Source organism: Salmo salar, chromosome ssa05, assembly GCF_905237065.1.
Source record: "Salmo salar chromosome ssa05, Ssal_v3.1, whole genome shotgun sequence".
Lineage (NCBI taxonomy): Eukaryota > Metazoa > Chordata > Actinopteri > Salmoniformes > Salmonidae > Salmo > Salmo salar.
Genome location: NC_059446.1, coordinates 70248796 through 70319772, shown reverse-complemented (window position 1 = coordinate 70319772; position 70977 = coordinate 70248796). Strand labels below are relative to the sequence as shown.

General features: G+C 44.8%; 3 protein-coding genes across 5 annotated transcripts; all 3 read left to right on the top strand.

The window, feature by feature from the left end:
- The first annotated feature begins 19226 nt into the window (after window positions 1-19226).
- LOC106605724 (zinc-binding protein A33-like) lies at window positions 19227-24685 on the top strand. Its single transcript, XM_014201627.2, has 6 exons — window positions 19227-19957; window positions 22215-22310; window positions 22765-22995; window positions 23183-23205; window positions 23296-23414; window positions 23608-24685. Exons 1-6 carry the CDS (start codon window positions 19532-19534, stop codon window positions 24144-24146), a joined length of 1434 nt encoding a protein of 477 aa, XP_014057102.2. The 5' UTR covers window positions 19227-19531; the 3' UTR covers window positions 24147-24685.
- Window positions 24686-30822: 6137 nt separating this feature from the next.
- On the top strand, window positions 30823-62500 carry LOC106605723 (multiple epidermal growth factor-like domains protein 8). Of its 3 annotated transcripts, none has more exons than XM_045718705.1 (43): window positions 30823-31171; window positions 32302-32553; window positions 32735-32898; window positions 34627-34836; window positions 35175-35355; window positions 35799-35887; window positions 36850-37063; window positions 40758-40941; window positions 42826-42971; window positions 43321-43431; window positions 43510-43661; window positions 44124-44225; window positions 44372-44519; window positions 45153-45316; window positions 46290-46493; window positions 46623-46826; window positions 46963-47208; window positions 47324-47442; window positions 47561-47692; window positions 47886-48083; window positions 48322-48561; window positions 48807-48991; window positions 49150-49363; window positions 49611-49854; window positions 49972-50104; window positions 50195-50445; window positions 50705-50815; window positions 50932-51050; window positions 51247-51484; window positions 51651-51822; window positions 52104-52267; window positions 52429-52564; window positions 52673-52904; window positions 53084-53210; window positions 53287-53503; window positions 53605-53819; window positions 53962-54157; window positions 56184-56352; window positions 57346-57538; window positions 57745-57915; window positions 58128-58258; window positions 59031-59163; window positions 59356-62500. In XM_045718705.1, exons 2-43 carry the CDS (start codon window positions 32379-32381, stop codon window positions 60847-60849), a joined length of 8628 nt encoding a protein of 2875 aa, XP_045574661.1. In that variant the 5' UTR covers window positions 30823-31171; window positions 32302-32378; the 3' UTR covers window positions 60850-62500. The 3 variants fall into 3 exon arrangements, with proteins under 3 accessions (XP_045574661.1, XP_045574659.1, XP_045574660.1); XM_045718703.1 differs by having other exon boundaries at window positions 43510-43673; XM_045718704.1 differs by lacking the exon at window positions 30823-31171 and adding an exon at window positions 31198-31274 and having other exon boundaries at window positions 43510-43673.
- An 830-nt stretch (window positions 62501-63330) lies between these two features.
- On the top strand, window positions 63331-68229 carry LOC106592382 (gastrula zinc finger protein XlCGF57.1-like). The gene is made up of 4 exons (XM_014183723.2): window positions 63331-63408; window positions 65769-66050; window positions 66151-66238; window positions 66420-68229. The coding sequence occupies exons 2-4, from the start codon at window positions 65811-65813 to the stop codon at window positions 67865-67867; spliced, it is 1776 nt and encodes a 591-aa protein (XP_014039198.1). The 5' UTR covers window positions 63331-63408; window positions 65769-65810; the 3' UTR covers window positions 67868-68229.
- Window positions 68230-70977: the final 2748 nt, after the last annotated feature.

The window sequence follows — 70977 nt, the reverse complement described above, 5'->3', positions numbered from 1 at the left end:
GGTCCATTATTGTGGGCTCGGTATTACGACATGTTATTGGAATATTTGAGTAAAGTTACGTGTGTTACTCATCTCTGCTGTCCTGCGCCTGACTCCTCTGCACCAGCAACACCCAGACCACTACATTAGCCTATATGTTTGCTAGCCCTATTGAAATGTAGCCATGTAGCCTCTGTTTTTGTCATGCTAGCTAATAAGTGTGTGTGTTTGTATGAAAATGTACAGTATGTTCCCATTGGTTTACTTATCCATTCTACCTACCTCTTTTAACCTGTTGCCAAGGAAGCCCTCGACATACAGATGTAGGATCTTAATTTGATCACCCTTTTGTTGCTGACAATTGTCCTGGACAACAGGAAATGCAAACTTGTAGTGCATGAGGCTTAAAAAGACTTATAAAGCTTGGATTTCCACTGTGAAGTTTCAGACTTGATTTGCCCTTACGAAAATGTATCAACCCCTACACAAATGTCCATTAACTATAATACAAATAATTCACATTTCCTGTTGCTGCAGATGTATTTTCCTGCTGTAGCAAACTAGCTCAAATTAAGATCCTACATCTGTAAGAAGACTGGAGGCCATTGCTGATAAAATTAACATTGTTTATCAAATGTTTTTCTGTTGTATTATGTGACCTCTGTTAGCAGATTATTGATAATGACTTATAATTGATAGTTTTTTTGTGCTTTTCTTTATTTTCTAAGAAGGTTACGTGGTGGAGAAATGTGTCTGCAAGAAAAAAAAGAGGATCTGAAGATAGCTCTATCAAAGCTGCATGAAAACAAGGCCTCAAAGGGACTTAATTTTATTAATACAAAGTGCTATAAAGTTTGTATAAGCGTATTATTTCTTGTTTGATGATATAACTACAGTTAGAAACAACATGTGCACCAGTCTAGTAGTTAAACAAGATGTCAATAGTGATTTTGAATAAGCAAACAGTAGTAAATGTTTTTAATAGTAATTCAAAAGGGTTTATGTAGGAAAGGAAAAAGGATCAGGAGCAATTCAGTAGTGACAACACTAAACACACAGATGGCACTGGCAGTAGTATAAATAGGGATTGAGTAGGCATACAGCAGTAATGTGTAGGCATTGTGTAGTAATTCAGTAGTGAACATGTAGGAATTGTTTATGTATGTGTAGGTTTTAAGTATTAGATACCCAAAAGCTCATTAGTTACACAGTAGTCACTAAGGGAGAAATATGTAGTGACTTAAATAGGAAATATGTAGGGTTCACCAGTTGTAAAATGTCCCAATTTATCATTACATAAATCACTACACATCTCAGTATCAATCAAGTAGTATAAGCAGTAGGTTTTGTGTAGATCTTGTGTATTACTTTTTGAGGAAGATGCTGCAGCTTTTTCAAGAGAGGGAACATGTGGCCGCTGGACACTGTTTCCCATGGGACTGGAGAAGCTTACTGAAGAAGTAAAGGGGTAGTCTGTAATAAGTGTCATGTGAGGACACATACTGGTATAAACCACCTGAATGACTGGTGGTGCTAGTTGTGTAACCTACTTACAAATGCTGCCTGCCAACGATTGTATGAATGTGTTGAGGGTAAAAGTCATGAAAACATAATTGAGCCACAAAAACTGCAGCAATGTTATTTCTTACCAGAGATGAGTTTGGAAGTGTCTTGCCTCTGCAATCAGCAACTGATGGAAAGGTGGTTGACTTACTCTTTTTATGGCAGAGGTCCCGTAGGCCAGAGAGGTGTGAATGGGCCTAGTCACCATCAAACAAAAGGTTTCACTCAAATCCATTTAGGCAAGAGTAATGTATTACAGGATTTCTGATTAGTTGAAACAATAAAACTTGGCTTCATCATTGCTGATGAATGCATTTGGATACCCATGATGTTACACCTGTGTGTACCGTAACAAGTTTGACTGAGTACACTACTTCCATGTCGTATGGGAACTGAAATGTGCTAATAGTAAAAAGGAACCTCTTTTACAGATGTGTTTTGACTTACCAGTTCCTTGAACAACATGGGCTGTGATTTTATTTCACTATGGTGACGATAAGCTTGACCAGCAAACAAACCGTATCTACAACTACACAAATAATAGGACTGATTTTGACAGAGTTGAAAAGGTTATTTAATATATAGTAATACACTTATAGTAATATATAAGCGTTTTGTAATTGGTGTTCACACTACATACTGGGCGAAAACTGGTTCAATCAGCGTTGTTTCCACGTAATTTCAAGCAAAAAATGTAATGTCATGATGTTGAATCAACATGGAAAACTGATTGGATTTACAAAAAGTCATCACCGTAAGGGAATTCTGTTTCTTTTTCACCCAACTTCACCCAACAGGGTGACATTTTTGGTTGATTTCACATTAGTTGAAAACTCAACCAAATGTAAATCAAAACTACACGTTGAACTGACATCTGTGCCCAGTGGGTAACTTTTTTTGAGAGAGAATAATACTGAATCACAAAGCATTATATGTCCTCTAATCATCTGAACCCAGTTAAATCTGGCACAGGTGTTGATATCCTTGCTATCAATTACATTCTGATTATTCAGCACCCTTGTTTGGGCTGTTCTGACCAATGCAGCGCCCCACCATACGCTGGCCTGCATAGGACAATACAGTACATTTTACACACACACACACACACACACATGTCTTATTCCAAATGGCTTACCTGGTGGACATTTGTTGCTGCACCATTGGATTACCAAGCATACTGTGTCTCCTTGTCGCACATGAGGGATTGGACAAGAGAGAGGAGAGAAGGGAGGGATAGAAAGATGTGGGTGATCCACCAGAAGAGATGCATCTGAGAGGAATGAAGAGAAAAAGAGGAAGACAGTCAATATTTACGGGATATTTAACAAGAACTTCAGAACATCGATATATACTGCATTCATAAAAATACTGTATCAAATAATACATTGAGGGAAAAAAGTATTTGATCCCCTGCTGATTTTGTACGTTTGCCCACTGACAAAGAAATGATCAGTCTATAATTTTAATGGTAGGTTTATCTGAACAGTGAGAGACAGAATAACAACAAAAAAATCCAGAAAAACTAATGTCAAAAATGTTATAAAATTATTTGCATTTTAATGAGGGAAATAAGTATTTGACCCCTCTGCAAAACATGACTTAGTACTTGGTGGCAAAACCCTTGTTGGCAATCACAGGGGTCAGACGTTTCTTGTAGTTGGCCACCAGGTTTGCACACATCTCAGGAGGGATTTTGTCCCACTCCTCTTTGCAGATCTTCTCCAAGTAATTAAGGTTTCAAGGGTGACGTTTGGCAACTCAAACCTTCAGCTCCCTCCACAGATTTTCTATGGGATCTGGAGACTGGTCTGGAGGTCTGGAGGTCTGGAGACTGGCTCCAGGACCTTAATGTACTTCTTCTTGAGCCACTCCTTTGTTGCCTTGGCCGTGTGTTTTGGGTCATTGTTATGCTGGAATACCCATCCACGACCCATTTTCAATGCCCTGGCTGAGTGAAGGAGGTTCTCACCCAAGATTTGACGGTACACGGCCCCGTCCATCGTCCCTTTGATGCGGTGAAGTTGTCCTGTCCCCTTAGCAGAAAAACACCCCCAAAGCATAATGTTTCCACCTCCATGTTTGACGGTGGAAACATTATGGGGTCATAGGCAGCATTCCTCCTCCTCCAAACACGGCGAGTTGAGTTGATGCCAAAGAGCTCCATTTTGGTCTCATCTGACCATAACACTTTCACCCAGTTGTCCTCTGAATCATTCAGATGTTTATTGGCAAACTTCAGACGGGCATGTATATGTGCTTTCTTGAGCAAGGGGACCATGCGGGTGCTGCAGGATTTCAGTCCTTCACGGCGTAGTGTTACCAATTGTTTTCTTGGTGACTATGGTCCCAGCTGCCTTGAGATCATTGACAAGATCCTCCCGTGTAGTTCTGGACTGATTCCTCACCATTCTCATGATCATTGCAACTCCACGAGGTGAGATCTTGCATGGAGCCCCAGGCCGAGGGAGATTGACAGTTCTTTTGTGTTTCTTCCATTTGCGAATAATCACATCAACTGTTGTCACCTTCTCACCAAGCTGCTTGGTCTTGCAGCCCATTCCAGCCGTGTGTAGGTCTACAATCTTGCCCCTGACATCCTTGGAGAGCTCTTTGGTCTTGGCCATGGTGGAGAGTTTGGAATCTGATTGATTGATTGCTTCTGTGGACAGGTGCCTTTTATACAGGTAACAAACTGAGATTAGGAGCACTCCCTTTAAGAGTGTGCTCCTAATCTCAGCTCGTTACCTGTATAAAAGACACCTGGGAGCCAGAAATCTTTCTGATTGAGAGGGGGTCAAATACTTATTTCCCTAATTAAAATGCAAATCAATTTCTAACATTTTTGACATGCATTTTTCTGGATTTTTGTTGTTGTTATTCTGTCTCTCACTGTTCAAATAAACCTACCATTAAAATTATAGACTGATCATTTCTTTGTCAGTGGGCAAACGTACAAAATCAGCAGGGGATCAAATACTTTTTTCCCTCACTGTATATTATCAACAGATAAGCATTGCAATTGTAACGAGTGTGCTGAGAGTCGGGAAGCAAGTTCAGGGAGTGAGTGTTTTAATAAATAAAATAAACACGAAACAAACGTACCGACATGAACACATAGTCAATAACACCTGAGGAAAGAACCAAGGGGAGTGACAGATAGAGAAGATAATCAAGGAGGTAATGGAGTCCAGGTGAGTGTCATGAGGCGCAGGTGCGCGAGATGTGCGGGATAATCAGCAGCCTGATGACCTAGAGGCCGGAGAGGGAGTATACATGACAGTACCCCCTCCCTGACACGCGGCTCCAGCCACAGGACGCCATCAAAGAGGATGAACCAGGGGTTCAGGAGCGGACCGGCCACCCCTGCTGATGCGCAAGAACCTGTCATGCCAGCTGAGGCGCGGGAACCTGTCGATTCAGCTGTGGCACGGGAACCTGACAGATCGGTTGAGGCAGGGGAGCCTGGCGATCCGGCTGAGGCATGAGAACCTGACAAGCAGATGGAAGCAGGAGAGCCAGGTGATCCGGCGGAGGCATGAAAGCCAGACGAGCCGGCTGAGTGGGGGGGGCCCGACGAATCGACTGAAGGGGGCAAACCCGATGATCTGGTTGAGGCATGATAGCCTGTAGCAGTTCCCAGACCCAAGGGGAGTTCCCACAAGCAAGGGGAGTTCCCTGTAGCAGTTCCCGGACCCAAGGCAAACCAAGGGGAGTGACAGATATAGGGAAGATAACCAAGGAGGTTATGGAGTCCAGATTAGTGTCATGAGGTGCAGGTGCGCGAGATGATGGTGACAGGTGTGCGGGATCAGCAGCCTGATGACCCAGAGGCCGGAGAGGGAGTATACGTGACAGCAATGGCAGAACATTATTGTAGGCTCCTAACACTAGCTATAAGAGACAGTTTCAAGGACATGAGAAACAGGAGACCACCTAAAGTAGAAAACATGATACAGACTTTTTCACTGTCAGCCTACATGCTGACAGTGAAAAACTAAGCGGTACCAAAACCTAAAATTTATTGTGCGACTCCCTCAACACTATTGTTCAGAGTCTTTAGATGTGACGCTAGACCAAGGATAGACAACCAGGGGTAGGGAACCCTGGTCCCGGGATTGCTGCAGGCACTTCATGTTTTTGATTTAACCAACCTGGAAAACCAGGTATGTTGAATTTAGGCAATCACTGAACTGATCAATGAGCTCAGTTGGTCAGGTGTGGTGCCTAGTTGAGACAAAATCCTGCAGAACCTGTGGCACTCCAGGAACAGGGTTGCCTACCCCTGCCCTTGATCCTTTGACTGAAAAAGATTTGAGTGTGTCAGAGTATTCAACTCAACATGCTAGTCGACGACTGCACTATCCACTCCAACTCCAGTCAGGAATCTTGGGGTGACATTTGACCGAACTCTTTCATTTGAACCCCACATCCGGAATATCACCAAGTCAGCCTTCTTCCATCTCAAAAACATCTCAGGACTCAGACCCTATCTCACTGACTCCACCGCAGAAATCCTCATTCATGCCTTTCTTTTGGTACCTGTCCTACGCACGAGTCATCACACACATTAGACCTTGGGACCACATCACCCCCACTCTCATTAAAATCCACTGGCTCCCAGTTCAATACAGGATCATCTTCAAATTGCTCATGCTCACCTACAAAGCACTCAATGGACTGGCGCCCACTTACCTTACGGACCTCCTGTACCCCTACACTCATAGCAACGAGAAGTTGGGGTGCTGTGGGTGCTGCAGCACCCCATAAGAAAATCCGATTTTTTTAAGTAATTAATTTTGTCTATATGTGTGTATATACACTGCTCAAAAAAATAAAGGGAACACTTAAACAACACAATGTAACTCCAAGACAATCCCACTTCTGTGAAATCAAACTGTCCACTTAGGAAGCAACACGGATTGACAATAAATTTCACATGCTGTTGTGCAAATGGAATAGACAACAGGTGGAAATTATAGGCAATTAGCAAGACACCCCCAATAAAGGAGTGGTTCTGCAGGTGGGGACCACAGACCACTTCTCAGTTCCTATGCTTCCTGGCTGATGTTTTGGTCACTTTTGAATGCTGGCGGTGCTTTCACTCTAGTGGTAGCATGAGACGGAGTCTATAACCCACACAAGTGGCTCAGGTAGTGCAGCTCATCCAGGATGGCACATCAATGCGAGCTGTGGCAAGAAGGTTTGCTGTGACTGTCAGCGTAGTGTCCAGAGCATGGAGGCGCTACCAGGAGACAGGCCAGTACATCAGGAGACATAGAGGAGGCCGTAGGAGGGCAACAACCCAGCAGCAGGACCGCTACCCCCGCCTTTGTGCAAGGAGGAGCAGGAGAAGCACTGCCAGAGCCCTGCAAAATGACCTCCAGCAGGCCACAAATGTGCATGTGTCTGCTCAAACGGTCAGAAACAGACTCCATGAGGGTGGTATGAGGGCCCGACGTCCACAGGTGGGGGTTGTGCTTACAGCCCAACACCGTGCAGGACGTTTGGCATTTGCCAGAGAACACCAAGATTGGCAAATTCGCCACTGGCGCCCTGTGCTCTTCACAGATGAAAGCAGGTTCACACTGAGCACGTGACAGACATGACAGAGTCTGGAGACGCCGTGGAGAACGTTCTGCTGCCTGCAACATCCTCCAGCATGACCGGTTTGGCGGTGGGTCAGTCATGGTGTGGGGTGGCATTTCTTTGCGGGGCCACACAGCCCTCCATGTGCTCGCCAGAGGTAGCCTGACTGCCATTAGGTACCAAGATGAGATCCTCAGACCCCTTGTGAGACCATCTGCTGGTGCGGTTGGCCCTGGGTTCCTCCTAATGCAAGACAATGCTAGACCTCATGTGGCTGGAGTGTGTCAGCAGTTCCTGCAAGAGGAAGGCATTGATGCTATGGACTGGCCCGCCCATTCCCCAGACCTGAATCCAATTGAGCACATCTGGGACATCATGTCTCGCTCCATCCACCAACGCCACGTTGCACCACAGACTGTCCAGGAGTTGGCGGATGCTTTAGTCCAGGTCTGGGAGGAGATCCCTCAGGAGACCATCCGCCACCTCATCAGGAGCATGCCCAGGCGTTGTAGGGAGGTCATACAGGCACGTGGAGGGCACGTGGAGGCCACACACACTACTGAGCCTCATTTTGACTTGTTTTAAGGACATTACATCAAAGTTGGATCAGCCTGTAGTGTGGTTTTCCACTTTAATTTTGAGTGACTCCAAATCCAGACCTCCATGGGTTGATAAATTGGATTTCCATTGATTATTTTTGTGTGATTTTGTTGTCAGCACATTCAACTATGTAAAGAAAAAAGTATTTAATAAGATTATTTCTTTCATTCAGATCTAGGATGTGTTGTTTAAGTTTTCCCTTTATTTTTTTGAGCAGTAAATATAGCACCAGTTAAAAGTTTGGACATCCCAGGGTTTTTCTTAATTTTTACTATTTTCTACATTGTAGAATAATAGTGAAGACATCAAAACTATAAAATAACACATGAAATCTGGTAGAAAGAAAAAAAGTGTTAAACAAATCAAAATCTATGTTATATCTGAGATTATTCAAAATAGCTACCCTTTACCTTCATGAGAGCTTTGCACACTCTTGGCATTCTCTCAACCATGAGGTAGTCACCTGGAATGCATTACAATTAACAGGTGTGCCTTGTTAAAAGTTAATTTGTGGAATTTCTTTCCTTCTTAATGCGTTTCAGCCAATCAGTTGTGTTATGACAAGGTAGAGATGGTATACAGAAGATAGCCCTATTTGGTAAAATACCAAGTCCATATTATGGAAAGAACAGCTCAAATAAGCAAAGAGAAACGACAGCCCGTCATTACTTTAAGACATGAAGGTCAGTCAATCCGGAAAAAGTGCAGTCGCAAAAACCATCAAGCACTATGATGAAACTGGCTCTCATGAGGACTGCCACAGGAATGGAAGACCCAGAGTTACCTCTGCTGCAGAGGATAAGTTCATTAGAGTTACCATCCTCAGAAAATGCAGCCCAAATAAACGCTTCACAGAGTTCAAGTAACAGACACATCTAAACATCAACTGTTCAGAGGAGACTGTGTGAATCAGGCCTTCATGGTCAAATTGCTGCAAAGAAACCACTACTAAAGGACACCAATAATAAGAAGAGACTTGATTGGGCCAAGAAACACGAGCAATGGACATTAGACCGGTGGAAATCTGTCCTTTGGTCTGATGAGTTCAAATTTGAGATGTTTGGTTCCAACAGCTGTGAGACGCAGTGTGGGTGAACGGATGATCTCTGCATGTGTATTTCCCACCGTAAAGAATGGAGGAGGAGGTGTTATGGTGTGGGGGTGCTTTGCTGGTGACACTTCTGTGATTTATTTATAATTCAAGGCACACTTAACCAGCATGGCTACCACAGCATTCTGCAGCATCTGGTTTAGTTGGACTATCATTTGTTTTTCAACAGGACAATGACCCAACACATGTTCAGGCTATTTAAGGGCTATTTTACCAAGAAAGAGAGTAATGGAGTGGTGCATCAGATGATCTGGCCTCCACAATCACCCAACCTCAAACAAATTGAGATGTTTGGGATGAGTCAGACTACAGAGTGAAGGAAAAGCAGCCAACAAGTGCTCAGCATATGTGGGAACTCCTTCAAGACTGTTGGCAAAGCATTCCAGGTGAAGCTGTTGAGAGAAATCCAAGAGTGTGCAAAGCTGTCATCAAGGCAAATGGTGGTGAGTGTTAGCAGTTAATGTTATTCTTCAATAACACAGACCCCAAAGCAAATCAGGGGGAGAAAAATAGATTTATTTGAGAAGGGCAAATCATGGATGTTATGCTGGGAGGTACACTAGATGTTCATTCCCCCTGTCCTCAGCTTTTCTCCACAAAACAAAGAAACAGGATGCCACTTATAACCCCCCACCCTAGCCTGGGGTTGACCAATCAGAATTCCTTGCAGTACAACTGGGCCAATGGACAAATAACAAGAAACAGACATCTCACAAGTCCTCAACTGGCAGCTTCATTAAATAGTACCCGCAAAACACCAATTTCAACGTCAACAGGGAAGAGGCGACTCCGGGATGCTGGCCTTCTAGACAGAGTTCCTCTGTCCAGTGTTTGTGTTCTTTTGCCCATCTTAATCTTTTATTTTTATTGGCCAGTCTGAGATATGGCTTTTTCTTTGCAACTCTGCTTTGAAGGCCAGCATCCCGGACTCGCCTCTTCACTTTTGACTTTGAGACTGGTGTTTTGCGTGTACTATTTAATGAAGCTGCCAGTTGAGGAATTGTGAGGCGTCTGTTTCTAAAACTACACACTCTAATGTACTTGTCCTCTTGCTCAGTTGTGCACCGGGGCCTCCCACTCCTCTTTCTGTTCTGGTTAGAGACAGTTTGCGCTGTTCTGTGACGGGATTAGTACACAGAGTTGTACGAAATCTTCAGTTTCTTGGCAATTTCTTGCATGGAATAGCCTTCATTTCTCAGAACAAGAATAGACTGATGAGTTTCAGAAGAAAGTTCTTTGTTTCTGGCCATTTTGAGCCTGTAATCGAACCCACAAATGCTGATGCTCCAGATACTCAACTAGTCTAAAGAAGGCCAGTTTTTTTGCTTCTTTAATCAGAACAACAGTTTTCAGCTGTGCTAACATAATTGCAAAAGTGTTTTCTAAAGGTCAATTAGCCTTTTAAAATGACAATATTGGATAAGCTAACACAATGTGCCATTGGAACACAGGAGTGATGGTTGCTAATAATGGGCCTCTGTACGCCTATGTAGATATTCCATTAAAAAACAGCCGTTTCCAGCTACGGTAGTCATTTACAACATTAACAATGTCTACATTGTATTTCTGATCAATTTGATGTTATTTTAACAGACAAAAAAATATATAAATGTCTGACTGTGTCAGTGTGTCAGGTTAGCGGCTGGCTGTGTAGTGTGCTGTGGTGACCCCATTTCTTCCACCAAACAGAAAAATCAAGAGATGAGGGAGGAAAGAGTGGTTTTACGAGAGACCTATTCAAAGTCATATCTTCAGTGCAAATGGTAAAACTTTGGTTTTAAAATAGATTCAGTATTATTTTTCTCAGAAAAAAAAAATATATATTCTTTTTTTTTTTACAGCCTTTGCTAGTCCTTTATTAGCTGACCGGATATAGCCATCTGTAGGTCATGCAAAACATGTTTTCCTGTGCCTATGCTATGCCTACACTCCCACCTGTTCACTGAGCTCCTCTGACACTGGCCGCCTCATCATCCCTCACACCAGGCTCCGCTCCATTGGAGACCAGGCTTTTAGCCAACTCTGGAACTCCCTCTCCATGTGAGAGCCTCACATTCCATACACATATTCAAGTCCTACACTCTTAGAAAAAAAATTGTTATTCGGCTGTCCCCATAGGAGAATCCTTTTTGGTTCCAGGTAGAACTTTTGGGTTCCATGTAGAACCCTCTAGGGAAAGGGTTCTATATGGAACCCAATAGGGTTCTAACTGAAGCCAAAAGTGTTCTACCTGGAATCAAAAAGGGTTATCCTACGGGGACAGCCGAGTAAGCCTTTTAGGTTCTAGATGGCACACCTCTTCCCACAGGCTTACCCGGATTCTCTGTTGTCTTAGATTTTATCCTCTGTAGTTCACTTCCCTGGTTAGTCTGTCATCATGTTTAGTGTTCTCCATGGTTAGTCTGTCATCATGTTTAGTGTTCTCCATGGTTAGTCTGTCATCGTGTTTAGTGTTCTCCATGGTTAGTCTGTCATCATGTTTAGTGTTCTCCCTGGTTAGTCTGTCATAATGTTTAATGTTCTCCATGGTTAGTCTGTCATCATGTTTAGTGTTCTCCATGGTTAGTTTGTCATCATGTTTAGTGTTCTCCATGGTTAGTCTGTCATCATGTTTAGTGTTCTCCATGGTTAGTCTGTCATCATGTTTAGTGTTCTCCATGGTTAGTCTGTCATCATGTTTAGTGTTCTCCATGGTTAGTCTGTCATCATGTTTAGTGTTCTCCATGGTTAGTCTGTCATCATGTTTAGTGTTCTCCATGGTTAGTTTGCCATCCTGTTTAGTGTTCTCCATGGTTAGTCTGTCATCATGTTTAGTGTTCTCCATGGTTAGTCTGTCATCATGTTTAGTGTTCTCCATGGTTAGTCTGTCATCATGTTTAGTGTTCTCCCTGGTTAGTCTGTCATAATGTTTAATGTTCTCCCTGGTTAGTCTGTCATCATGTTTAGTGTTCTCCATGGTTAGTCTGTCATCATGTTTAGTGTTCTCCATGGTTAGTTTGCCATCATGTTTAGTGTTCTCCATGGTTGGTCTGTCATCATGTTTAGTGTTCTCCATGGTTAGTCTGTCATCATGTTTAGTGTTCTCCATGGTTAGTCTGTCATCATGTTTAGTGTTCTCCATGGTTAGTCTGTCATCATGTTTAGTGTTCTCCATGGTTAGTTTGCCATCATGTTTAGTGTTCTCCATGGTTAGTCTGTCATCATGTTTAGTGTTCTCCATGGTTAGTCTGTCATCATGTTTAGTGTTCTCCATGGTTAGTCTGTCATCATGTTTAGTGTTCTCCATGGTTAGTCTGTCATCATGTTTAGTGTTCTCCATGGTTAGTCTGTCATCATGTTTAGTGTTCTCCATGGTTGGTCTGTCATCATGGTTTGTGTTCTCAATGGTTAGTCTACTTTTATATACTGACTTACTTTGTGTGATTGTATTGCTTTTTATTCTGCTGATTTTCTTGTGTATGTAAAGTGACTGAGTGTTGTGAAAAACAATGAAAATAAAATGCATTATTATTGTTATTCTTCATGTCAAAGATGAGTCATAAGGGAACCTCTCTCTCTCCCCCTTAGTTCACTCTGAACCACTGTGCCGCTTAAAACTCTAAATGTGCACCTCTTCCTCCCCCTTTCTTTTCACTGCCGCCTGCCTGCCTGTCGTCTATCTTTCTCGTTTCACCGAAAACTGTGATATTAGGTTCTCAAAACATATCAAAAAGGCAATTGTTTCAAAAAGGCAGTTGTTACACATGTAACAAGTTTGACTGAGTGCACTACTTCCACATGGTACAGGAACTGAAAAATAATAAAAAGGAAACTCTTTTATAGATGTTGTTGTTCCAGGAACTGGTACCACAAAACACATGAGCTGTGATTATAGTTCACTATGGTGCGAGCAGCAAACAAACCATATCAATGACAACACAAATATTAGGACTGAATTTGACCGAGTTGAAAAGGTTATTTAATATATTCTTAGTGTTTTCAAATTGGTGTACACACCAACTTATTTTTTCTGAGAAAAATAATACTGAATCTATTTTAAAACCAGAGTTTTACCATTTGCACTAAAGGTGTGACTTTGAATAGGTCTCTCGTGAAACCACTCTTTCCTCCCTCATCTCTCGATTTTTCTGTTTGGTGGAAGAAATGGGCTCACCACAGCACACTACACAGCCAGCCGCTAACCTGACACACTGACACAGTCAGACACAGCTGGAATCAAAGGGGATGACAAGCTCTATCTAGATATTAAACTATATCAATACCTACAAATGTATTATTTGCATACTTGTCTGCTACAGTTTCTTATCATTTCAGTCATCTGTAATCATCTGAACCCTGTTTAATCTGGCACAGGAGCTCATATCCTTGCTATCAATTCTATTCTGAGTAATTTCTTCATTATCAGAGTAATTATGCCTATGTCTCCAATCATCAATATGACACAGTTGTACACCCACAGACATGGTGTGTATGTGTGTGTTTGTCCACTGGGGAGTAGGTTGTGCTCTGCTGTAGCCTTTGTGTGACAGAGATAAGTTTGTAGCGTCTACAATGGATCCATATAGATACATTTCTATATATGGTCTGATCTAGGTGTGTGTGTTGAGGATGTTGTAGCATGTGATCCCTATAGTGTGTGTGTATGTGGCACAGGCATATAACCTTTTCACATTGTCTGCTGCACTTTTGTCAGTTTCCTGTGTCTCTTTGCCTGAGGCCTTTTAAGCTTAAAGCGATGGTTTCATATTTGGGCTCCTGAGTGGTGAAGTGGTCTAAGGCACTGCATCTCAGTGCAAGAGATCTGGCGTGATTGGGAGTCTCATAGGGTGGTGCACAATTGGCCCAGGGTAGGCTGTCATTGTAAATTAGAATTTGTTATTAACTGACTTGCCTAGTTAAAATACTAGTATTACTCAGTGCTTGACTTGGGCAGGAGCTTACCGGTGCCTCAAATATTCTACAGCTTAAGTTCCGGTTCCTCTTATTAAATCAAAAGTATTGTGGTGCACCTGCACCCAAATATAAACAGTACCGGCACCTACAGTGCCTTGCAAATATATTTATCCCCCCTTGCCGTTTTTCCTATTTTGTTGCATTACAACCTGTAATTTAAATGGATTTTTATTTGGATTTCATGTAATAGACATACACAAAATAGTCCAAATTGATGAAGTGAAATGAAAAAAATAACTCTTTTTTTTTTAAATCAAAAAGAAAACAGAAAAGTGGTGCATGCATATGTATTCACGCACTTTGCTATGAAGCCCATAAATAAGATCTGGTGCAACCAATTACCTTCAGAAGTCACATAATTAGTTAAATAAAGTCCACCTGTGTGCAATCTAAGTGTCACATGATCAGTCACATGAGCTCAGTTATATATATATACAGCTGTTCTGAAAGGCCCCAGAGTCTGCAACACCACTAAGCAAGGGGCACCACCAAGCAAGAAGCACTATAAAGACCAAGGAGCTCTCCAAATAGGTCAGGGACAAAGTTGTGGAGAAGTACAGATCAGGGTTGGGTAATAAAAAAATATCAGAAACTTTGAACATCCCACGGAGCACCATTAAATCCATTATTAAAAAATGGAAAGAATATGGCACCACAACAAACCTGCCAAGAGAGGGCCGCCCACAAAAACTCAGGCAAGAAGGGCATTAATCAGAGAGGCAACAAAGAGACCAAAGAAAACCCTGAAGGACCTGCAAAACTCCACAGTGGAGATTGGAGTATCTGTCCATAGGACGCCTTTAAGCCGTATACTCCACAGAGCTGCGCTTTACAGAAGAGTGGCCAGAAAAAAATAAGCAAACATGTTTTTTGTTTGCCAAAAGGCATGTGGGAGATTCCCCAAAAATATGGAAGAAGGTACTCTGGTCAGATGAGACTAAAATTGAGCTTTTTGGCCATCAAGAAAAACGCTATGTCTGGCGCAAACCCAACACCTCTCATCACCCCAGAACACCATCCCCACAGTGAAGCATGGTGGTGGCAGCATCATGCTGTGGGGATGTTTTTCATTGGCAGGGACTGGGAAACTGGTCAGAATTAATGGAATGATGGATGGCGCTAAATACAGGGAAATTCTTGAGGGAAACTTTTTCAGTCTTGAGATTTGAGACTGGGAAAGAGGTTCACCTTCCAGCAGGACAATGACATTTACATTACATTTACATTTAAGTCATTTAGCAGACGCTCTTATCCAGAGCGACTTACAAATTGGTGCATTCACCTTATGATATCCAGTGGAACAACCACTTTACAATAGTGCATCTAAATCTTTTAAGGGGGGGGTTAGAAGGATTACTTTATCCTATCCTAGGTATTCCTTAAAGAGGTGGGGTTTCAGGTGTCTCCGGAAGGTGGTGATTGACTCCGCTGTCCTGGCGTCGTGAGGGAGCTTGTTCCACCATTGGGGTGCCAGAGCAGCGAACAGTTTTGACTGGGCTGAGCGGGAACTGTGCTTCCTCAGAGGTAGGGGGGCCAGCAGGCCAGAGGTGGATGAACGCAGTGCCCTTGTTTGGGTGTAGGGCCTGATCAGAGCCTGAAGGTATGGAGGTGCCGTTCCCTTCACAGCTCCGTAGGCAATCACCATGGTCTTGTAGCGGATGCGAGCTTCAACTGGAAGTCAGTGGAGAGAGCGGAGGAGCTGGGTGACGTGAGAGAACTTGGGAAGGTTGAACACCAGACGGGCTGCGGCGTTCTGGATGAGTTGTAGGGGTTTAATGGCACAGGCAGGGAGCCCAGCCAACAGCGAGTTGCAGTAATCCAGACGGGAGATGACAAGTGCCTGGATTAGGACCTGCGCCGCTTCCTGTGTGAGGCAGGGTCGTACTCTGCGAATGTTGTAGAGCATGAACCTACAGGATCGGGTCACCGCCTTGATGTTAGTGGAGAACGACAGGGTGTTGTCCCGGATCACGCCAAGGTTCTTAGCACTCTGGGAGGAGGACACAAAGGAGTTGTCAACCGTGATGGCGAGATCATGGAACGGGCAGTCCTTCCCCGGGAGGAAGAACAGCTCCGTCTTGCCGAGGTTCAGCTTGAGCTGGTGATCCGTCATCCACACTGATATGTCTGACAGACATGCAGAGATGCGATTCGCCGCCTGGTTATCAGAAGGGGGAAAGGAGAAGATTAATTGTGTGTCGTCTGCATAGCAATGATAGGAGAGACCATGTGAGGATATGACAGCCAAGTGACTTGGTGTATAGCGAGAATAGGAGAGGGCCTAGAACAGAGCCCTGGGGGACACCAGTGGTGAGAGCGCATGGTGCGGAGACAGATTCTCGCCACGCCACCTGGTAGGAGCGACCTGTCAGGTAGGACGCAATCCAAGCGTGGGCCGCGCCGGAGATGCCCAACTCGGAGAGGGTGGAGAGGAGGATCTGATGGTTCACAGTATCAAAGGCAGCAGATAGGTCTAGAAGGATGAGAGCAGAGGAGAGAGAGTTAGCTTTAGCAGTGCGGAGAGCCTCCGTGACACAGAGAAGAGCAGTCTCAGTTGAATGCCCAGTCTTGAAACCTGACTGATTAGGATGACCCTACGCATACTGCTAAAGCAACACTCGAGTGGTTTAAGGGGAAACATTTAAATGTCTTGGAATGGCCTAGTCAAAGCCGAGACCTCAATCCAATTGAGAATCTGTGGTATGACTTAAAGATTACTGTACACCAGCGGAACCCATCCAACTTGAAGGAGCTGGAGCAGTTTTGCCTTGAAGAATGGGCAAAAATCCCAGTGACTAGATGTGGCAAGCTTATTAGAGACATATCCTGAGACTTGCAGCTGTAATTGCTGCAAAAGGTGGCTCTACAGACTTTTTTTTGGGGGGGGGTGAATAGTTATGCATGCTCAAGTTTTCTGTTTTTTTGTCTTATTTCTTGGTTGTTTCACAATAAAAAATATTTTACATTTTAAAAGTGCATGTTGTGTAAATCAAATGATACAAACCCCCCAAAAATCTATTTTAATTCCAGGTTGTAAGACAACAAAATAGGTCAAATGCCAAGGGGGGTGAATACTTTCGCAAGCCACTGTATTTCAGTCAACCACTGCTATTACTATCAATTATGTCATATTGTGTCTATGGCTACTACTCACAGACCACAAGGGGTGGGAGTTAGCCTAGTCGTTAAGAGTGTTGGGCCAGTAACTGAAAGGTTGCTGGTTAAAATCCCCAAGCTGACTGGGAGAAAAATCTGTCTGTGCACTTGAACAAGGCGATTAACCCTAATGGCGCCTGTAAGTCACTCTGGATAACAGTGTCTGCTAAAATGCAAGTGAGATTCAGTGCTGAAATGGTGGCCAATCAGATCCTATTAGCAACATATAAAACCAGTATTACCTGTAGAATGTGTCTAAGCTTGACTGATTTGTTTTTGGTAATAATGAGAACATGTATAAAACCAGTTTTTATTATTGGAAATAGTTTCCATGGTGTTGGACACGTAGAGTGGGGCCATGGAGCGACTCATCCAGCAGATGAAGATCATTTGATCGACAGTGAGACATTTGCATTCACATAATGTGGAACTCAGGTCTTACTGTCACTGATTTGTAATGCAAATATACTTACAATAATAAAAATGATATCATGTGCATTTCATTTTTTTGCATTTAGAAATATTTGATAATGGAAAAATTATTTCACAATTTAATTTAAATAAATGTGATTCATAAATCACAAACAATGGTAAAACTCTCATGAGCAATTATTAACATAATTTATCTAATGTTTGGGCTCCCTCTGTTGGAGAGAAAATATTGATCATGAACATACATGTAGTCTATTTCTAGGTCTAAATCCATTTAGGAGGATTTCATGGATTGGGGGAAAAGGGGGGAGACAGCAATGACAGGAGCAATTTACCCACTGGCACAATGTATAAAATGAAATGCATCTTGACACAGCATTCAATCATATATACTTTACTTTGCATAACTTGTACCAATTCAATAGAAACGTGTATAATACATTGAGTTGGTTAAAAATGGCAGGGAAAAAATGGAGATGGTTTGTTAAAGAAGAATGGTAGAAAGTGTAAGCAGAGTGAGCTGAAGACAGGAGGAGAAATGGAAGTGAATGAGGACGAAGTATCAGAGGTGGTAGGTGTGGTGAAGTTCTCTGAGCCCGAGGCTTGCACCGAGGATCAGAATAGAGATGAGTCTGTGGAAAAAGTGGACCCTTACCTTTTGGCTGATCCATTTGTGGTTTCAGGGTGGGTGAAAACAGATTTTGATGCTGTGAAATCGGTGAGGGTAACAAAAAGTGATCTTGTGATAATTGTTTGTGTTTCTGCTGGTCAGATGGAAAAGGCGCTCCGAGTTAAACGAATGGTCTCAAGAAAAGGACCCCATTGAAAGGAGTGATTACTGGGGTAGCAGTAACTGTAGAGGTTGACCGACTGAAGGGGAAGATTCCCGGGGGTTTTGATGCGCTTCGTTTGGTGCGACACAGACAGGGTGGCGGGAATGGTGAAACAGAAGAGTCATTGTCTGTTCTTTTGAGTTTTGATGTTGAGTCTTTGTCTGACAAAGTGATGTTAGAATATGTAAGTTATCCTGCACGAGCTTTTGTGCTGAATACATTACGTTGTTACAGGTGTCAAGCTTATGGGCATGTGGCAGCAGTGTGTAGGAGGGAGGTTACTAGGTGTGAAAAGTGTGCAGAAGGGCATGAGACAAAGGAATGTGTAGCATTGGGGAAAGTAGTGGTATGTGTTTATTGTAGGGGTGCCCATAAGGCTGGGGATTAGAAATGTCCCATGCGAGAGAGGCAGGTTGAGGTTTCCAGGGTCAGAGTAGTGCAGAAGTTGTCATATGCTGAGGCAGTGAAGTAGAGGAAGATGGGTCAAGGGGAGGGATCCTGAGAGGAGTGGTGTGAGTAGTAGATCTGTACCAGTACAGAGGGATAGGCCAACAAGTGATGTTTCAGTAAGATTGGATTTGTAACATTTATAGCAATGGTTATCAACTGTACTGCTGGGATGGAATGTAAGTCACAGAAAATTGAGGTAATGGTGGCAGCTGCAGAGAGGTATTTGGGTGTGCAAGACATGACATCAGAAGAGTTACAGGCTGTGTTAAGTGGTGGTGTCCCATCCTTTCAGGTTGTTGGCCTGAGGTAGGACTAAATAGATTTAAATAGTGGAGTATGGTGGTGTTATTTTTGTATTATTATAATTTTCTTGGAGAGTGTAGTGTTAGATGGTAGGGTATTTGTTTATTTATAATTTTTTCAAGGAAAGTATAAGGGAGTTGTACTCCAGTCTAGTAGGTGACGGTAATGCAACGTTTATTGGATGGCAACCGCCTTTAAACCTCATCGAAGAAGAACGTTGCTGACGGTAATGCAACGTTTATTGGATGGCAACCGCCTTTAATAAACCTCATCGAAAAAGAACGTTGCGCACCATACACACCCACTCCATTGAGGAAGGAAGTCAGAAGGGAGGTTACAGTTGGAACTGTAGGCGATGGCTCTCAAAAAATGCAAATTTTACCTGTTTACAAAATGAAGTTTTGTGTTGGCGTCAACAAATCTACAAACAATAAAGGTAAACCGTCAAACAGAACGGAAGAGTGTCTCTGGACAACTGTCAGCGTATAAAAAGGAGCATTTTGAAGAAAGCGAAAGTAAACTTTAAGCGTTTTCAGAAGGGGCCTGCATTGCCGACAGCGACGCCATGGCTGAATGGGCTTGGAATGAGGAGATGTCAGAGGGTCCATCCTTCCTTCAGGAAGATCTGACCTGTCCAGTGTGTAAAGATCTTTACCGGGAGCCCGTGCTTCTTTCCTGCAGCCACAGCTTCTGCAAGGAGTGCTTGGAGCAAAGCCGAAAGATGGGGCAGACGTGTCCGGTGTGCAGGAAGAGCTGTGACGGGGAGCAACCAATCTCCAACCGGGCGCTGATGGCCGCTACCGAGTCCTTTCAGAAGGAGAAGCGCTGGCGGGGACCGAACGCAATCAATAACGTGCCTCTTTGTAACCTGCACTGTTTGGAGCTTCAACTTTACTGCGTAAAGGACGAGGAGCCCGTGTGCGTTGACTGTGTCACTCTACATCGGACTCACGAGCTGCTGCCACTCAACAAGGGGGCGCCGTTGTGTAAGGTAAGTGAGGAGAGTCGATTATCTGGGCCGGGTTTCCCAGGTGAGATGAGTTTGCATTGGGTGAAAAGTGATTGCATTCGTTTTGGAACCGGTTTGCCCCCGGGGCTTGAGCCAGATGCCCGGCTCTGGCCGACGGCGAAGTAGGCAAAAAAAGTCAGGTTAAGAACGTGGAGTAATTAATAGAATGCTGTGTTTTAACATGCAAATTGATTGCGTTTAATAGCGCTTTAATTGCCTTCACAATGAAAACTAGTTTGAAAATTAGAACAATTTATTTTATGGAAAATATGTTGTATGTTTCTGAACAATGCACCATGCTGCCTTGTTGACATGATCAAGCGCTGCAGATTACTGTTCATTTGAGAAGGGCGCTCCTCACTCACCGCTTTTGACCTTGATAGGTGGTTTGAAGTCAGATACAAATCTGATTCCTGGCCATGCGACTTGTATGAACTGCAGTGGCTAGCCCAAAAGTTCGATCATCTTATCCTTTGAGGATTTAAGCGTGTTCTTACACTATGATTTTGAACATTCAAAGCAACTGGGAAACGTCCATGGCAGGGCTTTTTTCTTCAGGCCTTTTTCTTCTTCAAGATTTTATTGGCAGACTACATCCGAAAGGTGTATTGTCGCCACCTACTGGGTGGGATAGAACTGAGAACGAAAATAAATAATAATGAAAAATAAAACACTCATATAATTCTTAAAAAACATAACAAAGGTCTATGTACTCCTTCACTGAGTCAAAATGTACTCAGATCCCTACACAGGTTCTGGTGCCAGAGGGATGCATCTTCAGACATTATTTCCTTGCGACGTTTCAATGTGAAATCCTGGAGTTATAAGAACCTTTTAGCCGCTTTCACAATTATTTCCAGTTTCTTAGATTTGTTTTGTTTGTCCTATACAATTAATCACCTGCGCAATGAACGCAACAAAATCAACATTCTTCACGATTAGTGTTTCAGGATTTCTCAACTGACTGACATTTACAGACTGATGGGCACCCACTGCCATAGTTTCATCATCTCTACTCGCTGCGTCAACAATTTTCACTGACTCTGCATAGGAGACCTTATCAACAGCCCTGATCCTTCCTACTTCGACCTCCTCCATCCTAACAGGGCACTCAGGAAACTCTGGAATGTGATTCCCATCACAATGGCAACATTGTGCGTCCTCAGACTCTTCAACAATGATATTCCGTTTGCAAACACTTGACACATGGCCAAACTTTTTACATTTATGACATTGAAGTTGCTTTTGTACATGAACTCGCACCACATATCTCATATCCCAGCTTTACATGGGTTGGGAGAAATTCTTCATCGAACATCAGTAACACAGAAAGGCTTTTCTCCTTCCCATTCACAGTGCGGGTTGAGCAACATGAATCAACAATTCCTGGCACGTTAATCTTAAACCATGAAGCCTCAATATCTATAGAGACACCAGATATGACACCTTTTATTGGTGACCTACTCCGGTAATCATAGCATTCCACTTTGTGCGTCAATTTGTGCGTTCTTCTTTTGTTCCTTTGACACACATGAAATCAACATCATACCACTCTTGGTCACTCTGACTGACTCCACTTCTCCCAATGCATCCTTCACCATCTTTGTGACCAAACGGGTTTCCCCAAAAAACATCCTTGCTCATGAATCGCACTCCAACAAGGAATGAGGCATTATCATACCGAGGCTTATCTTGATTTACAACTTTAGTCCTTTTGGCTCCATTCTTAGATATTTCAGTATTCCAATCATTTCCTGTCTTCACTCGCACCAACAGAATCAAGCATTGCTTCTGGTTCTGCCATTGCTCTCCCTCCCCAAGTTAGTGATTACAACAATAAAACTTTCCCAGCAGGCATTGTTGTCACCTTAGCTTGCTAAATAACTTCTGAGTGATAGGAACCACGAGCACCACCACCAATCAGCCTACACCATTGTGGACACAGCTGTCGTTACTATGACAACTAGCGTAGCCATGTCAGCTAATGACTGCTGTCTGAACACACACATCTAATTTGGTCACTTGTAACTTTGTGTTTGGACAATCAGTATTCCAAAACAGATTTGAGCATTAAGGCCTGCAGTGTGAACAAGGCTTTATTGTCCCTTAGTCAACACCCAATAGCTTAGGACCTGAAACAAATACTGCAAAAAAGTTGCTGTATGTTTTATATTATCTGGTAGTCAATAGATCACAAACTAATATGCATATTAATTGTGTTTTATGTGTTCTATTGCAGGAAGAACTGACCATTAAAGTCAACATATTGGAGGAGAAAGTGGAGACCTTCAAGAGAATGAAAAAGAAATACTCAAACACAGTTGATTTCATGAAGGTACTATAATAGTGTCTCTGCTTGACCTGCTGACATCTACACTGTAGGGCCTATCCATGACCATGATAGGGGAAGGTTTTGTGTAAGATAATGGGATTTGTTAGAGCTCTTTGATGCCCTCACTAGTTCTATCCAGACGTGTGTAGCCTATCCAGAGCCCAACAGTTTGATGTTCATCATTGTTCTGTAATGAGCTGTGTGAACCAACCTGTTTGACTGGTAGGGACAGACTGAGATTCCTTGAGCCTCCATAAAGAATTGGTAATAACAAAATAGTTGACTGTAGATCAACTTAGGGCCTGGAGTCCTGACAAGGAAAAACTCCAGGAAAGCCTCTAGAGGAAACTATAATTATAGCCTATAGATGAGTAATGTTGTGTGAGATATGAATTGCAAGAGGTATGTCAGTATCATTACAAAATGGCACTCTTCCTCCAACCTCTCTCGTACCCAGAGCCAGGCCGAGCAGGCAGAGAAGCAGATCAAGGCAGAGTTTGAGAGGCTCCGTCAGGTGCTGTGTGCAGAGGAGGCTGCCAGGCTGAAGGCCCTGGCAGACGAGGAGGAGGACAAGAGATCCGGTATGGAGGACAGGATCAGTTCCTTGACCCGTGACATCGCTGCCCTCACTAAGCTGGTCCAAACACTAAAGAGGGAGATGGGGGCGGAGGATGTAACCTTCTTGCAGGTAAGCAGGAGGGGTCTCCCTCATGGGGGTGGGTCATGGGTCTCCCTCTCTCTCATGGGGTGGGGGTCGCCCTCCCTCATCCTTACTGTACATTGTCACTATGCATGACAGTGAGACATTTTTGAATGCAAGCATTTGTCAATCTTATTCACAATGAACTAATGGGTTCAATTGTGTTGTTTTTCAGAACTTCCAAGCCTTAAAGAAAAAGTAAGTACAGTAACATCCTATCAGTTGCCCTACAGTTTGTGTACCCTCCCTCTAATATCATGGTCATCTTCTATGACGTCATGTTTTCAGAGCCCAGTGGCCTCGTGAAGACCCCCAGAATCCCTCAGATGCTCTCCTGAACATGGCCAAACACGTGGGCTCTCTGGGCTACAGCATTTGGAAGAGCATGCAGGCTCACGTCACATGCAGTGAGTACATGTACTGAAGGTTTAGGTTAGGGTTTTGACTTGCTACATAAGTTATGACACACAATAAAATGGGTGTGGATGGCTATATAATGTGTAAGGGATCAATGTTTTGAATGAAGGAGGAAACACTTTGAGCAACAGTTACGCTTCAGTCATAATGTTTTGTAACACGTCTCCCTCTCTCTCTCTCCAGTCCCAGTGGTGATGGACCCTAACACAGCCTCTCCCTGGCTTTCCATGTCCCCAGACCTAGCCAGCGTACGGGACAGCCCAGAGCGCCAGTCCCTCCCGGACAACCCTGAGCGCTTCGACCCCTGTGTCTTTGTCCTTGGAGCTGAGGGCTTCCGCTCCGGCAAGCACCGCTGGGAGGTCCATGTGGGAGACAACCCGAAGTGGATCCTGGGAATCTGTAAGGAGTCTGTGGCTCGCAAGAGGAAGTTCACCGTGTCCACAGACAGGGGCGTGTGGACCATCGGGCTGAGCAAAGGGGTGTACAACGCGCTAACGGGCAAACGCACAGTGCTGGTTGTGGAGAGTCGGCCAGAGAGGGTCCGGGTCAAGCTAAACATGGATAAGGGGGAGGTGTCATTTTGGGATGCAGGCAATGGTGGGAAGCACCTGTGCACCTTCACACATGAATTTACAGAGAGAGTGTTCCCCATATTTGGTCCAGGGCTCCACACCACCCCGATGGAGGTTAACCCGGCCAAGGTGACCATTCATACTGCGTGACAGGGCAGTGTGACAGTCACTACAGCTTGCTAAGTATATGGTTCAATAGCCGATGGGCAGTAGTAGTACTCGCTTGGATAGACGTCACATGTTATGGTCAGAAGGTAGCCTAATATGTGCACCTGAATAGATGGGGCATTCCACTGTTTCAGCTGTCAGGCTGGTTTGGTTGTATTCTAGTAGTTTTACTGTGGCTATAGGTTTGTGTTGAGGTTTGGATCAAGGCCTTTTGTATGGTCACAATCATATTTGAAATTGTGCTATAGCAGTATTCCTATGCTTTCCATAGGATGTACATAATGCAGGCATTTATTACATGAGGGATTTTTTTGGACCCTGATTCTTTAACTGGTATGTTTAGATTGCTGAGCTATTATACATAGGGATTTTCTAGGACTAGAGGGGATCCAGTGGTAAGAATGTATTTTCTGTCAAATTTTGCTGCGTTCTGAGATGTATTGATATGTTTATTTTATTATGTTTCTGTATGGAATTATGCGGAAAAATAACTAATAAAATGTTGCCACATGCGCCAATTACAACTGTGCCGAACACAGTGAAATGCTTGCTTACCATCCCTACCCAACAATAGAGTTTAAAAATCTAAATAAAATAGTAACATGAGAAATAAAATAATATACACAAGAATGGAGCTATATACAGGGAGAACCAGTACCAGATCAATGTGGAGCTATATACAGGGAGAACCAGTACCAGATCAATGTGGAGCTATATACAGGGAGAACCAGTACCAGATCAATGTGGAGCTATATACAGGGAGAACCAGTACCAGATCAATGTGGAGCTATATACAGGGAGTACCAGTACCAGATCAATGTGGAGCTATATACAGGGAGTACCAGTACCAGATCAATGTGGAGCTATATACAGGGAGTACCAGTACCAGATCAATGTGGAGCTATATACAGGGAGTACCAGTACCAGATCAATGTGGAGCTATATACAGGGAGTACCAGTACCAGATCAATGTGGAGCTATATACAGGGAGTACCAGTACCAGATCAATGTGGAGCTATATACAGGGAGTACCAGTACCAGATCAATGTGGAGCTATATACAGGGAGTACCAGTACCAGATCAATGTGGAGCTATATACAGGGAGTACCAGTACCAGATCAATGTGGAGCTATATACAGGGAGAACCAGTACCAGATCAATGTGGAGCTATATACAGGGAGTACCAGTACCAGATCAATGTGGAGCTATATACAGGGAGTACCAGTACCAGATCAATGTGGAGCTATATACAGGGAGTACCAGTACCAGATCAATGTGGAGCTATATACAGGGAGAACCAGTACCAGATCAATGTGGAGCTATATACAGGGAGTACCAGTACCAGATCAATGTGGAGCTATATACAGGGAGTACCAGTACCAGATCAATGTGGAGCTATATACAGGGAGTACCAGTACCAGATCAATGTGGAGCTATATACAGGGAGTACCAGTACCAGATCAATGTGGAGCTATATACAGGGAGTACCAGTACCAGATCAATGTGGAGCTATATACAGGGAGTACCAGTACCAGATCAATGTGGAGCTATATACAGGGAGTACCAGTACCAGATCAATGTGGAGCTATATACAGGGAGAACCAGTACCAGATCAATGTGCAGAGGTATGAGGTATTTGAGGTAGATATGTACAAGGTAAAGTGACTAGGCATCAGGATAGATAAAGAGTAAAATAAAGAACAGAGCAGCAGCAGTAAATGAGTGTAAAGGTGTGTGTGTATGTGTGTTGTCGGTCTGTGTGTGTGTGATGTAGTGAATGTGTGGGAGTGCAAATATATGGTTTGTGTGTGTATACTCATAACACAGAGTGCAGTTGGATTCAGTACTCGGACCCCTTGATTTATCCCCCACATTTTGTTACATTATACCCTTTATTATAAAATTGATTGAATCGTTTTTTCCCCATCAATCTACACACAATACCCCATAATGACAAAGCATAAACAGGTTTGTATACATTCTTTAAAAATAAAAAACTGATCACATTTACATTAGTATTCAGGCCCTTTACTCAGTACTTTGTTGAAGTAACTTTGGCAGCGATTACAGCCTTGAGTCTCCTTGGGTATGACGCTACAATTTTGGCACACCTCTATTTGGGGAGTTTCTCCCATTCTTCTTTGCAGATCCTCTCAAGCTCTGTCAGGTTGGATGGGGAGCGTCGCTGCACAGCTATTTTCAGGTCTCTCCAGAGATGTTTGATCGGGGTTCAAGTCCGGGCTCTGGCTGGGTCACTCAAGGGCATTCATAGACTTGTCCCGAAGCCACTCCTGCGTTGTCTTGGCTGTGTGATTAGGTTCGTTGTCCTGTTGGAAAGTGAACCTTCGCCCCAGTCAGGTCCTGAGCGCTCTGGAGCAGGTTTTCATCAAGGATCTCTCTGTACATCAAGGATCTCTCTGTTGAACTTTCCCTCGTACCTGATTAGTCTCCCAGTCCCTTCCTCTGAAAAACATCCCCACAGCATGATGCTGCCACCACCATGCTTCACTGTTGGGATGGTGCCAGGTTTCCTCCAGACGTGACACTTGGCATTCAGGCCAAAGAGTTCAATCTTAGTTTCATCAGACCAGAGAATCTTATTTATCATGGTCTAAGAGTCCTTTAGGTGCCTTTTGGCAAACTCCAAGCGGGCTGTCATGTGCCTTTTACTGAGGAGTGGCTTCCATCTGGCCACTCTACCATAAAGGCCTGATTGGTGGAGTGCTGTGGAGATGGTTGTCCTTCTGGAAGGTTCTTCCATCTCCACAGAGGAACTCTAGAGCTCTGTCAGTGACCATCGGGTTCTTGGTCACCTCCCTGACCAAGAACCGTCTCCCCCAATTGCTCAGTTTGGCCAGCTGGCCAGCTCTAGGAAGAGTCTTGGTGGTTCCAAACTTCTTCCATTTAAGATGGAGGCTGCGGTGTTCTTGGGGACCTTCAATGCTGCAGAAATGTTTTGGTAACCTTCCCCAGATCTGTGCCTCGACACAGTCCTGTGTCGGAGCTCTATGGACAATTCCTTTGACCTCATGGCTTGAATTTTGCTCTGACATGCACTGTCAACTGTGGGACATTATATAGACAGGTGTGTGCCTTTCCAAATCATGTCCAATCAATTGAATTTACCACAGGTGGACTCCAATGAAGTTGTAGAAACCTCAAAGATAATCAATGGAAACAGCATGCACCTGAACTCAATTTTGAGTCTCGTGGCAAAGGTTCTGAAGACTGACGTGAATAAGGTATTTCTGTTGATTTTTGTAAATTTGCTCAAATAAAAAACAGTTTTGCTTTGTTGTGATGGGGTATCCTGTGTATTTTTTTTACATTTTCATCCATTATAGAACAAGGCTATAGTGTAACAAAATGTGGGGTCTGAATACTTTCCAGAATACCTTCCGAATGTAGGTAGCAAAGTAAGGTTGGCAACAAAACGCACAGCAGCACGTAAACAAGTCTGCAAGTCGATCACCAAACATTTCTGTAGAAAAGCCAATGATACCCTTCTCATTAACCGGTGGTGAGTTATTCACCATTTTCAATTAACAAAATTAGGTTTTATATGTAAGATGGTTAAATAAAGAGCAAAATTATTGATTATTATTATATTAGTATTTGTGCCCTGGTCCTATTAGTGCACTTTGTCAATTCCCACGAGCTGGGTTGTGACAAAAACTCAAACTCATTCTTATGTTTAATAAATGTATCATATAGTGTGTGTGTGGCAGGCTTACAATGATTGCAAAAAACAAAATTTGAGAGTGCACTGACCCTGATGCTAAAGGCGGGTACGCAGCTGGATGTTGATTGTTTTAAGGGGTACGGGACTATAAAATGTTTGGGATCCACTGGTCTAGGGAGTGTGTGTAGGGTCAATGCAGGTAGTTCGGGTACAGTACCTTTAATTTACTAATTAGTCTATGCCAAACTGTCTTAGTCTTTGTATAAGCCTATTCTATGTGACGCTTTATTTGTTCATCTAATGTTTAAAACAATTATCTAGTAAGGCACATGATTGCATATTTTCATGACAGTGTTGTATGATATTATAATGACTTGATGTAATGTTTCATAGAAACATTTAAGTGACAATTAGATTATATGAAATAATGCATTATGATGATTTCTTACTTTTCATTGTCTTAGGTTTGAGTGAATGCCAAAGTGTTTTGCTCTCAAATTGATTGTATTTATGTTATTAATTTATTATAAAATAATAAACATACTATGGGAAACTAGACTTTGTCTTTTAATGTTTAATTATTTTGTATAAACGATAAAACAGTTGAATCAGTCAAACTTCTGCTCTGGTGGATGTTCAGAAACGATTCAATGTTTGTTTAACCAGTAATCTATGTTGGAATAAGTTTTATGTACTGATACAGATTTCGTAAAATAATGATGAATAAATGGATTGAGTATTTTGAAGTCTACATAGACCAGATTCACCACCAATGCACTCTTCGAATAATGCACTCGTCGGGTGATGCACAGCAGCTATAGCTATGGTAAGAAATGTTTAACTGATAGACACTACATCTGATTAGAAATCAAAACTAACACACTTCGTGTTACACCTTTTCTAGTTGTCAATATTCATACTTTCTCAGGTGAGTTTCTCTGAGGACGCAATTACCAAACATCGCCACTGGAGGGCAATGCTGAGGTTTACTATTTTTGTGATGTAGAGATGACGAGGAGCCTTTTTGAGGTTACGGTGGCCAGGGTCAGAGTAGTGCAGAAGGTGTCGTTGTTGAGGCAATGAAGAAAGTAGAGGATGGGTCAATGGTAAGGAATCCTGAGAGGATCCCTGCGAGTAGTAGATCTGTGCCAGCACAGAGGGATTGGCCAATGAGTGATATATACTTCAGCAAGGTTAGGTTCTTAGTGTTCATGGCTGCAGAGAAGTACTTGGGTATACGAGATTTTACTTCAGTAGAGTTACAGGGTGTGTTTAATGGTGGTGTCCTGTCCTGTCCTCCCAGGCCGTTGGCATGATTTAGGAGCAGATAGGGTCAAAGTAGTGGAATGGGGTAATGGGTTTTTAATGAGTGAAGGGTTAGTCAGAAGCATGTTTTGTTTTTGTTTTTTTCCTTTTGTTTTACAAAGTGTAATGGATTTATACTCCAGTTCAATTTGTGGCTGTAATGCACCTTGTGATTGCCAACCACCATTTAAAAACAGAAGAAGAAGAAGAAAATTGTGGATGCATTGGATGAGGTGGCGTAGATGAGAGTAACGGGAAGTGGGTATATTTCGTTTTTTTGTATATCTATCAGTGGAGGCTGCTGAAGGGAGGACGGCTCATAAAAATTCCTGGAATGGAGTCAATGGAATGGTATCAACACATTTAACACATGGTTTTCATGTGTTGGATGCCATTCTATTGACTCCATTCCAGCCATTATCATGAGCCGTCCTCCCTTCAGCAGCCTCCACTGATATATTTGGAACGGAAGGAACATGCTCTGTGACTCAAGAAGATAGGAATGTTTGGAATGTGGATCTTTGAAGCATTTCGCCTATCAAGGGTGGGGTGACGCTCAAAGTAAAAGCCAAGAGTATATGGGAAGAATTGGATGAAGTGGTTGGTGCACACTTTTTGACTTGCATGGTGGATGCGTTCTACTCCATCCGTTCTACTGTTTTCTGATGAAGTCTCTCCCTTCTCACGTGTATTTGGGTTTTATGAGATTCCCTGTGAGAGCCTTCATGCCCAAACCCATGCAGTGTAATAAATGCAAATGATTTAGTCATGTGTCAAGTGTATGTAGATATGATGGGTATCATATGCCAGCTGAGCCTGAGCCTAAATGCTGCAATTGTGTTGGTGAACATACAACTGAATTTCCGAAGTGTCCTGTTAGGGTGAAGGAGACGGAGGTGGCAAGAATAAGGGCTGTCCAGCATGTCTCCTATCCGGAGTCGGTGAGAAGAGCGGAAGAAAGGAGTGAAGTTGAAGAAGTAATGGTAGTAGGAGTAGAGACACCAGATAATATTCCTTGTCAACAGAGGGATCCTGACATGTTGCATGTTAAGATGGTGGACTTTGTAGTGTTTATTGCATTGGCTTTCAACAGCACAGTGCATACAGAGAGGAAATCTGTGACTGAAGGAGTGATTTTATTATTTTTTTTCTTTGTATTTTGTATGTTGTCGGTTCCCCCCCCCTTTCCCGCAATGGAATATGTTTTGTTTCAGACGACGAGATAGTCCGAAACTTTTACCTCCTCAATGTGAGGAAATGGATTGCTGTATCCCTGGAGGAGATAGAGAGCATTGACCAGGAAATGGAAAGGATGCCAGGATGTAAAACGGCTGTTTTGTAGATTTGCGAAGATATCAAAATACTTAAACTTACATGCAAAATACCTGCTGTTAACTTTAAAATGATTGGAATGAATTATCCAAAGAGAGTGTAAAGAAGATTCATAAGGCTTGGAATTCATCACTTTAAACAATATTAAATAGAAGACAAACAAACGTTTTGATGGCGGTAATACACCAATATGTGTAGTCTGCCATAAAACCTTAAAAAATAAGAAGAAGCAGTGCATACAATGGAATATTGTTTGTTTTTGTTTCAATACCCCGTACAGTAGGTGGCAGAATAGGTGTAGTAGGCCATAAAACTTTAAAGAAGAAGAAGAGGAGGAGCCTTTTGTGTGTGAGGCTGTCATATACAAAAACAACAAACATTACATGAAGTCAGGCAATAAGCAAGTAACAGTTCACGCTGGCTCGTGTGCTTATGCGTAAGAGCATAATTTATGGCAAAAATAATGAAGATGTCTCTGAAGCTGCGACAGATGTATTTAATTATTATTATTATGATTTAGCTAACCATCATTGACTAAATGGCCAACGACTGCGCTTTTGCATCTGGAGTAAAGTTAGCTTGGTCGCTAACTGGCTAGCAGCCATCCAGTAAGCGCGAGCCCCTGCGGAGGGTCGTCTGTGTCCTGTGATTCTGGACATCGAGTACTGGAGTCCGACGACCCTCTTTGGTACTGCTAGCTAACGTTAGCTATCTCACATTCAGTTTTGCATTGTGTCGCTCATAACTCACTGACAATGTAAAATATCATGGGAACGGAGACACGGGATCTGGTTAGTTAGACAAATCAATGGGAAGGCTAAGCTAACGGTCCTTTGCTAGTGTGGTGACTGGTATCGCTTTCAGGATAAAAGCAAATCCGCTACGCTAGCTAACGTTCAATACTCGCTTGCTAGCTGGTTATAACTAACTAGCAACGTGCAAAGTTTGTATTTAGCTATTATGTTAATGTTAGCCAACTAATGACATTACGTTAGCTAGCCATAGCAATAACAGTTAACGTTAACTAGCTAGTTATCGTTTGTCTGCGGATAGTAAGCATTGTTTGATAGTGGCTAGCTGCTCGCTCACCGTTTCATGGCATTTAACGTTAACTATATATGCGTTTAATTTTCTTTAAAATGATTTGCTAAACGTGATTCAATTGAGATTTTTGCTAATTACTAAGCTAGAAACAGAGCAGCACCCATAGACATAATAACTGCGATGATGATTAGCTATGAAATCTCTATCTAGAAAACTTCTTAATGTGTTGACAAGTGTAAGTAACTATTTGTATATGTCTGTAATTCAAATGAATGAGATTTTGTCATATTGACAGAAGCCGAATATTCTACAATGTGCGGGGTACACGTTGCCACTTTACAAAATGTCAATCATTAATATACCTTTCCTAGAGACATAAATAATTGGAACAGTAATAACACTAAAGTTAGTCTCATATGAAAAGCACATTCCTTAAGTTGTCCCCGTGCCATGGACATAAATTAAAGAATCTCTTGTCTACCTGCCAGCACAATTTTTTGTTGTTGTTGCCTGTTTGGTTACTTCTGTATGTGACTGCAATATGTATTTGGCTGATGTTTGATTGCAAGTTATTGCCAAAAGGCTATCTTGCAGAGTTTCAGATTTTTGACTCTGTAAATTTGGGGCTGTAACCAGAAAGCAACACTGATGTGACATATAGGCAAAACTAGAGCATCTTTCATCCTATGTTGAAATGTAACCTCTTTGTAAAATATTTTTTGCATATGTAATCCATCTCACTGAAGTTGCATTGCTTGTTTGAACCGTTTCTAGGTTCCCGGCTTGTGAGCGAGGTAATCGGACAACCCCATCTTCTTCACCTCCTCCACCTATTCCAGGTGGGGGAGAGGATGGCCTCCTTCCTCCATGTCCCCCTGCTGGGGTTGCTGCTGGTGGCTGTGGCCCCTGGGTGTTGGGCAGGAGACTGTAAGGGCCACCGACAGGTGCTCAGGGGCCCCCCAGGGTACGTCACTGACGGGCCAGGGAACTACTCTGTAAACGGGAACTGCGAGTGGCTCATCAAAGGTGAGTGAGACAGTGGTGGGAAAACAGTACCGTGATGAGTGTGTGTTGATTGATTAGTTGATTGTCAGTTTGATGTGAATACATAGATCTCAAGATATGCCAAAGAAAATCCTGTCTAGGGCAAATTAAGTAAACTCTAAATTATATCCGACTGATGTTTCTTTCCTGTATTCTCTCCAAGCCCCCAGCAGCAATTACCGTATCGTCCTGAACTTCACCTTCATGGAGACAGAATGCACCTACGATTACCTGTTCGTCTACGATGGAGACTCCTACCAGAGCCCCCTACTGGCCAGTCTGAGTGGCACCACCCTGCCGCAGCCCATAGAAGCCAAGTCTGGCAAGGTAACCGCATCAGACTCAATAGCCTTGGTTTCTCAAATGATTGCCTCGCCAGGTTCACCAACTACTTCTCTGATAGAGTTCAGTGTGTCAAATCGGAGGGCCTGTTGTCCGGGCCTCTGGCAGTCTCTATGGGGGTGCCACAGGGTTCAATTCTTGGGCCAACTCTTTTCTCTGTATACATCAATGATGTCGCTCTTGCTACAGGTGAGTCTCTGATCCACCTCTACGCAGACGACACCATTCTGTATACTTCTGGCCCTTCTTTGGACACTGTGTTAACTACCCTCCAGACGAGCTTCAATGCCATACAACTCTCCTTCCGTGGCCTCCAACTGCTCTTAAATACAAGTAAAACTAAATGCATGCTCTTCAACCGATCACTGCCTGCACCTGCCCGCCTGCAGAGCATCACTACTCTGGACGGTTCTGACTTAGAATATGTGGACAACTACAAATACCTAGGTGTCTGGTTAGACTGTAAACTCTCCTTCCAGACTCACATCAAACATCTCCAATCAAAAGTTAAATCTAGAATTGGCTTCCTATTTCACAACAAAGCAACTTTCACTCATGCTGCAAAACATACCCTCGTAAAACTGACCATCCTACCGATCCTCGACTTCGGAGTTGTCATTTACAAAATAGCCTCCAATACCCTACTCAATAAATTGGATGTGCCATCTGTTTTGTCACCAAAGCCCCATATACTACCCACCACTGCGACCTGTACGCTCTCGTTGGCTGGCCCTCGCGTCATACTCGTCGCCAAACCCACTGGCTCCAGGTCATCTACAAGACTCTGCTTGGTAAAGTTCCCCCTTATCTCAGCTCGCTGGTCACCATAGCAGCACCCACCTGTAGCACGCGCTCCAGCAGGTATATCTCTCTGGTCACCCCCAAAGCCAATTCCTCCTTCGGCCGCCTCTCCTTCCAGTTCTCTGCTGCCAATGACTGGAACGAACTACAAAAATCTCTAAAATTGGAAACACTTATCTCCCGCACTAGCTTTAAGCACCAGCTGTTAGAGCAGCTCACAGATTACTGCACCTGTACATAGCCCATCTATAATTTAGCCCAAACAACTACCTCTTCCCCTACTGTATTTATTTATTTATTTTGCTCCTTTGCACCCCGTTATTTCTATTTCTACTTTGCACTTTCTTCCACTGCAAATCTACTATTTCCGGGTTTTACTTGCTATATTGTATTTACTTCGCCACTATGGCCTTTTTTGCCTTTACCTCCCTTATCTCAACTAATTTGCTCACTTTGTGTATAGACTTATTTTTCTACTATATTATTGACTGTATGTTTGTTTTACTCCATGTGTAACCCTGTTGTATGTGTCAAACTGCTTTGCTTTATCTTGGCCAGGTCGCAATTGTAAATTAGAACTTGTTCTCAACTTGCCTACCTGGTTAAATAAAGGTGAAATAAATAAATAAACTAAAAATGATCTATGGAAGGCGGAACTAGACATGTTCTGAGATGTCGGATATCAACCTCAGACTGCTGGGGATTTGGGTGGATAAACCTTTCATACCAGCATTAAATGGATGGATTTATTGACGGGTTTCCATGGCCTCAATTTGACTTCAGCACACAATTCAGAGTGACAGCTGGATGTTTCTGACTTGACGGGCTGGATGGATTACAATATCATGGAAAAAATCTAGTGAAGTTGTTCATTGCCCCCTTCACGTCCTTTCTGTCTTCTCTCCTCTCCAGATGCTGCTCCACCTCTTCAGCGATGCCAACTACAACCTCCTGGGCTTTAATGCCACCTACTCATTCTCTGTGTGCCCTGGGGCCTGCGGATGTCACGGGCGCTGTGACATGGCCTCGTCCCTGTGCCAGTGCCACCTGGGCTGGGGAGGAGCCGACTGCAGCACCCCTCTATGTCCCCAGGCCTGCATCCTGCACGGCACCTGTGACAAGGTAAGAAGAGGGAGACTTTATTATCCACATTGGAAACTGTGCAGTCTTTAGAAATGTTGGTTTATTACAGTGCAATAAAACAAATGTTGGGATGAGTTAGGTGAGGATGGAAAGTGGACAGCCAACTGAGATGCTGAAGACAGCTAGCTGAGGGAACCTATGTACAAGGCTACCAAAGGAGTTCATTATTAAGCAGCGTATACATTTGTGTTCAAACACAGAAGGGGAAACCAGCACAGCAGCAACATAAATAGGGGTTGAATGACCCTCCTTTCCTTTAGATATTGTTGATTGCTGATTTCTCTCAAACTTTCTCTCTCTCTCCTTCTTTCTCTTAGAGAGGAGAGCGTTGTCTATGCAGCTCAGACTTCCTGGGCCAGAGCTGTCAGCTGGGTCTCCGTGATGACAGTGGGGTGGGGCAGTGGTGGCAAGTGAGTGGGGGTGACCCCTACACGCCCCCCCGGACAGGCTCTGCTGGGGTCTACCTGTCCTCCACTGGAGCCATGTACCTGTTTGGAGGTGAGAGATGGAACACTGAACAACTGTTTGTTTATTTATTTTTTATATAGTGTTGGATCCCATTGTACATTAAAAAAAAAATGTTTTACATGCCAAGGTATACCAATACTGTATACTATTCTAATTCAGGTGTTGTTGGGTAGGATGTTAGGGTTGTTAGTTAGGAGGGTGTTGCAAGTATGGGTGTTAGGATTGATTTGTTTTCACTTTATGTGCTGATTCATTGTCTAACTGGACCCGGTATTGACCCAGTCAGGAGGATTGGTGGGCTTGGTTAACATTAACCCAGTTTAGATGAGGCGAGCACACGGCTTCACAGAAGACCTTGACCTTATTGCTGTTGGACAACTGGCTCTGCATAGTAATCATTGTGGGTTTCAATGTATGTCATGATGTAATTGGTTAACTACTTCTGTATGGTTGGTGCTGTTTTGATATTTCAGGGTTTGACTTGAACCGAGCTTTGGGGGACCTGGTTAAATACAACTTCAGCTTGAACCAATGGGAGAACAGATCTTATGGACACTCCCCAGTAAGTGCCCGTTTGCATGCCAGAAATGTAATCTTAATAAAAGATATCAAAGACTGTACTCTTTTAGTTATTCTTTCCTGTGTTTATGTTATGCTTTGATTATTTTATTCAAGATCCTAGCAAAAATCTGATTTTCATTAAACTACATGTCCAGCCCTTCTATTTAGCCTCACAAAGTGTTTTACCATTTTCTTTTCAAGACAACCAGGGCTACAAGTAGAACACAAAACAATTTCACATAAAAAGTTGCATTCGTGAGTTGTATTGACAAATGTTGATTTAAAAAATAAAAGGCTGCCAAAGCTGACCTGATAAAAGAGAATGTATATGAATGCTGTAAGTACAGAAATTGTTTGCTTATTGGGAAATTAATATCCAACTAGTCAGTGACAACTGTTGGAGTTTGACAGCAACTATGTTAGCTTATTACAGTATTATAGACACTATGTCCTGGGATTCACTATGATCTTCTATGTAGAAGAAACCCTTATGTTTTAACGACTCTTGTGTAGCTTGTGAGCGTCATAGAGCAAAGCATGTTGCATGTTCATGTGACTCAGCTTTTAATTGTTTGCAGCTTAAACCATTCGGACTCTACAGACGGTTTTGTATAAAAGACCCGGCCCCAGGCCCCTTCGGGTTACGCCTTGTCTCATAAACACCACTCTAGCTTAGGCCCTGTTAATCACACAGACTAAAAGGGGTTACTTCAAAACGCACCTGTTATGGGACTAAACCAATGCTCCTAAACATCTCTCTTTCCCTTCCTCTCCTGTTAACCCATTTCTACATCTCTCCTTATCTTACTGCCTCACTCTGACCCCTCCCTTTTCTCTTTCTTCTTGTTCCCACTTCCTCTCATGCTTCCCTTCCTCCTGCCCACCCTTTCCCAACTGCCATCTCGCTTCTCATCACCACCCTCTTTCTCTCGCCCTTCTTTCTTTCCCCCCTCCCTCTGTCAGGCGGCTCGTCACTCCCACACGGCAGTAGAGTGGATAGGGAACATGGTGATCTTCGGAGGAGAGCTCGCGAGCGGCACTTTAGCCAGCGACGTCTGGATGTACCGCCCAATCCAGGATGACTGGCAGCAGCTCGGCCAATCCCATTCGCCCGGGGCACCGAGAGTGGCCAACCATGCAGCAGCTGTAGTGGACAACTATCTCTACATATTTGGCGGTAAATAACTTATTGAAATACAATGTTGTCACCTAACTTCTTGCAGAATATGTTTCTAAACACCTATCCTATAATGTGGATGCTACCATGATTGAGGATAATCCTGAATGAGTCGTGAATAATGATGAGTGAGAAAGTTAAAGGCATAAATGCTAACCTCCCCTGTTATTGTAATGGTAAGATGTTAGCATGTCTTGGGGGTATGATATTTGTGCGTCTAACTTTCTCACTCTTACGCTGTACTGTTGGATTTCAGATTCCAAAAACCAAGTCCTGCAGGCTCTAATTTAGTCTTCTCTTGATTATTGTCCAGTCATGTGGTCAAGTGCTGCAAAGAAAGACCTAGTTAAGCTGCAGCTGGCCCAGAACAGAGTGCCACGTCTTGCTCTTCATTGTAATCAGAGGGATAATATACAGTGCATTTGGAAAGTATTTTTCCACATTTTGTTACATTACAGCCCTGGTCTAAAATGTATTAAATAAAAACAATCCTTGTCAATCTACACACAATACCCCATAATGATTTGTAAAGGCACACACCTGTCTATATAAGGACCCACAGAGCAAAAACCAAGCCATGAGGTTGAAGGAATTGTCGGTAGAGCTCCGGGACAGGATTGTGTCAAGGCACAGATCTGGGGAAGGGTACCAAAAAATGTCTGCAGCATTGAAGGTCCCCAAGAACACAGTGGCCTCCATTCTGAAATTGAAGTTTGGAACCACCAAGACCAAACTGAACAATTGGGGGAGAAGGGCCTTGGTCAGGGAGGTGACCAAGAACCCGATGGTCACTCTGACAGAGCTCCAGAGTTCCTCTGTGGAGATGGGAGAACCTTCCAGAAGGACAACCATCTCTGCAGCACTCCACCAATCAGGCCTTTATGATAGAGTGGCCAGATGGAAGCCACTCCTCAGTAAAAGGCACATGACAGCCCGCTTGGAGTTTGCCGAAAGGCACCTAAAGGACTCTTAGACCATGATAAATAAGATTCTCTGGTCTGATGAAACTAAGATTGAACTCTTTGGCCTGAATGCCAAGTGTCCCATCTGGAGGAAACCTGGCACCATCCCAACAGTGAAGCATGGTGGTGGCAGCATCATGCTGTGGGGATGTTTTTCAGAGGAAGGGACTGGGAGACTAGTCAGAATCGAGGGAAAGATTAACAGAGCAAAGTACAAAGAGATCCTTGATGAAAACCTGCTCCAGAGCACTCAGGATGTCAGACTGTGGAAGAGGTTCACCTTCTAGCAGGACATCAACCCTAAGCACACAGCCAAGACAACGCAGAAGTGGCTTCAGAGTGTCCTTGAGTGGCCCAGCCAGAGCCCAGACTTGAACCTGATCGAACATCTCTGGATAGACCTGAAAATGGCTCCCCATCCTACCTGACAGAGCTTGAGAGGATCTGCAGAGAAGAATGGGAGAAACTCTCCTAATACAGGTGTGGCAAGCTTGTAGCGTCATACTCAAGAAGACTCAAGGCTGTAATCGCTGCCAAAGGTGCGTCAAAGTACTGAGGAAAGGGTCTGAATACTTAGACTACCGTTCAAAAGTTTGGGGTCACTTAGAAATGTCCTTGTTTTTAGGGTGTCTAGTTTGAGAAACAGACACCTCACAAGTCGTCAACTGGTAGCTTCATTAAATAGTACCCACAAAGCACCAGTCTCAAAGTCAACAGTGAAGTGGCAACTCCGGGATGCTGGTCTTCTAGACAGAGTTCCCCTGTCCAGTGTCTGTGTTCTTTTGCCCATCTTAATGTTTTATTTTTACTGGCCAGTCTGAAATATGGCTTTTACTTTGCAACTTTGCCTAGAAAGCCAGCACCCCAGAGTCACCTCTTCACTGTTGACTTTGATACTGGTGTTTTGCAGGTTCTATTTAATGAAGCTGCCAGTTCAGAGCAAAAACCAAGCCATGAGGTCGAAGGAATTGTCGGTAGAGCTCCGGGACAGGATTGTATCAAGGCACAGATCTGGGGAAGGGTACCAAAAAATGTCTGCAGCATTGAAGGTCCCCAAGAACACAGTGGCCTCCATCATTCTGAAATGGAAGAAGTTTGGAACCACCAAGACCAAACTGAACAATTGGGGGAGAAGGGCCTTGGTCAGGTAGGTGACCAAGTACCCGATGGTCACTCTGACAGAGCTCCAGAGTTCCCTTCTTTCCCTTCCTCTCCTGTTAACTCATTTCTACATCTCTCCTTATCTTACTGCCTCACTCTGAGCCCTCCCTTTTCTCTTTCTTCTTGTTCCCACTTCCTCTCATTTGAGGCGTCTGTTTCTCAAACTAGACATTCTAATGTACTTGTCCTCTTGTTCAGTTGTGCACCGGGGCCTCCCACTCCTCTTTCTATTCTGGTTAGAGACAGTTTGCGCTGTTCTGTGAAGGGAGTAGTACACAGCGTTGTACGAGATCTTCAGTTTCTTGGCATTTTCTCACATGGAATAGCCTTCAATTCTCAGAGCAAGAATAGACTGACAAGTTTCAGAAGAAAGTTCCTTGTTTATGCCAATTTTGAGCCTGTAATCGAACCCACAAATGCTGATGCTCCAGATATGCAACTAGTCTAAAGAAGGCCAGTTTTTCTGCTTCTTTAATCAGAACAGCAGTTTTCAACTGTGCTAACATACTTGCAAACGGGTTTTCTAATGATCAATTAGCCTTTTAAAATGATAAACTTGGATTAGCTAACACAACGTGCCATTAGAAAACAGGAGTGATGGTTTCCTCTGTACGCTTATGTAGATATTCCATAAAAATCTGCCGTTTCCAGCTACAATAGTCATTTACAACATTAACAATGTCTACACTGTATTTCTGATCAATTTGATGTTATTTTAATGGACACTAAATGTGCTTTTCTTTCAAAAACAAGGACATTTCTAAGTGACCCCAAACTTTTGAACTGTGGTGTATGTAAATGTGATGTTTTCGTTTTTAATACATTTGCGAACATTTCTAAAAACCTGTTTTTGCTTTGTCATTATGGGGTGTTGTGTGTAGATTAATGAGGAGGAAAAAACTATTTCATCTGTTGTAGAATAAGGCTGTAACGTAACAAAATGTAGAAAAGGTCAAGGGTTCTGAATACTTTCCGAATGCACTGTATGTCTTGTTTTGTATGGACGCCCGGAAGAGTAGATGCTGCTTTTGCAACAGCTAATGGGGATCCTAATATAATACCACATTATTTGCGATTCATTCAGGACTTTGAGTAGTCATGGTAGCATTCACTTTCATGTAGAAGATTTTTTAGAAACATATTATTTACAATAAAAGTGACTCCAAAATGACACTACATTATTTACCATTCATTTCTATTGGGCACACAACCAAAACAAACTGCAAATGCATCCAACAAGCTTGTTGAGTCACAAGCTTGATGTAATTATTGTGTACTAGGAATATGGGACCAGATGCTAAACTTTTGACACATATACGGGAATTATGTACAAAAAGTTCTGTTCTTTCTAAACAGTTCACCCAGTATGAATGAAAATACCCTCAAATTAAAGCTGACAGTCTGTACTTTAACCTCACAGTCCATTATATCATTTGGAATCCAAAGTGCTGGAGTACAGCGTCAAAACAATACTTTCACTGTCTCAATACTTCACTCTATCTATTCTAAGATTGCGCCTGTCTGTTGTGAATAAGTACTCTTGTAATCTTTCTCTCCTCTCCCCTCTGCAGGTCGTACGGAAGAGGATATGTTCTCATCATCTCTGTATCGGTTTGCTCTGCGGGGGTCTGGGGTGTGGGAAGCGGTGCAGCCCACCGGGGGGAAGCCCCCCGCCACAGCAGGCCACTCCATGGTGTTCCACCTCCCGTCCCGGGCCCTGCTGGTTTACGGGGGCCACAGGCCTACCACCGCCAGGTATGGTTGGATGGGATTGTGGGACTGTCTTGCATGGTGATGTGTTTTATTATCAAAGTTAACCTCTCTGGTATCAGTGGGACGGTAGCGTACCACCTCGACAACAGCCAGTGAAATTGCAGTGCGCTAAATTCAAAACAACAGAAATCCCATAATTAAAATTCCTCAAACATACAAGTATTATACACCATTTTAAAGATAAACTTCTTGTTAATCCAACCACTGTGTCCGATTTCAAAAAGGCTTTACAGCGAAAGCACACCATGCGATTATGTTAGGTCAGCGCCGAGTCACAGAAAACCATACAGCCATTTTCCAGCCAAGGAGAGGGCTCACAAAAGTCAGAACTAGCGATTAAATGAATCACTAACCTTTGATGATCTTCATCAGATGGCACTCACAGGACTTCATGTTACACAATAAATGTTTGTTTTCTTTGATAATGTCCCTCTTTATGTCCAAAAACCACAGTTGAAATTGGCGCGTTATGTTCAGTAATCATTGTCTCAAACAAACATCCAGTGAAATTTCAGAGAGCCACATCAAATTACAAAAATACTCATCATAAACATTGATGAAAGATACAAGTGTTATACATAGTATTAAAGATAAACGTCTTGTTAATCCAGCCGCTGTGTCAGATTTCAAAAAGGCTTTACGGCGAAAGCACACCATGCGATTATGTTAGGTTAGCGCCTAGCCACAGAAAAACATACAGCCATTTTCCAACCAAGGAGAGGTGTCACAAAAGTCAGAAATAGCGTTAAAATTAATCACTTACTCCCAGGACTCCATGTTACACAATAAATGTTTGTTTTGTTCGATAATGTCCCTCTTTATGTCCAAACACCTTTTTGTTTGTGCGTTTAGTTCAGTAATCCAAAGGCACAAAGCGCGCTCTCAACATCCAGACGAAAAGTCAAAAAAGTACAATAAAAGTTCGTAGAAACATGTCAAACGATGTTTCAAATCAATCCTCAGGTTATTTTTGTCATAAATAATCAATAATATTTCAACCGGACAAAAGCTTCGTCAATAGAAAAGGAGAAACAAGAAAGGCGCGCTCCCGATCACGCGCTGGCTTCATGTCTGTAAATTTCCACTGTCCTCTCATTGAAAGTGCTGTATCTCCCTCATTTTTCAGAGTAAAAGCCTGAAACAATGCCTAAAGACTGGCCACATGTAGAAGAAGCCATAGAGATCGTGAACTGGGTCCTAAGTCTTTGTATGGTGGATAAGCTTTCAATGGAAAAACAGCCTTTCAAAATAATAGTACTTCCTGGATGGATTTCCCTCAGGTTTTCGCCTGCCATATCAGTTCTGTTATACTCACAGACATTATTTTAACAGTTTTGGAAACTTTCGAGTGTTTTCTATCCAAATCTACCACTTAAATGCATATCCTAGCTTCTGGGCCTGAGTAGCAGGCAGTTTAAATTGGGAAGGCTTTTCATCCAAAATTCCGAATGCTGCCCCCTACCCTAGTGAAGTTAAAGTACACACTGAGAGTACACATTGTGTCGTGTGTTTGGTGCTATTTGGTAATGCAAGGGGCGGCAGGTAGCCTAGTGGTTAGAGTGTTGGACTAGTAACCGAAAGGTTGCAAGATCGAATCCCCAAGCTGACAAGGTAAAAATCTGTCATTCTGCCCCTGAACAAGGCAGTTAACCCACTGTTCCTAGGCCGTCATTGAAAATAAGAATTTGTTCTTATCTGACTTGCCTAGTTAAATAAAGGTAAAAAAAGAACAGGTTCTCGCTAGGTTCTTGGCTTCCATGTGATTCCCAGTACTGTTTATTATCTGTGTCTCAGCAGGTGTTAATTTTGGAGTGTTTCTGTTGTCTCAAATCATCTGCATCCTTCCTGCCTCCCTCTCCCCCTCAGGTTCAGTGTACGTGTGAACTCCACAGATGTATTCCACGTGGACCGGAGGTTCTGGACCTCGTTCCGTTCCCGTTTCCCAGCCACAGGCCCCAGGGAGAGAGCCTTCCACTCAGCCACCATCATCGGCAACTACATGGTGGTCTATGGTGAGGGGATGTGTGGCGGCGATGGTCATCACAGAGAATATAAGATATGGATGGACACCTCTTGAATGGATTCATACAATTGTTTGCTGTCCAGCCCCTTTTACCGTCTAATATCGCTCTTATTCTCCCTATTCCCTCTCTTTCTCCTCCCTCCCTCTCTCTCTCTCTCTCTCTCTCTCTCTCTCTCTCTCTCTCTCTCTCTCTCTCTCTCTCTCTCTCTCTCTCTCTCTCTCTCTCTCTCTCTCTCTCTCTCTCTCTCTCTCTCTCTCTCTCTCTCTCTCTCTCTCTCTCTCTCTCTCTCTCTCTCTCTCTCTCTCTCTCTCTCTCTCTCTCTCTCTCTCTCTCTCAGGGGGGAATGTGCACATCCACTACCAGGAGGAGAAGTGTTATGATGAGGAAATCTTCTTCTACCACCTGGGGTGTCATCAGTGGGTGTCTGCTGGGGAGAGCCTCCAACACAGTGAGTCCCTACACACACACATTCTCACTCACTCATATTCATGTTGCTTTATGTTGCATCATCTCTCTTTCCCTTCAGGAGGAGAGGCTGTGAGAGGGCGGTACTCCCATGTAGCTGCTGTGATGGAGGGCAGGGTGCTGCTGGTTGCCGGGGGTTACAGTGGTATTGCCCGTGGAGACCTGGTGGCATACAAAGTTCCGCTGTTCGTGAGCAGCGACCCAGGAGACCGGGTGAGTCAAGAAGTAAGGAGGGGGGGGATGGAGACTTTATTAAGGAGTATTATTGCATGGTGGACAGGGGCATATTGAAAGGGGGAGAGGTGGATGGTTGAAACTGCAATGCTCTCATCTCCTGAAGCATAATGTTTTTCAGTGATAATGTTTTTGGGGGGTTGAAAGCAGGACTTGTAAACACTGTATTTCTTGTGCACAATTGTTGGGTAGTTCACAGTATAGTGTGGTACAGGGCTCTCAACCCCGTTCCTGGAGAGCTACCCTCCTCTAGGTTTTCACTCCAACCCCAGTTGTAACTAACCTGATTCATCTTATCAACCAGTTCATTATTAGTATCAGGTGCCCTAGATTGGGGTTGGAGCGAAAACCTACAGGACGGTAGCTCTTCAGGAACAAGGTTGGAGAGCCCTGCTGTGGTGTGTGTGTAATTGTTTGACTATGTGTTTCTGTGTGTGTCAGGACGCTGTGTGTGCCGAGGCACCAGACGAGAGCGTGTGTCTGAAGAACCCAGAATGCAGCTGGTGTGAGGGCCGCTGTCGGGAGTACCAACCCACCAACCCGGTAACACACCTATCCAACATCCTGCTTTTCCATCCCTTTTTCTCTATCTTCAACCCAAACCTCATCCATCTGTCCTCCCCATCCACCTTCTCCTAACAACCTAACTTGACCATGGATAAAAACAATGTTTAACTGTCTCTCTCCAGTGTGGCAGCACAGGGTGCCTGGGCCTGGCCCGCTTCCTGTCTGACTGCCAGTCCTGCCTGGTGTTCAGTGGGGCTCCAGGTTCCCTGCCCCGCGCCCCCGGTGACTTCGGCTGGTGTGTCCAGAACGAGTCCTGCCTACCGGTGTCAGGTGAGATGCACAGAGGGAGGAGGGGAAATACAAATATCAATAGCTAAAATGCATAGGAGAAAAAAGACATGAGGGACCACATGAGAAACAGCAATGCTGTATTAGGGCTCCCCCTATCTGAGATACCTAATGCAGCCCTCATCCTCCACATAAAACACCCATTCTGCCAGTCACATTCTGTTAAAGGTCCCCAAAGCACACACATCCCTGGGTCGCTCCTCTTTTCAGTTCACTGCAATTTATCTCCATCTCTTCATTCAAAGAATCAATCATGGATGTTCTTACTTACAGTTGTGGCTGCTTCGCGTGATTTATTGCTCTCTCTACCTTCATGCCCATTGTGCTGTTGTCTGTGCCCAATAATGTTTGTACCATGTTTTGTGCTGCTACCATGTTGTGCCATGCTCTCTTTATGTAATGTTGTGGTGTCTCTCTTGTAGTCATGTGTGTTTCGTCCTATATATATTTTTTTTATTATCCCCGTCCCCGCAGGAGGCCTTTTGCCTTCTGGTAGGGTAGGCCGTCATTGTAAATAAGAATTTATTCTGACTTGCCTAGTTAAAAATAAAATGTATTGTAAGATTGAGGTCTGTGTGTTGTTTAATGAGCTCTCCCTCCCTCTCGGTATTGCAGATCAAAGTGCTTGCCGTGTGGACCAGATCTCAGGGGCGTACGGCTGGTGGGGGGAGCGCACCCGTTTCCTCACCTCCCTCCTTTCCTGTCGCACTGAGAACTATGTCCCGGGACTGCACCTGCTCACCTTCCAGCACCCCCGCAATGATTCCCAGCCTGACAAGGTACAGAGGCCCCGCCTAGTAGGGTTGTCACGATACCAACATCGCGATACTACGATAACTGATTTTCCATGGCAAGAACTCTTTGGTCCTTTAAAAAACCTACTGTATGTATATTGTGTGTTTTATAGCTTGGAAAAGAACGGGATTCAGAACATTTAGTCTGCTTCATGTTTTGTTTCCTTGCCACGATATCTCTGAGTATCACGATACCGGTATCGTGAAAACCCTACCGCCAAGTATTGTGGTCCTGTGTGGCTTGTGGGTTCGATTCCCTCACAAACACAACCAGTCATGATGTTTTCATCTGATGGTCAAATAAATCACTTCAAAAAATCACTTCCTTTACTAGGCTACCCAGGCATATGCATCCACTCTCAACATATTTCCAGCCTCCAAATAGTGGTGAATGGAAAGCGACATCTTTTACACAAAACACCAAAAAGTGTAAGGATTTGTGTGTCCACTGCTGTCCTCGCGTCCCGGTGTCGGCCATTCAACTCTGCCTTGGCAAAATGTCAGTGTTCTCGTTGAACCACATCACATTTTGTGTAGGCTAATACCACCCATTTATATTCTAAGTTCATTTGGAAATGTTTCATGCCTTTGACATGCGGTAATGATAACTGTAGGCTACTACACCATTATTTTTCTTGACATTTTGTTTTAATTATTATGATAGGCCTGTGTTTTACTGGTACGGCGTTACCCCCACTTTCTTTTGCCGGGACACCGTACCACCTTACTTTCATGACTGGTGTTACCTCTACGTCTAGCTATACTTCGTCTCTAAAGCCCCTCTAAGTACTTTCCCTCCTCTCACCCTGCTTAAGATACTGTGGGCTTCCCAAACTCTTATCTGACTGAATGTAGTGCTGCTGACTTCTGACATGTTGTACCTTGCTGTGAGGCATGCCACTCTTAATGTCAGTTGTAACACCTCCATCCAATCCCCCTTCAACCTCCACCCCTTCAGGTGTCCATCCTGCGCAGCACCTCCATCATCCTCAGCCCCACCACAGAGATGGACGTCACCCTGCAGTTCCGAGGCTTCATCCACCCCCTGTGGGGCGCCCCTCCACCTGCCCCCCCTCCCACCGAGACAGTCTCAATGTGGGCCCGGATACAGAGGCTACACTTTGAGGCCCGCATGGCCGCTGGATCCAACTCCCTGAAACTGGTGAGAGGGAAAGAGCGAGGGAGCGGGAGATGGGCGCTTAGATTACACCTTTTTTGAGAGATACGAATAGAGCCAGACAGTAATTTGTTTTTACTGAACTCTCTCCCTCCCTCTTCCTCCTCCCCTCAGAAGGAGGTGGTAGGTCGCTGGGCAGCTCACCAGGAGAAGGAGACGAAGCTGCTGTCCCGTCCTGACATGGGTCGTCTGTTTCCCAACCTGACCCGAGGGAACCGCTACCTGGTCCAGGCCGAGGGATACCTCAACAACTCAGGCTCTGGACAGACTAGTGAGATGGCCCTGACCTGGAACAGAACCGCCCTGCCCGGTGGAAGTGTGAGTACCAGCTGACAATTACACATTTTATAAACAAAAGGTTTACACTGTAATACTAAGGTGCAATACCCTTAACATCAATATTGAAGACGTTTGTTTCTCCCACTCTCTCTCTATCCCTCCTATCTCTCTGTAGGAGATTTCCTTCCTGTTCTTGGAGCCGTACCGTTCTGGCTCTTGCTCGGGGTACCAGTCTTGCTTGGCGTGTCTGTCAGACCAGTCCTGTGGCTGGTGCCCGTCTCTGGGCCGCTGTCTGTTCCGTGCACTGCCTGACCTGGAGCCCTGCCCAGAGGACCAGGGAGGAGGGGAGCGCCACCTGCTGCTGGCCCCGCCACAATGCACCCTCTGTGAGGAGTACAGGGACTGCTCCGCCTGCACTCAGGTATTTAACATACAGAACACCTCACTGCCATTAGCTTCATAAAACATTTTATATTTTTTATACTCCCGTTATAGATCTTGTAGACCTTTTGACTTTTATGATCTTTGGCCGACAGGACCCCTACTGTGAGTGGCAGATCAACTCCAGCAAGAAGGGTGATTACCAATGCAGCCGACGGGGAAGACTGGATGGATCCATTCGCGACCCAGGGGGGTGCCCTAAAGTCTGCAACCAGTGAGTACCCACCGTCAGGCTCATCGTAATATCATTTCTTGGAGCAATTACTCCTCCAGTATGCAACTCTCTCACTCTCTCTCTCTCTCTCCTCCCCCTTCCCTCCCCTCTGTAACAGGAGGAGGACTTGTGGGGAGTGTCTGTCTAACTCCAGTCAGTGTGCGTGGTGTGAGTCGGCCCAGGCCTGCTTCTACTTCGCTGCCTACCTCACCAAGTATCCCTACGGAGAGTGCAGGGACTGGTATGACAGGTAAACCATTACAACCAATGAGCTGAACTCCTGTAGTCAACAATGGAACAGTTTAAAATTGAAGTTTAATCTTATTTCTCTTTCCTATTTGGAATCTATTATGTACCAACAATGTGCAATAACCTTTTCTGTCTCCCTCCTTCCCCCAATCCTCTCTCCATCCCTTCCTCCATCCCTCTCTTCCCCACTCCAGTGTTCACTCAGTGCCCCAGTGTAAGCAGTGCTCAGCTCTGGTCACCTGTACAGACTGTCTCCAGACGTTTCAGTGCGGCTGGTGTGGAGACTACAACAACCCCACCATCGGCAGGTGTCTACGAGGAGACTGGGGAGGGATGGACGACCCCTCTGTGTATAACTGCAGTGTGGCTGTGGATGAAGTACGGGCTACCAGGTATGATGACCAGCAAACAACCACACTTCAAAATGCTTACTTACTCAGGTTTGACTTCAACTGAGGACAAGCCCACAAAACGGGCTGTGGTGATGTAAAAAATAATTCTCTGAGCAGGTCCAGTGTAACTAATGCCTGCCTACACTGGATCTGCCTGTGAAGTTACCATGTCAATACCAGACCACCTCTCTGCATTAGGAGGTAATACTGAACCTTGTTATTCCTCCTCCCCCTCTAGTCCTGAGCCCCAGACCTTGGCCCCCCCGCGGCCCATGGAGATGGAGATGGAGCTGGAGCACCTGGAGGAGGGAGAGAGGGACCCAGTCTGGTCCTACCCCACCTGTCCCGATGTGGAGGAGTGCAGGCTGGGCCTCCACAGCTGCCACCCCTTCGCCACCTGCGTCAACACCCCCACCTCCTTTGAGTGCCACTGTGAGAGGGGCTACACCGGGGACGGCACCCTGCACTGCAACCAGACGTGAGCCCTCTCTCTCTCTCTCTCTCTCTCTCTCTCTCTCTCTCTCTCCATTTCACTCTGTCGCTCTTTCTTTTTCTCTCTCCCTCTCATCCTCCCTATCATGACAAGCCCTTTTTCTCTCCACTAGCTTTTATAATATCTAATTCTCTGGATAACTCCATTATCCTAAAGCTGACCCCTCTCTCTCTCTCTCTCTCTCTCTCTCTCTCTCTCTCTCTCTCTCTCTCTCTCTCTCTCTGCTCCAGTTGTTATAATGAGTGTCGTGAGGGCCAGTGCAGCGGCAGCCCGCGGTTCGAGTGTGAGTGTTCCCTGGGCTGGACATCTGACCCAGCCACCCTGGTGCTGAGCGGGGTGGAGTGTGATGTGGACTGTGGCTGTAACTTCCACAGCACCTGTATCACTGCCCCAGGCATCTGTGACCACTGCCAGGGTGAGACAGACATAAATATCAACCCAATTCATCCTTCCAAAAAGGAACAATTACAGCAACACCCCAAGATGACCAGAAAAACAACATATTTTATTAATTTCACAAGTCATAATGTTCTCTAATTAGTTAATGTGCTCTCTGTTCTCCCTTCTCCTCAGATTGGACAATGGGTCTCCAGTGTGAGCACTGTCGACCAGGGAGTTTTGGTTCTGCGCTGGCCGGGGGCGGGGGCTGTCTGCCCTGCCAGTGTAACGGCCATGGAGGCCCCCTCCTGGGCTACTGCCACAATCAGACAGGCCAATGCTACTGCACACACCACACCCAGGGACCACACTGTGAATCCTGCTTGCCTGGATACTACGGAGACCCCAGGTGAGGGGGACAGACAATGGACTCTGGATGGATGGATTTATTACCCCCAGTGAGGAAATTAGTTTTGCAGCATTACAAATAATAGGCATTCAGTAAAGGATCTGTTTTATAGAACAGTATGTGTACTGTGCATCAGCAACTAGTTGCTATGTGCTCTATAATTAAGAACCCGCTTCACTATATATTTGAATGTTTGAATTTCTCTCACTTAATGCATATCACTTATACAACTCTCTCTCCTCCTCAGGAATAATGGCACCTGTTTCCGTCAGTGTCAGGGGCGCTCTGTGATCCTGTCCCACCAGTCACCCCTCTCTGAGCTCCCTATCTCGTCCTCCCTGGGGTGGCGAGGGGGCGTCGGTGGGAAGGGGGGACTTTCCCACTGTCTGTGGGTCCTGTCTGTCTCTGAGAACCTGGCCCCCTGTGTGCCGGGCGAGCTGTGCCCTCCTGTGGCTCTCACCCTGCACCCAGACTCCTACACACAGTGCACTGTGAGTACTAACCACACACACTAACTCCTACAACAGACTGATGTTTATTGTGCTGTAGTGAACAGAGCCACCAGCATTCCCATGGCCTGAGATGTCTTTTCTGTCTCTCACACACAGAGCTCCTACGTTTACGTGTTTGACGGCCTGCCTCGTTTCTTGAGCAACGGGGTGGTGCACTCGGACCACAACCTGATTGGCGCGTTCTGTGGGGCGACCCGGACTCAGCCAATCACTGTGGAGGCCACTTCAGGTAACCTTAGCGATTTGTTTGTTAAAACTTCTATACATTTTTTATTGAAAGATTCCCTCTCTGATCCCTCTGTTTTTCTCTCTCTCCCAGGTGTGATCTCTGTGTACTTTGAGGCCAACGTCTCGTCCGACCGTCCTCAGGGTTTCAACGCCTCCTTCTGGGTGCGGCGCTGTCGCCAGGGTTCTGAGGCGGGGGAGGATGGGTCACCCGTATGCCAGGGAGGGGCGCAGTGCAGCGGGGGGCTGTGCCAGTGTACTCCGGGGTATGGGGGACCGTACTGCGACAGGCCCCTCTGTCCCGGGGGCTGTGGGCTAGCAGAGGGCCGAGGCTCCTGCAACTTGGTGAGAGGGACTGAACAGTAGCACTGTTACTGCAAGACAGTGTGAATGCTCATTGTTGTTTTGTCGGTGTTTTGATGTTTTCCTCTCTGTTTATCCTGTTCCTATATATTGCAGTCTCTTGTGTGTCTCTGTTAACCCTCTGTCTCTCTCTGTCATCTGTCTGTGTCTGTTTGTCTGTCTGGCTCGCTCTCTCTCTCTCTCTGTCTGTCTGTCTCTGTGTCTCTGTGTCTGTCTGTCTCTCTGTCTGTCTCTGTTTTAGTCTCTGGGAGTGTGTGTGTGTGCAGACGGTTGGGGCGGCTCTGACTGCGCCACTCCTCTGGACTCCAGCAGTCTAGTTTGGGAAACCCTACTGGACACACAGCTCACAGCGGTAAGAACCAGGCACACACACACACACACACACACACACACACACACACACACACACACACACACACACTCCCACCACAGAGTGTCACAGTGTTGAACTTCGCCCTCCCTTCACAGAACCAGGCCCACAGGTTCCTCCACCGGATGGGCCATTCTCTAGTGTCTGGACCCCAGGGGAACCTCTGGATGTATGGAGGCCTCTCTCTCTCAGAGGGCATCCTGGGAAACGTCTACAGGTGTGGGGGGGGGACTTTTTAATGGCTGTGTTTTTATTAGCGTTCATTTAAAGATGCCTTTTATGAGACAGCAATTTTGTTGTTGTAATTGTTTGAAATTACCAGTAACTCATATCAGTTAGTTTCTCTGATCTCTTCCCTCTCTGTGTTGATTGGTGGGTTCATGTCATCTCTCTGTGTTGATTGGTGGGTTCAGGTACTCTGTGTTGGAGCGGCGCTGGACTCAGATGCTGACCAGCTCAGTGGAGGAAGGCTCCACCCCCAGCCCCCGCTACCACCATGCCTCTGCCCTTCTGGCCAGTCACGAGCCTCTCTCCGACGCCCAGGGAGCCACTCACAACCTCATGCTGGTGGTGGGCGGTGTCACGCAGAAGGGCGTCGCCATGGATACGTGGAGCCTCAACCTCAGCAGTCTGGTGTGGAGACAGCACAAGGTCAGAGTTGGTTTGTTTGGTTTTAGCAATCCACCATATATATATATGAACAAAAAAACACTAAACATAAAATATTGGTAGTTAACTGTCAGCCTACACCCCACGATTCAATTTACTATAGACTTGTTCTATGTAACCAATTAGTCTGTGTCCTCTTCCCCCACAGAGCTCAGTGCTGCCACCGGTGGCAGGTCATACTCTAACGGTGCGTCGGGACACCTCTATGCTGCTCATCGGAGGTTACTCTCCAGAGAACGGCTTCAACCATCACCTGCTGGAGTTCAACATCCACTCTGGCAACTGGACCGTCACCCCCCACACCGGCACACCTCCTACAGGTCAGAAGGACCTATCTCCACCTGCACTCATTAACTCACTTAGTACCTGCCAATCTGGAAAGTCCTTACTCAGCTTTCGTGGAACCTCTCCCACTAAGTAGGCATAGAATATAAAGATTGAGGTGCATCCATTATGGTTGGAGCAAAGAGTTATTTCTGACACCATGAACTGTAAACTGCTGTCCCTTATGATGTTGCATAATTTACCCGTCTGTTTATTAACCCTTAACCCTCCTGTGTTGCCTCTTGACTGACTCCTGTGTGTCCTGTCCTCTCTTCAGGTCTGTATGGCCACTCGGCTGTGTACCACGAGCAGACGGACGCCGTGTACGTGTTCGGAGGCTACCGCTTCCACGTGGAGACAGTGGAGCCCTCAGGAGAGCTCTACAGTCTCTACTATGCCAACCTCACCTGGTCCCTACTGGTCCCCTCACAGGGGAATAAGGTAGGTAGTACCACGGCAGCTTTACCACGGCTTAACTAGCTTACCGGTATTTAAACAGCTTTTACATGTTCCCAGGCTGGCCTTAATTGATGACATCGTCATTATATCGTAACAATTTTTCTTAAATGAACACTGTTTTTTTTCTCCCTCTCTCTCCCCAGCCCCTGTCTCGTTTCTTCCACGCTGCAGCCCTGATAAAAGACACCATGGTGATCGTGGGAGGGAGGACAGGAGTAGAGGACTACAGCAACACAGTGTCTCTGTACCAGATCAACTGTAACACCTGGATACAGCCAGGTAACTGTGTGACTGACACTACATGTGACTAGCCAAAACACTGCATATATGCTCAGTTTGATGATGATGTGGAGATTATCCTAACGTTTCTCCCTTCCTCTCTCTCAGACTCGGCGGTGGGCGAGCCGGTTAACCGTTCAGTCTCTCTGGCCATGGTGGGCTGGGGTGGGCGGCTGTTCCTCTCTGGGGGGTTCAACGGGGTCACCCTGGGGCGTCTTCTCACCCTGACCCTTCCCTCTGACCCCTGTGCCTTGCTGCCCACGCCCGAGGCCTGCAACACCACCACAGGCAGCTGTGTCTGGTGCAGGGGCACCTGCGCCGCCTCCGATACCGCTGAGAGGTACAGCTATGGTTATCATGGGAATGATGTTGTTTCCAAGTTGTTGACTGTCTTTTATTTTGGAGGTGTTTCTTGGGGTTGTCACTTAGGGAAAGAATAAACATGATTACACAATCTCAGAATCAGTGACAAACTATTCCATCTCTCCCTATTTATGGTGTGTTGTCCCACTCTCTCAGACTGGGCTGTTCCATTGGTCAGTCTCCCTGCTCCCCCACCCCTCGTTTACCAGACCAGTGTCGCAGACTGAAGACCTGCAGCGAGTGTCTGGCACGCCACCCCAGGACCTTCTCTAGCCCCTCACAGGTAATACACACACGCAAACGCACACAAACACCAGCTCAGACAGTACACACACACACTAACCTCCCCTCTCTGTCAGTCCCAGTCTGCTCTGCAGTGTAAGTGGTGCACCAACTGTCCAGAGGGAGCATGCATCAGCAGTACAGTCAGCTGCACCTCCGAACACGACTGCAGGATCAACCAGAGAGAGATCTTCCTGTCCAGCAACTGTACTGAGACCAGCTGTGAGGCCTCCGACTGCCCCAAGTGCACCGCCTCAGGGAAGTGCATGTGGACACGCCAGTTCAAACGCACCGGTGAGAGACACCGCCATTCACCTTCTATTGCTAGGGACAGGAGTCTTGGGTTGACCACTAGACTAAGTTGTGGCTGGAATAACTGAGAACGGTTCCTCCAGGCGAGACCAGGCGCATCCTGAGTGTGAACCCCACCTACGACTGGACGTGCTTCAGCTACGCCCTGCTCAACGTGTCCCCCATGCAGGTGGAGTCCTCCCCCCCTCTGCCCTGCCCGCCCCCCTGCCACCACCTCAGCACCTGCAGCCTCTGCCTGGGCTCCCGGGGCTCAGATGGGGGCTGGCAGCACTGTGTGTGGAGCATGGCACTGCAGCAGGTAAGACGGAGACTGTGGGTGGATGGGGGGGTGTTTTAGGATCATATGTGTCTATTTTCTTCCTGAATGTATTTCTGCATTATAGCTTCAAAAACAAATGAATAAGATGATATTTCAGCCCTTCTTTCCCCCTCTCCTCCAGTGTGTGAGTCCGTCCTTCGTGCCTCTGCGCTGTGAGGCGGGTCAGTGTGGTCGTCTGCTGTCTGGTGGGGACTCCTGCTCCCCCCAGTGCGCCCAGCTCACCCAGTGCTCTCAGTGCATCGCCTGTCCCCAGTGTGGCTGGTGTGCTGCCCGGGGGGGCAACGGGGCTGGACGCTGCCAGCAGGGAGGCCTCGACGGTGAGGGGAACAGAATTGAATAGACCTTTAGAATATCCACTCCTGAACCCTTTAAAATTATAAACTTGGATTAGCTAAAACAACGTCCCATTGGAACACAGAAGTGATGGTTGCTCATAATTGGCCTCGGAACACCTATGTAGATATTCCATTAAAAATCAGCTGTTTCCAGCTACAATAGTAATTTACAACATTAACAATGTCTACACTGTCTTTCTGATCAATTTGATGTTATTTTAAAGGACAAAAAATGTTGCTTTTCTTTCAAAAACAGACATTTCTAAGTGACCCCAAACTTTTGTGTGTGTGTGTGTGTGTGTGTGTGTGTGTGTGTGTGTGTGTGTGTGTGTGTGTGTGTGTGTGTGTGTGTGTGTGTGTGTGTGTGTGTGTGTGTGTGTGATCTCAGCAAAAAAAGAAAGTCCCTTTTTCAGGACCCTGTCTTTCAAAGATAATTCATAATCAAAATAACTTCACAGATCTTCATTGTAAAGGGTTTAAACACTATTTCCCATACTTGTTCAATGAACCATAAACAATTAATGAACATGCTCCTGTGGAACGGTCGTTAAGACACTAACAGCTTACAGAAGGCAGGCAATTAAGGTCACAGTTATGAAAACTTAGGACACTAAAGAGGCCTTTCTACTGACTCTGAAAAACACCAAAAGAAAGATCCCCAGGGTCCCTGCTCATCTGCGTGAACGTGCCTTAGGCATGCTGCAAGGAGGCATGAGGACTGCAGATGTGGCCAGGGCAATAAATTGCAATGTCCGCACTGTGTGACGCCTAAGACAGCGCTACAGGGAGACAGGACGGACAGCTGATCGTCCTCGCAGTGACATACCACGTGTAACAACAGCTGCACAGGATCGGTACATCCGAACATCACACCTGCGGGACAGGTACAGGATGGCAACAACAATTGCCCAAGTTACACCAGGAACGCACAATCCCTCCATCAGTGCTCAGACTGTCAGCAATAGGCTGAGAGAGTCTGGGCTGAGGGCTTGTAGGCCTGTTGTAAGGCAGATCCTCACCAGACATCACCGGCAACAACGTCACCTATGGGCACAAACCCACCATCGCTGGACCAGACAGGACTGGCAAAACTGCTCTTCACTGACTTGTCGCGGTTTTGTCTCACCAGGGGTGATGGTCGGATTCGCGTTTATCGTCGAAGGAATGAGCGTTACACCGAGGCCTGTACTCTGGAGCGGGATCGATTTGGAGGTGGAGGGACCGTCATGGTCTGGGGCGGTGTGTCACAGCATCATCGGACTGAGCTTGTTGTCATTGCAGGCAATCTCAACACTGTGCGTTACAGAGAAGACATCCTGCTCCATCATGTGGTACCCTTCCTGCAGGCTCATCCTGACATGACCCTCCAGCATGACAATGCCACCAGATGTAGTGCTCGTTTTGTGCGTGAATTCCTGCAAGTCAGGAATGTCAGTCTTCTGCCATGGCCAGCGAAGAGCCTGGATCTCAATCCCATTGAGCACGCCTGGGACCTGTTGGATCGGAGGGTGAGGGCTAGGGCCATTCCCCCCAGAAATGTCTGGGAACTTGCAAGTGCCTTGCTGAAAGAGTGGGGTAACATCTCACAGCAAGAACTGGCAAATCTGGTTCAGTCCATGAGGAGGAGATGCACTGCAGTACTTAATGCAGCTGGTGGCCACACCAGATACTGACTTACTTTTGATTTTGACCCCCCCTTTGTTCAGGGATACATTATTCCATTTATGTTAGTCACATGTCTGTGGAACTTGTTCAGTTTATATCTCAGTTGTTGAATCTTATGTTCATACAAATATTTACACATGTTAAGTTTGCTGAAAATAAACGCAGTTGACAGTGAGAGGACTTTTTTTTTACTGAGTTTATATTAAATTAATGAAATATAAGAGCGTTATAGAATATAACTTTATTGTCCAACATTTATGGTTATATTCTCTACTCCCACTAACTATTTCAAGTTACCTCTTCTCCTCACTTTCCCCTGTGTGTGTGTGCGTGCATGTGTCAGGTGTGAGTGAGGGAGTGTGTCCCCAGAGAAACAGCAGCTGGTCCTTCCTCCACTGCCCAGAGGAGGATGAGTGTGCCAACGGCCACCACCACTGTAACATCACCCAGGACTGCCATGACCTGACCCAGGGATACCACTGCACCTGCAAGCAGGGCTACGTTCTCAGCCGGTAGGAAGCCACACGTCACAATCATCATTAACGGCAGAAGAAGTAGCACTTGGATACCTCAGCAGCAATACACACACAACCTCATCATCATTACATCATCATCACAATCATCAGTACTACCACTCCACCTGTCCTTCAAACATGGCTACATATTCAGTTGGTATACATACATAGTATCCTGTAAAGGTTCTACAGCTGTACCATTGAGAGCATATTGACTGGCTGCATCACTGCTTGGTATGGCATCCAGGACATCTATATCAGGAGGTGTGAAAAGAAGGCCTGGAAAATCGTCAAAGACCCCAACCACCCAAGTCATTGACTATTTTCCCTGCTGCCTTATGGCAAGAGCTACCGGTGTATCAAGTCTGACACCAACAGGCTCTTGAACAGCTTCTATACCCAAACAATTAGACTGATAATTAGCTAACAGAATAGCGACACAGACTGAGTTTGTCTTGTATCTTCATTGACCTTTTATTTCAATATTTGCACTGTCTCTATGCACAGTCACAGGGCCCTACACACTTACACACTGTCACTCCAACACACACACTCACTTCATCATCTGCTCACTCAGACATAATATGCACATACATTTATACTGACTCTACACACCCACTCACATACAAGCTGCTACTACTCTGTTTATCTTAAATCCTGTTGCCTAGTCCCTTTTTCCCTATACATATCTACCTCCATCACTCCAGTATCCCTGCACATGTAAATATGGTATTGGAACTGACTTGTATATAGTATCCTTCTTGCTTACTTTATTGCGTATTTCATATTTCCTCTTCTTATTTCTTGTTTTTTTTCTAGTAATACATTAATTATTGCATTGTTGGGTTTTGACTTTGCAAGAAAGGCATTTGACTGTACTTGTGTATGTGACATTGAAACTTGATAACAAACAGGGCTACATATTCAGTAGGTATACATCCATAGTATCCGTTTAAGTTGCTCCTCTTTCTCTCTACTCCCTCTCTGCAGTGTGTCAGGCCAGTGTGAGCCGGTGTGCGCTCAGGGCTGTGTCAACGGGACCTGCGTGTCCCCGGGAGTGTGTCAGTGTCACTTTGGCTTTGTGGGGGACAACTGCTCGTCTCAGTGTCGCTGTAACAAACACAGCAACTGTAAAGGAGTGTCTGAGCCTGACAAGTGTCTGGAGTGTAAAAACAACACTATGGTGAGTGCGGCAGACACACACATACACACACACATACAAACACAGTATTTCAACTGTAAGATTATGCATGTCACAGCCCAATGTGTTTCTTGAGTGCCAAAACACTAGTGACACACTGGTGCTGATCCCAGGTCAGATTCCCAGTTCATTCAGTGTATCATAAACTGATGATTATGTGGTTTGTGGCTCTCTTTCTCCTGTTCCAGGGTGATCACTGTGAGAAGTGTAAGCCCCTGTATGTGGGGTCGGCGGTGGGTGGGGGGACGTGTCGCCCCTGTCGGGAGTTCTGCAGGGGGAACAGCGCAGTGTGTCTGTCCCGGGACGAACACAAGAGGGCGCTAGACCACCCCCAAGACCACCCTCTGGACCCAGACAGCGTAAGTGACACACTGTCTGTTTTAGTTCATTTATGTTCTCTCCATCTTGCTTTGAGTTTAGTAATGGGTTACTTTTGATCTGATCAACAGCATCTTTTGTGGTTATATCATGATTTATGTGCTAGCTAGAAACTCACTGTGTAGGAACAGGTATATCATCTTGGATGTCATTTAGCTACATTTCTCTTGTTGAACTCCCTCTCCTTTATCAGATTGTTCAGTGGGTGTCGGAGGGTCCTACAGAGGACTCAGCGGTTTGTGTGAGCTGCCAGAACAACAGCGTGGGGGACAAGTGTGAGAGCTGCCTCAGCGGCTACTTCCTACTGCAGGGGAACTGTGACAAGTGAGTAGTGATTCCTTTAAAATTAACTAGCCACATCTAATTCACTTGTAATCAGTGGTGGAAAAAGTACTAAAATCTCATTCTCGAATAAAAGTAAAGATACCTTAATATAAAATGGCTCGAGTAAAAGTGAAAGTAACCTAGTAAAATACTACTTGAGTAAAAGTATTTGTATCAACAGTAAAAGTATGAATAAGTTAAAATTCCTTATATTAAGCAAACCAGACGGCACAATTTTTCTTTTTTCTTTTATTTACGGAAGCAAGGGTAACACTCAGACATCATTTCAAAGCAAAGCATTTGTGTTTAGTGAGTCTGGCAGATCAGAGGCAGTAGGGATGACCATGGATGTTCTCTTGATAAGTGTGTGTGAATTGGACGATTTTCTGTCCTGCTAAGCATTGAAAATGTAACGAGAACTTTTGAGTGTCAGGGGAAAAGTATGGAGTAAAAAGAACATAATTTAATTTGGGAATATAGTGAGGTAAAAGTTGTCAAAAATATAAAAAGGAAAGTAAAGTACAGATACCCCAAATAACTACTTAAGTAGTACTTGAAAGTATTCTTACTTAAGTACTTTACACCACTGCTTGTAATTAATGGATGAAAGGGACATGGAGCCATATTGTGGTGTTCACACCCATCCGACTTTTCACTTTTCCAGACTGTGCACTTCAGAAGAGTGTTCATGATGGAGTGATTCTGTAAAAATCACTTCGGAGGGCTGAATCCTACAGAAAGCTGAAATCCTATTTGTTTCTCCCACCTGCAGGTGTCAGTGTAACGGCCATGCAGACACGTGTAATGAACATGACGGCACAGGCTGCCCATGTCAGAACAACACAGAGACCTCTTCCTGCCTCAGCAGCCCGCAGAGCGACAGGAAGGACTGCTACAGAACACAGGTATGGATAGGATGGTGCAGGCACTAAACACAGTTTACAAGCAGGTATACTGATACAGCAGGGGGAGTTCTGAATAAGGACACCTTGATTTTCCTGATTGTAAAGATCACATCCATATACAGACAATAAGCACAGTACTTACATGCTCTTGTATTTGTTGTTTCTTCTCCCTATCTGGAATCCTCCACGCAGTGCGCCAAGTGCAAAGACTCCTTCAACGGCACACCGGTGAACGGGCGCCAGTGCTACCGGCAGTTCAACGTGGACAATGAGTGCTGCTTCGACCCCACCTCTCAGACAAACTGCTTCCACGACCCCACCATCCGCAATCTGCCCAAGGGACGCACCGTCTTCTTCGCTGCCCAGCCAAAGTTCACCAACGTGGACATCCGGGTCACCATCGACGTGACCTTTGGGGAGGTGGAAGTGTACGTGTCCAACTCCCATGACACCTTCATCGTAGAAGTGGACCTCCACACAGGCATCCACGCCATCAAGATCGAGGATGAGTCGGCGGCCCGATGTGGGGCGAGCGGAGGGGATAAGGAGACGCCTCCATCACCTATGAAGGTGTTTGCCAACTCCTCATCCAGCCTGGGTGGGCCCATGCCCCCCAACACCCCCCTGCAGCTCCACGCCAAGCCCCAGGGGGCGGACAGGGAGGTACGGGAGGCCAAGACAGAGGGGCTCATCTCCTACATCACGGTGTGGAAGCCCCAGACTGTGCTGATTGTTCGAGGTGTCCGTGACCGTGTGGTCATCACCTTCCCCCATGAGGTCCACTCCCTGAAGTCCAGCCGCTTCTACATCGCCCTGCGCGGTGTAGGTACTGAGGAGAGACGGGGCGAGTCCCAGGGCCTGCTCTTCCTCCGCCAAGACCAGGCCCACATCGACCTGTTCGTCTTCTTCTCTGTTTTCTTCTCCTGCTTCTTCCTCTTCCTCTCCGTCTGCGTCCTCCTCTGGAAGATCAAGCAGTTCATGGACTTCCGCCGAGAGCAGAGGCGTCATATCCAGGAAATGACCAAGATGGCGTCCAGGCCCTTCGCCAAGCTCACTGTCTATTTGGAGCCAGAGGAGCCCCAGCTCATCTACCTGCCCTCCACAGGGGGCGGAGGGGTGGGGGGCAGTGCCGTGTCCCTGGCTCATGCACGCACAGGCAAATCCGGGGGGCGAGTTGGCCAGAGGGGGCGAGCTGGAGCCGTCTCCTACAAACACGAGCCAGGCTCCGGCCCCACCATCCACCACCACCACCTTACCCTGGGTGGAGGGGGCAACAGTGGGCAACATCTGCCCCTGCATTACCTCAACACCCACCACTATGTCCCCACCAACACCACGGCCTCGCACCACCACCACCACCCATCCTCCCACAGCGGCTACCAGCACTTCTGCCGCTCCGACCCCTTCCTGTCCCAGCTCATGGGCTTCTCCTACTCCACCTTCAAGGTGGGGCCCATCACCCTGGAGCCCACGGATGATGGCATGGCCGGGGTGGCCACGGTCCTCATCCAGCTGCCGGGGGGTATCCTGGCCCCTAATCGCGCCTGCCTGGGGTCCGCCCTGGTCACACTACGGCAGAACCTCCAGGAGTACTGTGGTCATGGCAATGGAGGGGGACACCCCGGGGCGGGAGGGGGGCGCAAAGGCCTGCTAGGGCATCAGCACCTCACCACCATGGCTATGTAGAGAAGAGAGGGGGAGAAAGGAAAAAGAAAGTGGGTCAGAGAGAGAGGGGTATGTGGTGGGGTGGTAGTAACATGTTAAGAGGTTAGAAGAGAGATGGGGAGTTACATGAAAAAGGCCATACAGGAGAAAGTTGTATAAGAGCCTGTTGAAGTTGATAGGATCGTACCTTTATTTACTGTTTCAATATTGATTGTCTTTTATTCCGTTATGTATCGCTTTATTTCAAACGCTATACGTGAATAGAATGCACAACAACTGCACGTTATATCAGCTCAACCATTCAGTTGCATCCTGTCTGCGTCCGCTATCGAGGTATGAGTGCAGTCGACAACCAGAGACTTTTGCTGCACTGTCGTTTTTTGGAATGACCAATAAAAGTAGGGATGATAACTACTGGCGTTGGAACCAACATGTGCTTTATACCCCAAAAAGTAGCAATCAAACATTGCCATTAAAAACAAGAGATAGAAGGCTTAGTCCGCCTGGATGTGCAACATCGAATTGACAGGATATGAATAAAGAAAAAGTGATGCTTGTTTGTCAGATGTTTTTTATATCATGGCAGTAATGATGAGTGAAGTTAATTATAAGTTAATATATGGCAGGCTTTTAAGCTACGTGTCAAGTATACATTTGTGCATGTTCATTCACACGACCAGTTACATGGTTCTTTATCGGTTGTTGTATTTGTTTCTTTGCTCGTCTGTCTCCAGTTCTTATGCATTTGTGAACTCCCAGGCCTACACTTAACAATCCTGTTGTGTATGTCACCACTTTTGACACATTTCATGTCTGTTTTAAATAGATTTTGTAACAAATGAAGGATTTATCAAACTTCTGTCCCTGTAGCCATTGTATGAGTGGATAACATAACATACTATGTATTGTTTATGTTATAAAAGGCTTTTATTTCAGTTCTTTGATATGAACTGTATGTTAACTTTTATGGTTTTGTTTTTAGCTCTTTTGATTGGATGATTTTTATCAGCCAATGAGGGCTATGATTAGAACTGAATTAACTTTTTGGATTTGTCTTGTGACAAATGGAACACGAAAACAATTAATTGTATGTAAATTATGTCAGATTTATAATGGAGACAAAGGAAAGGGACAAGATATGTGCAAAGCTGCATCTTCCTGGTGAAAGATAACATGAATGAAAAAGGTCTTTTATTTTCAAGGAGGGTGTGTTAAAAAAAAATTGTTAGATGTTTTTTGCACTCTTAAGAAGGACATTTTCTTCGGTTTCTCATATGAATCACTACACGATGAATCCCCCCATTATCTTGGAACAATCTGAATGGTGCTAGTGGATACACTACACAAAACAACCAGTCATTCAGAGAGATTTCTTATTTACGTGTATTTAATCGAATATATTTTTGTTGTAACAGCTTTCTTGTTTAGTAGCATTGCTCCTAATTGAGTTAAATTGTAACACTATCTTCAGCTACCCTCGAGTCTGGTCACAAGCATTATTACACTGGTTACATTGTTCTTGTCTTGTATTTGTTTGTTTACATTTTTCATTTGCTCGTTTTTTTTATTTATTAGGGAACAAGTGATTTACATAAGATTGTTGCCTGCCAGGCTCTTTGTCCTGGTGATAAGTAGGCGACAATATTAAAAGTCCAGGAAAGATGGCACACTATTGTGGTTTTCTTGAGCATGTTTTCTTTTACGTGGAATAAGAGAGACATCGGTTGAGGTGGACTAATTATATTCAATTCATGTCTGTTCAACACATATCATTGAAATAGCGTCAAATTCCTTGGTTGGAGACCATTTTATCCTGTTACGTCATCATTGGGGGAAGACTATAGGCGTTCGAAAATTCGCTCTATTTCCCATTTCAGAGCGCAGAATAACTGATGAATTTACGAACGCTCAACACCGGTTGAATAGGGCCGGTGTCAGCAAACAACGGCAAAAAAAAAAGCTTAATTCAATTGTTGCCAGCAGCACAGTTACAGTCACCAACGCACTGGATAAAATGAAAACCGCATAACCAGCTCTGCTAGGGCAAGTAAAATGGTCAGAGAGGTGTTATATCAATTGTTTTGGAAGTAACTGGCTTACTTCAGCCAGTTAGCTTGGGTGCTTGACTGCCGTTGTGAGGTCAGATGGCTCGGATCAACCCTACACCTCGGCCAGAGCGTCCAGGGTGCGCTCTAAACGCCCCGACAGCGAAAAGCTCTGAATTTACTAAAGGACAATATGACAGTTAAATAATGGTTCAAATGAACCCCCCAAAAATGTACAAATATTCTGAATTTACGAACGCACCCTATAATGGACACTCCTGGCCTGCAGTGCAAACCGATAGGCTATTTAATTTCAGAATTGGTTACAATTATGTTAATGGTCAGATTTAGATTATATTGGCTCATGGTTTTCAGGTCAGTCGGTACCCACACTTTTCTGCGAGTGTCCCTTTTAAAATACTCATCAGTCAGCAGACTAAATCTTTCTACATGATTACCTGATTGGTCAGTTTACACCCATGCCAAGGAAGTGCAAACAGTTCTTCCGGTCAGTGTTTGGTTTGAATCGAAGAAGGTAAGTGAAGTTATTTTGCGTAGAAAACAAATGTTTACTCACATCGTTAAACGTTAGGTGGGTGACCATTGTCAAATGTAGCCAAACAAGCTAAGTAGGAAGCTGCATAATTTGGTTTATCCAAGTTTCACCAAAACCACGTGATATGTGTTTTTGTAGCTAGCTCACTCCGTTTTCAACAAAAAAATCCATCTTCTAGCTAGATTCTAGACAGCTATCACCGTAAGTTCAATTAAACGCCGTTTGAAATAGCTGCTTGTCCCTTTTTAATAGCCGGGCAAAGGCACACATGTCAGCAAATATGCGCCTGTTTCAAATAAACGCCAGGTTTAAATGAGTTGTTTAAACTAGGTAAACAATTCGTGTTAACCACTTAATGTTTTGATTTGTTGGGTTTAAATGATTCAGTAATGACTTACTGGCGCTTATATCGCCAGAAAGAAACTGCTAGTACATATCCATACAAATCGTGGCGAAAGTAATAACTGGCGAAAATGTAATTTCCCAAAAAAATTCAGTCCAATTCATTTTTTACAATTTTTAATACGCATACTAAGACAAAGGAAACCATAGTGTGTAAGTGATAACACGTTAGTTCAGGAAATGAAGAAATTGATAAATGCTGGAAGTGAACACTGGAATTAAACAATTAACTATGCAAACTGTGTGCATAAAGAAAATACACTGAAAATGCAACCATTTCTAAGATTTTACTGAGTTATAAGGAAATCGGTCAATTGAAATAAATTCTTGGGCCCTAATCTAGGAATTTCACATGACTGGGAATACAGATATTTGTCGGTCACATATACAAAAAAAATGGTAGGGTCGTGAATCAGAAAATCTGTCTGTATTTAGTGTGACCACCATTTGCGTCATGCAGTGCGACACATCTCCTTCGTATAGAGTTGATCAGGCTGTTGATTGTGGCCTGTGGAATGTTGTCCCACTCGTCTTCAATGGCTGTGTGAAGTTGCTAGATATTGGCGGGAACTGGAACACGCTGTTGTACACAACGATCCAGATCATCCCGAACAGGCTCAATGGTTGACATGTCTGAGTATGTAGGCCATGGAAGAACTGGGACATTTTCAGCTTCTAGGAATTGTGTACAGATCCTTACGTCATGGGGCTGTGAAGAAACATGAGGTTAATGTGGCGGATGAATGGCACGACAACGTGCCTCAGGATCTTGTCACGGTATCTCTGTGCATTCAAATTGCCAATTATAAAAATGCAGTTGTGTTCATTGTCTGTAGCTTATGCCGTAACCCCACCGCCACCATGGGGCAAGTTGACATCGGCAAACTGCTCGCCCACACGCCGTACACGCTGTCTGCCATCTGCCCGGTACAGTTGAAACCAATATCACGCTCCCTCAACTTGAGACACCTGTGGCATTGTTGTATGACAAAACTGCACCTTTTAGTGGCCTTTTATTGTCCCCGGCACAAGGTGCACCTGTGTAATTATGTGTATGGTCCCGTGTGGCTCAGTTGGTTAAGCAGGGTGCTTTCAACACCAGGATTGTGGGCTCAATTCCCACCGGGGACCAGTACGGAGAAGAAAAAAACTATGAAATGTATGCACTCACGACTAAGTCGCTCTGGATAAGAGTGTCTGCTAAATGACTAAAATGTAAATGTAATCATGCTGTTTTAATCAGCTTCTTGATGTGCCACACCTGTCAGGTGGATGGATTATCTTGGCAAAGGAGAAATGCTCACCAACAGGGATGTAAACAAATTTGTGCAACATTTTTTTGAGAAATAAGCTTTTTGTACATAAGAAATTTGTGATCTATTATTTTAGCTCATGAAACATAGGACCAACACTTTTTTTGCGTTCATATTTTTGTTCAGTGTAGATGCCTTGCTCAAATAGAATCCTGTCTCTAATAATAGCCTATTATGTAGAGTGATTTAATAAAATAAATGCCTGTGCCATTTAATTCGAGTTATGGTAATTTAAGACCACTAGCCTTGTTAGTTGAGTGTTTCAACTTTTGGCTAATAATGCAGAATTGTGTGTAGTCATCATTGCCTAGCGGCCTAAGTTTGCAGTGTGTGTTTGTGTGGGTGTGTATATAGGCTGTTTTGGTCCCGGATACTCTTTTCATGGCACTTCGATACAAAGTGATTTTTCATAGCAGGTAAGGAGAGCATTTTCCTAACCTTAACCACAGTCTCCTAACCTGCTACGTTAATTATCCTAACCTGCTGTCTGTTCTCCTAACCTGCTACGAAAAAGTCACAAAATGTCGAAGTGCCATGAGAAGAGTTTCCCTTATGGTTCCTGACCTAGTCTAGCTCATCTTGGTTAATGAGCATCAGCCTAAAACTGCTTCTCTTTTCACTCAGAATGCCAGTAAGGAGGATATTAGAGGCACTTTAGTCAACAAGATGAAGATCAAACAACGTTCAAAAACTAAACCACTGCACAAAAAAACCATGGGGACTAAACGCCATGGAAACCTGGGTATAACACAAACAGAACATGAACCACAATCAGGTGATGACTCTACCGGCAGAGATGAATCAGATTGTACCCAAGCCCTCTCAAAGAGCACCAGTTCAACTCATCATTCAGATTCTAGTCCACTCCACAAGGATCCTGTGGTAGTGCTAACCAGGTTGGCTGAGGTAAGTAGGATTAGTGTTTTCTAATGTGTCTAGTATCGTGGCAAGATCATTAAGATTGTTAATGCATACTAGTAGTTTCTGTATCTTTCTAATCCATAAGGTGGTGGTTAAGACACTTCTGAAAGACATTAAAGTGTGTTTGGTGAAGGAGGAGACGGATGTCAGGAAGGATGAAGACGACCATGGAGGCATGACATTCTGTTTAACATACTCCAGTCTACTCCCAACAGTGCAGTTTAAATGGGTGATGGTTACTGGAACATTCATATTAATATCGGCAAGGACTATTGAATGAGGAAAATTACATTTGCCATTTTTTTCTCCCCTCTTATCGTACCCACCTCTTCTCCCTCTATCCCTCACTCTCAGGTTCTCCTCAGTTCTTTCCTTGTCCACACTGCACCATCTCCTTCACTGACTGTTACTTCCTGGAGAACCACATCAAGACCAAACACCAGAAGCAGTACCTGGCCATGTTGAAAAGCCAAGTCTCAAAGAGTAAAAGAGTGTACGGCCCCACACACAGCTGTCCCCACTGTAGCTGCATGTTCCATACACCACGACAGCTAGACATCCACACCCGCCAGGCCCACCCCTCTGACCGTCCCCAGAAACCTGCCCCTCCCCGGAGAACTGGCCGTCCCCACAGGGTTCAGGAGAAATTCCACACCTGCCCACAGTGTTCCCGCAGATTCAAGTACCTGGGCAGCCTGCTGAAGCACTGCAAGAGTTTGCACAAAATGGCCGTTGTTCTCACCGATGGACACATCAGTTGCGCAAACTGTGAGAAGAGCTTTGAGAATTGCTGGGGTCTGGGGCCTCACCGGTGTCATGAACCAGAGGGCAATAAACCTAAGGACGCTAAACAGATGGTCTGTAAGGAAGTCGGCTTCCAATGCTTAGATTGTGGCAAGATCCTCACTACTCCTACGAGCCTGAACACTCACATGCGCATCCACACTGGAGAAAAGCCTTATGTCTGCAAGGAGTGCGGCAAGCGCTTCTCAGGTACAGGCGCTTACCGTTATCACTTGTTAATACACAATGGGGTCAAGCCATTCAAATGTCAGGACTGCGGGAAGGATTTCAAACAGAAGTACCTCCTCAGGAAGCACATGACTGTTCACTCTGGTGAGAGGAAGTACTCCTGCTCCCAATGCGACAGGCAGTTTGCATACCGGGAGAGTCTGAAGCTTCACCTGCGCACACACTCAGGGGCGAGACCTTTCAAATGTACTGTGTGTGGTAAAGACTTTGCTGACAAAGGTTATCTGAAGATGCATCTGAAGATCCACAACAACCAGAAAAACTACCATTGTGGGGTTTGTGGGCAGAAGTTCATAAGGATTGGGGTGCTGAACGTACACCTGCGCTCACACACCGGTGAGAGGCCTTACCACTGCACAGTGTGTGACAAGCAATTTGCCCGACTCGACCACCTGAAGAACCACCAGCGCACTCACACAGGTGAGAAACCATACACCTGTACCGAGTGCGGTAAAAGCTTCACTCAGTCTGGAGATCTGACTAAACACAAGCGCCTCCACACTGGGGAGAGGCCATTTGAATGTTCTGAATGCCACAAACGCTTTATCTGCTCTGCTTCTCTGACCCTGCACGTGAGGACCCACACTCACCGTGACGTAAAGCCATACTCCTGCCAAGAGTGTGGGAAGAGCTTTTATGAACAGAGTCATGTGAACGGCCACATGAAAATCCACAAGGGGAAACGTTTTTCCTGCCCCCACTGCTTTATCAGCTTTGCTCGCAAGTCCAACCTCTCCAAACACCTGCTTAGACGTCATAAACCTAAATGATAATGATGTATTTTTTTTAACCTTTTATGAAACTCAGTTACTCTTATGAATTAATAGGAGGAGAGTCTGATCTCTTTAGTCAGTGATCGATGTGTGACAACAAATGCTAACAAAATTTTGCCCTCCTGTTTATGATAACGCCACAATGTTTTAGCAGTCCTCCAGTTGGGTCACACAGTGAGCTCCATGTATTGGCACAGTGACATGTTTTGTTTCTCTTGCAGCACTTTGGATTCCAAATTATACACTGCTCAAAAAAATGAAGGGAACACTAAAATAACACATCCTAGATCTGAATGAATGAAATAATCTTATTAAATACTTTTTTTTTTACATAGTTGAATGTGCTGACAACAAAATCACACACAAATAATCAATGGAAATCCAATTTGTCAACCCATGGAGGTCTGGATTTGGAGTCACACTCAAAATTAAAGTGGAAAACCACACTATAGGCTGATCCAACTTTGATGTAATGTCCTTAAAACAAGTCAAAATGAGGCTCAGTAGTGTGTGTGGCCTCCACGTGCCTGTATGACCTCCCTACAACGCCTGGGCATGCTCCTGATGAGGTGGCGGATGGTCTCTTGAGGGATCTCCTCCCAGACCTGGACTAAAGCATCCGCCAACTCCTGGACAGTCTGTGGTGTGGCGTTGGTGGATGGAGCGAGACATGATGTGCTCAATTGGATTCAGGTCTGGGGAACGGGCGGGCCAGTCTATAGCATCAATGCCTTCCTCTTGCAGGAACTGCTGACACACTCCAGCCACATGAGGTCTAGCATTGTCTTGCATTAGGAGGAACCCAGGGCCAACCGCACCAGCATATGGTCTCACAAGGGGTCTGAGGATCTCATCTCGGTACCTAATTGCAGTCAGGCTACCTCTGGCGAGCACATGGAGGGCTGTGCGGCACCCCAAAGAAATGCCACCCCACACCGTGACTGACCCACCACCAAACCGGTCATGCTGGAGGATGTTGCAGGCAGCAGAACGTTCTCCACGGCGTCTCCAGACTCTGTCACGTCTGTCACATGTGCTCAGTGTGAACCTGCTTTCATCTGTGAAGAGCACAGGGCGCCAGTGGCGAATTTGCCAATCTTGGAGTTCTCTGGCAAATGCCAAACGTCCTGCACGGTGTTGGGCTGTAAGCACAACCCCCACCTGTGGACATCGGGCCCTCATACCACCCTCATGGAGTCTGTTTCTGACCGTTTGAGCAGACACATGCACATTTGTGGCCTGCTGGAGGTCATTTTGCAGGGCTCTGGCAGTGCTCCTCCTGTTCCTCCTTGCACAAAGGCGGAGGTAGCGGTCCTGCTGCTGGGTTGTTGCCCTCCTACAGCCTCCTCCACGTCTCCTGATGTACTGGCCTGTCTCCTGGTAGCGCCTCCATGCTCTGGACACTACGCTGACACACAGCAAACCTTCTTGCCACAGCTCGCATTGATGTGCCATCCTGGATGAGCTGCACTACCTGAGCCACTTGTGTGGGTTGTAGACTCCGTCTCATGCTACCACTAGAGTGAAAGCACCGCCAGCATTCAAAAGTGACCAAAACATCAGCCAGGAAGTATAGGAACTGAGAAGTGGTCTGTGGTAACCACCTGCAGAACCACTCCTTTATTGGGGGTGTCTTGCTAATTGCCTATAATTTCCACCTGTTGTCTATTCCATTTGCACAACAGCATGTGAAATGTATTGTCAATCAGTGTTACTTCCTAAGTGGACAGTTTGATTTCACAGAAGTGTGATTGACTTGGAGTTACATTGTGTTGTTTAAGTGTTCCCTTTATTTTTTTGAGCAGTGTATAATGGACTGTGAGGTTTAAGTGCAGACTGTCAGCTTTAATTTGAGGGTATTTTCATCCATATCGGGTGAACCGTTTAGAAAGAACAGCACTTTTTGTACATATTCCCCCCCCCATTTTTAAGGGAAACGTTAAATTATTTGGTCCCATATTCCTAGCACGCAATGCTTACATTAAGCTTGTGACTGGATGCATTTGCAGTTTGTTTTGGTTGTGTCAGAGTATTTTGTGTTCAATAGAAATTAATGGTAAATAATGTATTGTCTCTTTGGAGTCACTTTGTTTATAAATTAGAATAGAGTATGTTTTCTATATTAGTGGCTACCATGATTACGGATAAAACTGAATGAATTGTCAGTAATGAGTGAGAAAGTTAGAGGCATAAATATCATACCACCTCAAAATGCTAACCTTTCCTGTTATTGTAATGGTAAGATGTTAGCATGTCTTGGGTATGATATTTGTGCGTCTGTACTCTAGCTTTCTCACTCATTATTCACAATGTATTCAGGACTATCCGTAATCAGTGTAGCATCCAACAAGGTTGTAGAGTAACAATCTTGTTGTAATCATTGCGTGCTAGGACAATAGAACCAAATACTACACTTTTGACAAATTTTACTACGCAAAAGGAATTTGTACCAATTATTTTAGTCCCCTGAAATAGTCCCCCCCATGTTCAAAAAGTGGTGTAATTTCTAAACAGTTCATATGGATAAAAATACAAATTAATGCTGACAGTCTGCACTTTAACCTAATAATCATTGTACCATTTGAAATATAAAGTGCTGGAGGTACAGAGCCAAAAGAACAAAACAAAAATTCACTGTCCCAATACTTTTGGAGCTCACTGTACATTAGGTTACTTTTATTGCTCTTTTGTTTTATGGATGTTTGTGTTTAAACCGTTACAATGTAATCTACATAATCCCCAAAAGTAATTATCATGAGGGCCATAAATGAAACTAGTAATGTTGCATACTCAAAGGTAAAAAAAAAAATCTCACTTCTGGTAAAAAAAATAGTTATAGATTGCTGAGGTGGTCACTTTTGAGGACACAAGCTCAAGTACACACAGTACAAATATGAGATGTGATGTATTTCCTATTCAACAAAATTGTATGAATAGGGCTTTGAAATGACTATTCTTTCTAAATATTGCTTCAATTATATAATGACACTAAGATTTCACCTTCCTTAACTGTAAATTTACATATTTGTATGTTTAGTGTTAGAGAAAATTCATATTTTCTGGAGGTTTCTCTTGTTGATAATATCTGACCCCATCGCTGTGAACAT

What these genes read in the sequence shown, in the direction of transcription:
- LOC106605723 (XM_045718703.1), top strand. Translation starts at nt 32,379, where the DNA reads ATGGCCTCCTTCCTCCATGTCCCCCTGCTGGGGTTGCTGCTGGTGGCT. An exon ending in CCGCCCTGCCCGGTGGAAGT is followed by an intron (nt 46,827 to 46,962) that starts GTGAGTACCAGC and finishes ATCTCTCTGTAG; the next exon opens with GAGATTTCCTTCCTGTTCTT. An exon ending in CACCGGCACACCTCCTACAG is followed by an intron (nt 51,823 to 52,103) that starts GTCAGAAGGACC and finishes TCCTCTCTTCAG; the next exon opens with GTCTGTATGGCCACTCGGCT.
- LOC106592382 (XM_014183723.2), top strand. Translation starts at nt 65,811, where the DNA reads ATGAAGATCAAACAACGTTCAAAAACTAAACCACTGCACAAAAAAACC. An exon ending in TGCTAACCAGGTTGGCTGAG is followed by an intron (nt 66,051 to 66,150) that starts GTAAGTAGGATT and finishes CTAATCCATAAG; the next exon opens with GTGGTGGTTAAGACACTTCT. An exon ending in GGATGAAGACGACCATGGAG is followed by an intron (nt 66,239 to 66,419) that starts GCATGACATTCT and finishes CCTCACTCTCAG; the next exon opens with GTTCTCCTCAGTTCTTTCCT.
- LOC106605724 (XM_014201627.2), top strand. Translation starts at nt 19,532, where the DNA reads ATGGCTGAATGGGCTTGGAATGAGGAGATGTCAGAGGGTCCATCCTTC. An exon ending in ACACAGTTGATTTCATGAAG is followed by an intron (nt 22,311 to 22,764) that starts GTACTATAATAG and finishes TCTCGTACCCAG; the next exon opens with AGCCAGGCCGAGCAGGCAGA. An exon ending in GCAGGCTCACGTCACATGCA is followed by an intron (nt 23,415 to 23,607) that starts GTGAGTACATGT and finishes CTCTCTCTCCAG; the next exon opens with TCCCAGTGGTGATGGACCCT.